The 72,089-nt window shown below is 35.2% G+C and overlaps 1 protein-coding gene across 7 annotated transcripts; it reads left to right on the top strand.

Annotated features, from left to right (window-relative positions):
• Positions 1–16,759: 16,759 nt before the first annotated feature.
• On the top strand, positions 16,760–36,451 carry PNPLA4 (patatin like domain 4, phospholipase and triacylglycerol lipase). 7 transcript variants are annotated; one of them, XM_085584127.1, is made up of 10 exons: positions 16,760–16,961; positions 17,105–17,864; positions 17,936–18,222; positions 18,937–19,063; positions 24,562–24,746; positions 28,601–28,695; positions 28,864–28,999; positions 32,298–32,363; positions 33,573–33,725; positions 35,594–36,451. In XM_085584127.1, exons 3-10 carry the CDS (start codon positions 18,064–18,066, stop codon positions 35,741–35,743), a joined length of 1,071 nt encoding a protein of 356 aa, XP_085440253.1. In that variant the 5' UTR covers positions 16,760–16,961; positions 17,105–17,864; positions 17,936–18,063; the 3' UTR covers positions 35,744–36,451. The 7 variants fall into 7 exon arrangements, with proteins under 7 accessions (XP_085440253.1, XP_085440262.1, XP_085440225.1 ...); XM_085584136.1 differs by having other exon boundaries at positions 16,760–16,974; XM_085584099.1 differs by lacking the exon at positions 17,105–17,864.
• The last annotated feature ends 35,638 nt before the right edge of the window (positions 36,452–72,089 follow it).

Here is a 72,089-nt window from a genome sequence, read left to right as displayed (position 1 = left end):
CCTTAAAGGACACCTGCTGCCTACCTTTACCACAATGAACATTCAAGATCAGAAGCTGGATGAAAGATTCCATATGCAACATTGCAGTGGTAGGAAACCAAAAAAATATCTTCATAATAAAAAGATGTACCAGATGCTTTTTCTACAATTAATATTTCACACAATAAGTTTTTTTAGATTCTGAGATTCTGAGTTCCTTTAGCTAATGGCAATTAAAACACAATAAAACTACCCATATTCTCAAATAGAAAGTGTTCTTCATTTTTGGACTTTCTCTCTGAAAAATAGTAAGTTTCTCAAAACCATACATATTTTCCTACACTGATAAGCCAGTGGCAACAGATGTTGCAATATTGCAGGATATAGCAGTGAAGAATACAATCTTTAATGCTCTTGCCTAATCAAACACGCAGAACTTTTGTCTTGTAAACATAAATCTAACATTGCTAAAGCAACAGAATGTGGGAAAATCTTATTTGCTGGTAAGAGCATTAGGTTGCATGCAACTGCACATGGCCGTAAAGGGCAGATTAAATTTATATATTCCATAATAATCAGGGTATAGAAACACCATTGTTAACATGCAAAACCTTTATTGCAAGTGGAAGGAAGAAACAGTAAAGCTCAGATCTACATATCATGGTCAATAACCCCAAACAAGTAATTTTTGCCTTACCATATTTACATTATATGGATATTTTGGTCTATAATTAATGCTGCAGGAGTGAAAATAAGCAATGAAATGGAGAGGATTACCAAAACCTATAACAATTTGCAGATAGTATAAATGCTTAATGAAAAGCAGCTCTTAAAAGGCTTCACCTAAGACAGTAGAAATGGAATTACTCTCAAAATTTGTGTAAAAAATGTTTTGTTATTTCTTTAAAACTTAAGCATCCCTAAGACCTATCTCTCCAAAAATGTTAATTGAAAGTGTAGTATGGCTTATTTCCCATGTTATAATATTCACTAAGATGGTTGAACAACTGGAGAGGGAGCAAATTATTTTCTTCTTTTCATCTTTTGATAATATGCTGATGAGTCCTCTTTCTTGCAAAGTGAAAACTAATTTTTTTTCCTTTCTTGGGAGATAAATGAAGATTTAATGTTGCTTAAAAGAACACCCGATTTCTAGGATAAGGATTGCCTCAAGTTCGTCTTATCGATTTATTAGACATGATGAAATCAATCTTATCATTGTCACATCATTCTACTTTGAAAGGTAAGTCAATCTTCAGTGCTGAACACATTGTACTGTTCAACAGTACTCAGAGAAACCTTCTAGGCCAAGTGTTGTGTGAGGATAACAGTATATCAAGTTCCCATGGATACTCATAACGCATGAAGACCCAAAGGTCGATGGGTCATGAGAAAAAAGTTACCAACCTGAAGAGTACGGCTGCTAAATCTGTGAAAGGTTCCCAAGAACAGCCGTGGTGCATGAGTGGCTGGAGGTCACGAGGGCATGAGAATTTGGGGGGTTCCTGCACACTGAAGTCCACCCTTAGAGCCCACCAACTCCACTCTAACTAGGGCTCATGTATTACATGTTCATGTATTACAACTGGATTACCTCTACAGCAACATCAGGATGTCAACAAAGTCTCAACCAACCACTGTGGCCTGGAAATGCAACCTCCTGAAAAATAAGCTATCTACTATGTGCTTATCATGGAAATGTCCTTCTTTTAAACAGACAACACAATTTCCACAATATATATGAAACATTTTTCAGAGCAAATGCATGTAGTATAAGGAGCCATAAGCTCTGAGGAAATCACTAAATAACTCAAGTGTTATCTTTGCAAGAAGAGATAAACATCCAAAACCAAAACTTTCTCATAAAGCACATACCTTTGAGTCTCACCATAATCATTTGCTTCATCACTTGCTCATATAGCAAGTATATCTGATGCACTTAAAATATTACCAGGAGTTAAAGATTAATTTGCCAAATTCAGAGCAGAATTTGATTTAGAGAGATGAAGTCAGCCCTCCTTGTCACCACAACCTTTCTCGATGGACACAGTGCTCTGTGCTGGTCATGGCAACCATACTACACCCAGCACTGCTTCCTCACTGGGTACTGTGAGATGGGGCTTTCATAATGAAGGACCTAGACTGCCTATTTCCAACCTCAGCTCCCTCGGCTGCCACAAAGCCTGTTAGGAAAAGAAACTGAGAGAGCATGCCTTTTGATAACAAAATTGACTATTTCAGGGCTGTTTCAGGTAACTAAAAACAGATGAGACTGAAGAGTCACCTCAATCTCCATGGGGTCCTCTGATGGCAGTTAGATGACTTCTTTCTTAAGGACAAAAGTTATTCCACACACTATTGCCTTGATAATCTAAGATAGCACTTTGGAAAGAGACTTAAGGTGAATGCAGATGTCCTCAACATCATTCATGTTAAATATCAGCTGCCAGATGCAGCTTTTATTTATCAACATTGTTTATGTTGCACTGAAATAGTGATAAGGATATGTATACAATTTTAAAATGACAAAAAATTCTTGTCATGTGGTAGCCAATTGAAAGGTCACTGTTGCTTGAAGTCCTTAATATATTTCAAATCTTTTACAGTTTCACTTGGTTCAAGAGCAAAGCCTGCAAAGGCCTAAATGTCCATAAGAATTTAAGATTTATGGAACTGTATGGTATTTTTTATTTTGTGACAATAATCTCAGAGAAGAAATGCTGCTACTGTTTATAGACCTTCCAAGTTTAACCAGTCATAGCCAGGAACTTTCTTTCTCTTCTTTCATGTATGTGTGATATCTGCTCAACATTAATAAAGACCATTATCCTGAGAAGTCTCTTACAAAGTTAGACAATGCAAAGAAACTAACATTTCTCTAAATTAATTGTGGTGTGTAAGATATTTTTTATAACATTTTTATAACAAATGTAAGATTCAGAAATAAGGATTTTTTTCTTCATTTCAACCAAAAGTAATGAAAGTAATTTTGCTATTTCTCTAATTTTATGCTTAAGAAATATTTTTTATTAATTGGGATTGCCAAAATGTCTGTCTCTAGTAACCAATAAATATTAACTCCTTTCTCAAGAGAAAGTCTTCCCAAAAGTTAGACTAGAAAGGTGACACCATTCATGTAAATTAGCCAATGCTGATCATCCTGTTTTTCTGAATACCCTATTCCTACTCAATAGTCAAAAATTGACTCTATTCTTCTGTGTTTGTCCTTCACAATCTGAGACAATAGTTAAAGTTTTAAAATATAAGATCAAGACAGGCAAATTTATTCATAATATACCTGTCATAAGTCAGCTCTTTCTTTATGAAAATTGTCACCAGTTGATAGTACATAAATTCTTAGAATGGAAGAAAAATACTATAAAGCTGTTACAATTTTGTAAGTTTTAAGAATGTGTTTTGGAAATATGATCATAATTTAGTTCTCCTTCTAGAGTAGGCTCTTAAGGCCAATAAGGGACTATATTCCAGGAACAAGAGAAATCTCTTTTTTATTTTATTAAATATCTAGTTATGTTTTTAAGAGGGAGGACTATATGTCTCATATCAAAGTATGAAAGCAGATGCATATGTTCAGTCCTCAAGTCTATACGATTCTATGGTTTTTGATTTTGCAATTTCTCTATGAAGAAAGAACTATTTATCTCATTCACATAACCCTTGCAAATGTTTTCAAATTGCAGTAAATGTGGAAAATGTATTTTAAGTCAAAATTTCAGGTATGAATTCTTGGGATTCGGTCTGAATGCCAGGGTCCTGACCTTTAACACTTCCTAGAGCAAAAGGGAAACTATAACAAATATGTGTCAAAAGGTGATGACTCTTCTCTTTGTCATCTTAAGTAACTTAGCAGTATCTGCGCCCTCACAAGCACAAGCATTATTGCATCAATAACAAGTGATGTCCAGATGAAGCAAGCAAATCTTAATCTAATTAAGAATTAATCTTTTTCATATTGGTCACTATTTTATGAGCTTTTATTTGGAGATCCAAATTGAGATACTTCATTATTTTTCTCATTTTGGAACTGATACCTTAAAAATAAACATAGAAACCTATTTTTGATCATCATAGCATTTACAACTATGAGAATTACAACTATGAGAATTACCCGTTGCTCTGTTAAGAATAAAGAAAATACATCTGCTTTCATTCTAGACTCCTATTAATGTAATACAGATGACTAAGTAAAGTACTTACACATAGAATATGGTCTTGCCTGAACAAATCTGTAGTGAAGAAATCTGTAAGAAAATTCCACAATTGGCTGAAAAATGTGGAAGTTAGGTCCGTTAAGAAATTTGTATAAATTAAATGCACGTCTGAAATATAATCTGAAATAATATCACATTATTAGTGTGGATAAAGTATTTTCCTTTTTGAGGTGATTATATGAAACTAAAATGGTTTGCCACACCTAAGAGCAATTCAACACCAATGCTGCTTTTTCGTTTTCCTAGAACAATATCAAAGAGATAAGAAAATGGATAAAAAAGCAGATAACTTTTCTTTTTACTGCGTGACAGAAAGTGCAACAAAAGTTCTGAAAACTTATGCAGGAAAAAATACAGTAAGTGAATGCTAATGGCCTTGAACTCAATTTTGACAAAGCTATAGATAAGGATCTGCTGCAAGAACACAATGATTAGTGCAATGTGGGAATCTATCAAAAAATGCAGAATATCAGTAACATGGTGTCAAATCTTTGCTTTAAGCCTACAAAGAAGCAGCCAACAAATCAGTAGCATTCATAAGCACTTTGCTGATAAATCCTGGAAATAAAATGATGGCTTCTCAGCTAAGCCTCAAATCTATGAATATTTTACAAAAAAAAATGGCCTTCCATTTCTCCTGGGTATAAAGGAATCCAAAGAAATTTGCAAAGATGACTGAGTCCATTTTGAAAAAATAAATCTTGTAATTCATTACAACATGACTGCTAGTGGGAGAAGGGAAGAAACATGAAAAAAGTCATTTTAGGAGTGAAAAGGAGAAATATAAGCAGAAATTGCATAGAAATACTGCCAATCATGCAGTTACAAAACCAGTCATTCTACTGTACTTGAGTTTGGCTAGTCTTTTCCTTATGAGTGGTTAGTAATCACTAACTAATCATTTTTTTCCTCCCAGTGACAGCCCTCACCTTCCTTTTTTTGCTAACAGATACAGCTCTTCTGCCTGCTTCTAAGGAGAAAGATTTTCCATAATTGAGAAGAAAAGAAAGGTTGAGGTACTTTTGACAAAGGATTGAATTCATATTCTGCTGTACACAGAAATACATGTACATGTTTTATCTTTGGAGTGATTCCATAATTCCCAGCGTTCATGTCCATGTGTCCACCTATCATGTGTGAAGAAGAAGTTATGTATCAGCCTACTTTCACTCATCATAGATTATAAAACTATAAAAATCTGCTACAGACAAGACTTCATGAAAGATAATTAATGAGTTCTATGAGGAATGACAAGATAGACAACATCACTCTAATATATGAACATAACACAATAGATAAGATTTCATATTAGAATTTCTGGCCAGCTTAGATGCCATGACTCATTTCCTTTAATAAATAATTAATAAATAATAATAAATGTACCAAAAAATTAGAGAGATTCAAAATATTTACAGACTAATTAGACTCATTAAACTAGTGAAGAAGTTTACAGGTTATTAATAGATCATTTGCAAACTCCTTTTCTACACTACAGAAAAAAAATACTGGCATTTTATGTCCCATTTTAATGCCATTATCCCAATGTTCTTTATCATTATCAGTGAGTGCAAAAACACCAAAAATATCCTTCTAAATGTAATTTAACACTTTTTTCAAAACCACTAGGAAAAAAAGTTCATTAATATCTCCAAAAAAACTTGACACTTTTTGAGAGAAAAAGACCAAAAAAGTCCAAATCTGACGGTCGAATGCTATAAAATGTTATCGGACAATTTGGTTGGAAGCTTTCATTGCTCCTTTCTTTGTATTGCAATGCCCCCTGCAGGTATAACAGATCCTCTGTTTCTCCACAGCATGTTCTTTAGCCCTTTGAGGAAGCATCTCATCTGAACAGCCCATTTTCATTCAAACCCCTGCTAATTGGAAAATATTGTTTAAATCACAGAAAAAAAAGAAAAAAAAAAGAAAAACAACAAGCAAACCAAAACAAACCCAAAACAAGAAAACCAACTCATAATGTAGAAAACAGGAGAATAAAGGAAAAAGAAAAACCCACTGCCTACGTGATTATCATTATCCTGCAAAAGATAATTTGACAAATAGGGGATGCTCATGCCTCTTTGACAGGTTTCAGACAAGCAGGAAGACTGAGGACACATAAAACTCTGATACCCAGGTGTGGGCCTGGTGCCCCTCAGCAGCAGCGATGGTGGTATGATCAGAGTGACTGCTGGTCTGTCCCAAGTGCACTGTTAAAACTAGGTAATTTGAAGGGTTTGTGGTAATTTTTCAGACTAGGGAAGCGTGTCAGAGAAAGCAGGGAGCTCTCACAGTTGTTGGCAGGTAATATTTGATTGTATTAGCTAGATGTCATATTTACTACCTGTTAAACTCTGCAAGTATGTTAAATAGAAACTACAAGAAGTAATTACAACATATAGACAACAGATAGGGCACAGTTGAAAAAATTTAATTCTGATAAGTCATATGTGTTGATTTGTTGCTTACAAACAGCTCAAAGCTGTTTCATTTCATAAGCTGAAATAGGAAAGATGCTTAACTATGTTTCTTTAAAAAAAACTAGCAAAAAATGCAGCATGTCTGAGTGAAATTAGTCTAAATACTTTCTGACTGCAATTGCCAGAAATTAATCAAACACTTCAGAAAATGTTTCACTCTAGCTTTATAAGTACAGAATATTGAGACTGAGCAGCTACAAGATAACAACTGGCATAAGAACAATTCCTGCTCTAGTATGATACGAGAGCATTGGCCTTTGGAGTTTGTTAATTTCTTAAACATTAGAAACCTAGTACTATGTTAACTTTTCCTTGGCTTTAATTTATAATTACACACATTTTTTATTCAAAGTAGAAAAGCAGAGAAAACTGAGACTTTGGTAAAGGTTATACTCAGTTATACCCTTTCAGAATACCTAGTGATGTAGCCCTGAGCTCATATGTTCAAGTAAACCAGCTTTCCTTCCTTTTAGTGCAGTCTTGCACTGTATCATACCCAGATCAACTTCTGACATCAAAAATTAAATAACTGATGTTATTTCTGCCCTAAGTTGACCTTCTTATTAAGGGAGAATTTTTTTTTGACAGATACTTATTAAATGTTACAACATAATCTCAGTTCTGTTTCACTTCAAAGTTTTGTTCTCTTTTGTCTTTAAAATTTATAGTGTCATAAATGTTCTTCCATTCTACACATTAGAAATTAGGCAGGCCAGGATTAATTTTACAAAAAAGTTAAATACAATGGAGATATTCAAAACTGCAATCAAATTTATCCCAAAAACACTAGCACACAGTTTGAGCTATTCCAGAAGCAGAATAAAATGATTGAGGGTTATCCCATTTGAGGATAACCCTCAATTAGTCAAAAATATGTGAATTTCTTCATTATGTACAACTCAAGATTAGAAAAATTATTTTCTCCTGGATTCACCATATTGGAAAGCATAAATATCCAGAAACTGTCAAAATACAGTCTGTTAATCTTAATTTAAAATGCAACAAATCAGACTCTAAATTATGATAAGCAAAATCCATTTGTAGGAAAAAAAAAAAAAGCTCAAAGAAAAAAGAACTAATTAAGTAAAAAAGGTAATACAAAAAAAGAAGGTTTCTGCCCCAGATAGATGCAAGATTTTTGCTGAACAAGCTTAACCTTTTTGTAGTGCAAAGCCTGTACAGCCACACGATGAATTCACAGTGTTTCAGTAAACCTGTGCTTCAGAAACTTCCAGAAGCATACGTATAATCTGAACATGGCACTGTCATAACCAAAACTTCTCAAACCAGTGTGTCAGACCTACAGATGAAGACAACTATGAAATTGTAAATAAATTCCAACTGGAGAATGCTCTTCCTTTTAGATAGTCTAACTCCTATGAAAACATCAGTCAGGGTATACACTGATTTAATCAGAGGTATCACTACCTCTATCCATGAAGGTCTCATCCAGGTTAAATACTACAGGCAAAAAGTTGGAAATTGTATCACTATCAAATGTGAAAAAAATATTTAAAAGGATGACTGCCAGTAAGAGCAAATTGTCCTAATAATAAGTCATATTCAGAAATCATGCGCTTAGAACACATTGATGCCAAAAGTCATCAGGAGCTATCTATAGCATTTAAAACTGTTATAAGAGAGTAAAGTGTACTGAAAGTACTATGATATTTTAAAGTGTGCTTTTTAGGAAAGAAACATTTTTAGTTTGATTTCACCTGTAAGAATTCCTGCATTCTATAGTTATTCTATAGATCCCAAACCTCTGCAGTCTCCCTGAGGCTTTACAGAAGGGACAAGCCCTGCCCTGGTATGAGAAGGGTCTGGGCTGAGGAGTGAGAAGTCCCAGCTCATGGGCAGACCTCATTGCTCCTGCTTAGGATTCCAAGCAAGCAGCATCACAGACTTGTCATTCAATGGCAGCCCCAGCTGCCTGCTGCCACAGTAACCTGGATTCAGGAAGTCTTGACCCTTTCCCCACACTACAGTGGAAAACTGTGATGTCCCTTATGCATTACCTCTGAAGCTGGTGCAAAGGCTTCTGAGGATACACAGCAAGAAATTACAGTCAGACAGCAGTGACATGCAAAGACACCAGAATTTCTCAAACAATTCCTTTTTACCTACAGGAGATAAACCATTTAAATGAAGAGTTCCTTAGAAAAAATTCTCAGGATGGCATTTCTGGTAGTATAGAGTGACTTCATATTTAGATAATGGTCTTAATTCTAAACCCAGCTCTTCCCCATCTGGAACAGATTTCAACTCAGATGAGCTTTTCATCACTTAGCAATTTCAGGATAGGTATCTTTCCACAGTTTCTGTTGGTGCTAAGCTATTTAAATATCTACTGAATTGAATTCACATTTCAAACTCACATAAGTGAGATCAAAAATAATATGACTAAACAAGAATTTTTATGTCTAAAATTCACATCCTGGAAATATTTATAAAACAATATCAAAACAAATTAATTTATGTTGCAGAATGTTTTTTTATCCTTTTCATACCCTTCTGATTTGAACTGTCATACCTTCATCATGCCTATATTCCCCAGCAGGAAGCTTACCACTTGTTTCAGGCTATACTCAGTCAGGCAGAAAACTGGATAATATTTTTTCAAAATCCCTGCCTATAAATCTTGATCCCCTGTAGATAGAATTATCAAAATAATCACTTAGTTCACCTTTACCTTTCAGGAAAATTTAGTGAAATGTGTCAGAAAATATGACTACAGCAGTCTTGATTAGAAAGAATATCTCAGAGTGGCAGATTCAGATCCAATTTGCCAATTTTGAGTCATTAGGTAGTTTAAAGTAAACATTACTAAACTGGTGATATTTCACATTTTTTTCCCTCATCAAATTTCTTTGAGTCTGGTAATGGTTATTATCTTGGAGTCATAGTTGGGAAGTTAAACTCTTTTTGTATAACTGTATTGTATTTATGCATGTGTCTATTACTAGAACTTCAAGTAATTTAACCAGATAATTACTATAAATCTGCAGTTATTCTATGAGACTGGTGGTAGATTCTTAAGAAAGGAAAGGTCATGCAAACTCATCATATTTATGGCTTCCCTCTATCATAGAGTACAAATCAAATCTGACTTTTTGTAAAAAAGTTTCAATTAACAAGTTTTTGCCTTATGCAAATGTTGTTCAATAGCTTTTAATTATGCTGCCAATTATCAATACAATAATGTCTCTTATACATTTCACAGTGATGGAGATAATACTAGCCACTAAGGTCAAAATATAAAAGCATAAAATATGAAGTGAAATATAGAGCTGAAGCAGTAGTGGAGCCACAGAAGAGACAAATCTGATATTTTAAAAAATTAACCAACACCATACATATCAAAACAGATCAAAATATGAATTTGTAATGAGAAGATTTTGTCTTCTCTTGCCTCCTGCCAATAGAAATTTTTATTCAGTTGCTCAAAGCCCTTCTCTATTGCTCTGCTCAGTAATTTTTCTCATCTTGCACTGAACTTGCCACAATTTCCTGTGAACAGGTTATTTTTAGATAAAAAAGAATATTTTGTCATAGAAAATCAACAAATACCTTTCTTCTCTCAGTCTCATGCTGTTTCAGGCAGAAAAGATGTTTCAGGTAAATGTCAATGATGGTGTAATCAATAGTATCTGCAGATAGTAAAAAGAGATTATGTGTGCTTGAGGTGAGTTATGTGGTGAAAGAGAGGACACATCCCATCATTTGCTAAATACCATTTGTGAGCCCTATGAGGCTGTGTGGATTCATCACACATAGACAAATGGAAACACAAAGATGAAGAGGAGCTTCCCTACACGGAGGGGAAATAATAGGTCATAGGAAGATTAAAAATCTCCCCACAAAAAGATGAAGCAATCATTTATGTCCTCACTCAGGAATCTGCCTTTTACCTCAATTACTATTTAAAAAAATTCTTCAAAGATCAAATTCCCATCTAAGTACAGGAATCAAAGTCTTATCTGTTCTTTTTATCTTTTTATGCAGAAATAAAAAACAAAGATGAAAATATTTTAATATGTCTTGAGACCTCTATTTTAATATCCAAACATTTTTTATGTCTACAAACTCAGCTATGATCTTTTTGATTCTGAATCAGTAGGTATAAAGAATTAATGGGGCCTAACTAATTCACTCCATACTCACACCATTAATTTATTTAGATTAATTTTCTTTACTGGTGTTATGTTCTCATAAGCTTAACAATGCCTAATAAATTGATAGAAGGCATATTACAAAAAATAAACTGAGTGACAATTTGCTTAATGAGTCACCAAAAGACAAATGTTGTTACAAAAAGCACTAAAAACATCTCATGCTAAATGTAGTGTATGCATGGGATATACTTATATACAGATATGATGTAAGCACAGTTATTATCATTGCTACTATACATACTTTCAATACTTTTAACATCTAAAATATAAAGAAGGCAAGATAAAACAATGGAAAGATGAGATAACAGCTCAAAAGAGATGACAAGATGATTAAAAAAATACTGCATTAACATTATTAACTCCTGGTAACTGAATATACAACAGATTATGCAATACAGGGAAGCTATTATTAGTATAAAGATTTTGAAATCTTTACTAAGCCATATAAAAAATATTTTTGCAAAGTTAGTACAGGACTGTGGGAAAAAAAGAAGATAATTTCATATGGAATCAGACAAAAATGTGGCAACTTATCAATCTCCTAAAGCTGAAGTATTTCAGACTCTGAAAGATGCAAAAAAATCTTAACTACTTGCATATCACACTGGAACTTGGAAACTAATGATAGCCTAGACATTAACACTGATAATTAAGTCCTCTCACTGTTTACAAACACACATCTTCTCATTCCTGTGCTGACCCCGAGTAACTTGTATTTAACAGAAGAAACAAAAAACAACTCCAAGAGGATCTGCAGAGCAACAAAATCATAGAATCATAGCCCAGTTTAGGTTGCAAAAAACCTTAAAAACAATCTAGTTCCAACCTTCCTGCCCTAGGCAGGAACAGCTTCCACTAGACCAGGTGGCTCAAGGCCCCATCCAAACTGGTGGTGAACACTTCCAGGGTGGAGTATCCACATTTTTTGGGCAACCTCTTCATGGGCATGGCAGCTGTGAATCTGAACACAGGCATCCACAAAGGCTGTGACAAGAGGAAAAAGATGAAATGCAAAAGTAGACACTTTAAATGAAGTGTTAGGAAATGAAAGGAGACAAATTGTGAGCAGATGAAGTGATTTAAAAGAACTGAGCCATTCCCCTTCTATAGTGTCCATTTTCTGACTGAGTTTTCTATTTAATGGATGGTTTCAGGTTCTGGTCTCTGGCTTCCAGACAGTAATTCATCTCACCTCAGAATTTCTAGTAATGGCAGACTCAGCATTTGGCAGCCAAAAGAGTCTACACTGTTGCCAGGACAGAGGCTCCTTTTGCAAAACTTCAATCATTTACCTCTGAGGTGGTCTTCTCAGACTTTTCTCAATGTCAATAAAGAAAAATAAGCAGTTTTAGAGAATGATGCATCTAACATATTTCAAAAGTGTACTCTGTGCTGAAATGAATTCCTTTCCAAAAGCATCTTTTTCTCTTTGCTGACCATTGATGCAGCTTAGAATGACTAGCTCAAATAGCCTTGTCTAGACTGTATCCCACGCTTGCATTCCTTTGACAAATCCCACCCAAGATGTCAAAAAGTGAGTGGGAAAATATCAAACAGTCTGGTTATATGAGAAGAAACAAGTTAAAAAACATTGCTGGCCCTTTAATGAGCTATATGAACGTTTGTGGAAAATAACTCAGTATCAAATAACACACATACCTTTGGGATGCAACCCCCCCCCCCCCCCCCCGCCTTTATTTGGAGGCTATTAAAGAACAAAGAGCAATTCTAGATTGCCTGAAACAAATATTCATTCTCAACTATATATGTGGCTTCAGCTGTGACAAAAGCAAGCAAAAATAGAAAAAAAGTTGAAAAAGACCAAAAGTACAAACACACTATCCCTGCTGTGATTATTCCAAATTTTATTAAATATTCGCATGTTATATTCAATAGTTCACAAGATTACTAAGAAAATTCTAAAGAAAATTTTCAACATATGAAAAAATCTGCCAAATATTTGCAAATTTATAATGATTCCTTGATCTTTTTAATTGATTATTTTTCCTCAATGAATCCCTTGGCATTATTGAGCCTCTGTTTTGTGGTTTCATTTGTTCGGTTGTTTTTTGAAAACTTTTCTTGACTTCTTGGCTGGACCAAGCATCACCAGTCTCCTTCCAAAACCATCTTTTTTTTTTTTTTTTTTTTTTTTTTTTTTTTTTTTTTTAATCTGGGAGCATGTATTTTCTTTTGAACTGAAGTTTTGGGAGTAAAATTGCCACAAATGCTTTAACTGTCATCTTTTGTGTCCTGTAGTCATTCTTCTTTGTGTTCCTGTTTGGACACTTTAGCCAAGCATAAAGTGATTCTGTGAACAGAACATGCTCAAAGTTAAAAATTATTTATTGGTTATCATACCCAAATTATCACTATTAGGTTAGGCATTAATGTGCTCACCACCTTTTATTAGACACATGCAGAGTCTCCGCTAGCCAGGCAGGCAAAAGTCAGGAAGGAGAAAGGGCAGCTCCTACAGCTCCCTGGAGCACAGCCACAGCCATGCCTCCCTCTGACAGTGCTTTCCCTTGTCTTACCCTGTCTGAAATTTCAGCTTTCTCATCTCACATTAATCTCCTCTTCAGACCTTCTGATAGGTATTTTTTTTCCTCCTGCAACTTAGCATTTTCCTCAGAATTCTGAGCCACGGTTGCATATGTTCTGCAACGGACCTGGTATCCTCAGGCACAGGAACCTGCATGGACTTCTGGACAGAAGGACTCACACTCTATTTTGGCACTGGGATGAAGATGATAAAGGTGATAAAGAAAAGAATTCATTTTCAGTGCTCACCAGTTAAACCCGTAGCTTTGAGTATCACTTGCTCAGCGCTATTTTTATGCATATCCTAAAAAAAAATCTCACCTTTTCTTTGTGATGCACCACTATACATTTCTGTCATAAATCTTAATATAATGCCATAAATCATCATATTTCCTCGAACATTTCAATCTATCAATCAGCATTTGGATAAAGGCCAATTTAAACTAATGTTGTAAAAAACTGCATTAAACCCTTTAATGAAACCTGTCCATGAATCTTGCATCCTCTCCATTAAAAATTATTCTGCAGAGCTTATTGAAGAGATATATTTTTACATGTCTACTTCTGAATTATACACACAGCATCATTGTCAGTGATAAAAGAAAACCTTTAAGTTAAGTTTTATTCTCAATGATTTTCTTTATATGTCTCTTCATTTTCCATCGGGGCCTCAAATTTCTGAAGTAAGAATTCAGTCTTACTGGCAGAGACACAGTACAGTAGTCTAACTACTGCAGTAGTTAGTGGTAGATTAAGCTAACCAGCTTAATTGTGCTAACCAAATATATAACTAAGTTAAAATGCTGTTCCTGAAAACTCCTTTTGCTCCTTTAGCTTAGTCTGTTTCAGAAAATGATTTTACATACACTTTTAAATGCCTTCTTCCTTAAATATATGGGTACTCCAAAATACCTGTTCTGACAAACACCATGTTGTAAAGCCATTTAAACATTTATGTAACTCATCTAAGATTTCTTTTGTGCACTTTATTCTTAAGAAAATGTTAGAGAATTCCAAAGAACAACTACTAAAGATGCATGTCATAGTATAAAAAGGTTGAATATGGATAAATTTATCTAAACACAGCAGATTAAATAATCTTTGACACTTGAAGGATAAGAGTCTGATTATGTCTAGCCATGAGATTGTTTGGGTTAGGGAGCTAAAGAATCACAGAATCAATGAAGCTGGAAAAGACCTCTGAGATCATCAAGACCAACCTCTGACCAAACATCACAGTGTGACAACCAGACCATGTCACTGAGTGCCACACCCAGAATTTCTTTAAACATCCTCTGGAACATTCACTCCACCACTTCCCTAGGCCACCTATTTCAATGCTTAACAACCCCTTCCATGAATAAATTCTTCCTGATGTCCAACCTGAATCTTCCCTGGCATGGCTTAAGGCTATTTCCTCTCATCCTGTCACTGGTTGTCATGGAGAAGAGGCTGACTCCCACCCAGCTACAGCCTCATTTCAGACAGTTGTGCAGAGTGATAAGGTCTCCCCTGATCCTTCTCTTCTCCAGGCTAAACAACCCCAGCTCTCAGCCACTCTTCATAGGACATACACTCCAGATCCTTCACCAGCTTCACTGCCCTTCTCTGGACATGCTCCGACACCTCAATGTCCTTAAGAAGTCTGAAAGCCAAAGCCATGAATAGATGAATATTTCTCTTTTATGACCACCTCAACTTGAGAAAGAACTTATTTACGTTGAGGGCGACAAAGCAGTGGAACAGATTGCCCAGGATGGTTCTGGAGTCTTGCTCTCTGAAAAACCCACCTCAATTTGTTCCTGTGTCACTTCTTTCAGGTGAATCTGCCTTGGCAAGGGGATTGGACTGAATGATCTCCACAGGTTCCTTCCAACCCCAACAAGTATGTGACTTTGAGTACCAGCTGCTATATGTGAGACACCATCTCATTTGTTGTCCTTCACAATTACTTGCTGTGTAACTTACCTCAATTTAAGGTTTGTCACCAACTCAGAAAGCTTCATCTACAGCATATATTTTCCAATTCATAAATATATCAGACACAGAACAGAAGGACTAAGAAGCTAACTAATGTACTTGAGTCTAAAAGAATAAGAAGGGTCCTCCTGACATGTTTGTGACTTGCCACAGCTGTCAACCAAGTATTAATTTAGATGCAAATGTTGTCTTAATGATAGTATTGACCTCTAAAAATTAGAACTCCAGCTATAATTAAGGCAAGAGGTTGTTTTTTTTCACCACTAGGTCTCATCTAGCATTCTCATCTAAAATCTCATCCTGTAAACACGAGGAAAGAGTGCAGGATGGTGAAATCAACAGGCAGTAACTCCACAGGAGGGTGTATCTTTGCTGTAAGACAGTCGGAGGGCTCTGCTTTGTAACTATTGCTCTTTAGCAGTTAAAAGGCTGGCTAAACTGGGAAGAGACCTGTAGAAGGTGCCAAGGTCCCACCAACACAGCTGCACCTCATTTTATCCCAAATCCATCCCAGCATCTCCCAGATACTAGAAAAAGCACGGATAATGGATGCTGCAGGTGAAGGAGACAAATCTGTGTGAAATCTAACATAGCGTTTATTCACAATTTTAGTTTGAACCCCAGTCAGCCGCACTCCAGGGAGAGTTCACACGTCTGTTCCACAGGCATCTTTGCCCTCCCTCAGCATGCATTCTTCCTCCACTGCTGGCCGCAGGATCCATCCGCATCTTCAATCTGGGTGTTTGCTTGCTGTGGCTCTGGCCTGACAGAAGGTGAGTGGGCTCACCTTCGTAAAACGGAAACACTGAGAAAAAAAAATAAATTAATCTTTATAATCTTTATTGCCCTGAGGCCACCTCGTCAGCAACAGGACGCGGTCACCCGGCGCGCTGCTCTGCACAAGGGCGGTGCAGAGGGTGCGGACACCCGCCCACACGGCAGCAGCCACAGCCTCCGGCGGGGCCAGGGCGGGGCCCGCCGCACGCCCAGCGCCGCCCGCCGGGTGCCGAAGGAGGGGCGGTGCCGAAGGCGGGGCGGTGCCGTCTCCCCGGCCGTGCCGAAGGAGGGGCGGTGCCGAAGGCGGGGCGGTGCCGAAGGAGGGGCGGTGCCGAAGGAGGGGCGGTGCCGAAGGAGGGGCGGTGCCGAAGGAGGGGCGGTGCCGAAGGCGGGGCGGTGCCGTCTCCCCGGCCGTGCCGAAGGAGGGGCGGTGCCGAAGGCGGGGCGGTGCCGTCTCCCCGGCCGTGCCGAAGGAGGGGCGGTGCCGAAGGCGGGGCGGTGCCGTCTCCCCGGCCGCGCCGTCTCCCCGGCCCCGGCCCGGCCCCGGCGCCGCCGCTCCTCCCCGCGCTGCCGGGCCCGCGCTGCGCAGGCGCGGGGGCGAGGCCGGGCAGGGCCCGCCGTGACCTCCCGGTGCGGGGCGCGATCCGCGGCGCCGCTGCCGGGAGCTGGGGCCGAGCCGGGCACCGTGCCGCCGCATTAGCCCCCGGTCCGCGGGCGGGCAGCGGGGGTCGGGACGGGGTTGGGGTGGCTGGCCTCGGGACGGCCGTGTCCCGCACAGGAATCGCCCGCTTGCTGTAAGTGCCCAAGGTTAGAAGGCGCAGTGGCTGCACTTGGGCGCTGTGCGCCCCGCGGTTCACTTCACGTTCTGTGTTTGCTAGCTCTAAAAAAAACCTTGTCTCGCTGTTTTGCTTGTTTGTTTTGTTTTTTTGCTGAACAGAAATGGAGGTAGGAAAAATCTAGATACACCAGAGGCCTGATCTCATGGCGCACGACATGAAACAACACCTTTAAGTCACTCACTTACTGTTTGGGATTAAGTTGGAAGTTGGTGCTGTTCACTGAGACCTCGCCGGCACAGGGTTACAGTGGTGGTGTTTGTTTGCAGTGGTGGTGTTTGTTTGCAGTGGTGGTCAGACAGGAACCTGCTTTTCTTCTGAACAAGCACAATTCCATACATGTTTCTTTATGGTCAAGGTGGAAACCAGGCTTGCACTGTGTGTGTGAGTAACCCCTGTGCTATCCTAGTGACAGAGAAGATGATGAGGCTTGCCCTGTACCAGCCAGCATGCTGGAGTGTGTCTTACTGGGGTCTTGACGTCGGCGCTTTGTTTAGTGAACAAGTTCTGAAGTTGCTGGATCACTGCATCCACAGTTTTCAGCTGAGGTAGAACAGCAGTGTGTTCATGTTGATAAAGGAGAGTTTGTTCGCTTGGGGTGCTCTGCTATTAACAATTTCAGTTCTTCCTGTCTGTGAAATGAACATTTGACTTTATAGTCGGTGGTGAGCAACAAGGTACCAGATGGGGGCTGGTGAGAGGGAGAGGAGCTACTGAACAAAACTTTCTGTGAAGGGAATCAGCTGTTAATGCCTCTGTGCTTTGGGGTTGGATGGGTGTGAGGAGGCCCTGTTACAATATCGAGGCCTTGATGTGAACCTTTCACCTACTTCTTTCTTTTCCATAATGTCTTTTAAACAGGTTATGCTTATCGAGGCCTTGATGTGAACCTTTCACCTACTTCTTTCTTTTCCATAATGTCTTTTAAACAGGTTATGCTTAAAAGAGAGTTCCTGCCGAGTGCTTTTATGACTTTGTTTGTAACTTCACGGTAAATGAGCTTCTTCGAGTATCTATTTGATTACCACATCATCTGGATCCAAAGATCACTTTTACTAAAATGTGGACTTCCAGAAAGCTTTGTAGCACTCAAATACTGTTGCTCCAGATGAAAGAAGGCCAATTGTGTAGTTGCAGGCTTCCCAAAACTTGGCAATTCTGGATTGGAATTCCAAGCTATTGCACTTTAAGAGTGCCACATAACAGAATTAAATTTCAGGTAAGTATTTTTGTGATTCTCTAAAGATATAAGTGGTGTACATAAATACAGTGATAAAATAATTTATTTTAGACTCTACAGAGCTAAGCTTTTGATTTTGCAGCATTAATTATGAATTGAACATGCCTTCAGTTTATCAAGGTAAAGGGGCAGGCAGAAATAAGTGCTAGAGTACCAGTGTTTCAGAGTGAATTTTTGAGTCTGATAGTTGTAAGTTGGGCAGAAACATTAATTTTCTCCCAACTGTACTCTGAACAGTAGTGCAGGGTAACTGACAGGCTGATTAGTTAGAGTGACAGTCATTGAGTGAGGAATAGGACCAGAATTCTCTGAAAAATGACCTAGAGATGCAATGTTGTGCAACAGAGAGTAGGGAGGAAATGTATGGTTAAGGGAAGATTTTGATTACAAAGAAGAGTTTGATTATAAAAAATCTGTAGATAAAAGTAAAAATAGCGGTAAAGGACACAAAATAAAGCTCATTTTCGATACTGGTATATCCAAATGACAGTGTTTTTCAATATCTAGTTAAATTCATCTTTAAAATATAAACTGCTGCAGGCATAAGTTGTGGAACATTGAGGTTTGAACTCGTTTCGTGTTGGCTAAGCAATTGCAAAATTCATCTAGATGACTCAACCCTTACTGTCAAATAATGTCATATTGCCATTGTTTTTCTTTTTAATCTTAATATGTCTGACTCTCTGATTGTAGGTTTCCAAGATAAATGATAAACAATCAGTAGTTGATAGAAAAATGGCTACTAGTGCAGAGGGAACCAAAATAGCTGTTGGAAAAAGTCCCAGTGAAGTTTGTGATGGAAGACAACATTCATTACAAGGTATTGAACCTTCTGAAGAAGTCAGCCTTCCCTGCCCCTCTGTTGACCTCTTAAGGATCAAGGTCTAGAATCTTAATTTGAAAGTTTTCTATCATGTGATGCAGTTCTCTTTTTAATTTTAAGGGGATTATATGAAAATGTTATATTTTTCAAAGACTCGTGACTTTCTTAAGGTTCTTAATGGCTGGTTAGATTAAGTACTTACTATTTTTTTCCTTCAACTTCATCAAACACTTATATTCACTGAAGGCCGTGAATTGTTATGCTAGTGCACTTTTTTCCCATTAGAAATGTGAAAAACCAACCATTTCTGTGTCAGTGGTGATTTTTGTTTCAGGTAAATCAGTAGTTACCTTTATGACCTTTATTTTAGCAGTGCTGCCTAGCAAAACAGTTTTTTTCTGTGATTTTGCTTGTTTTGTCACTCTTTGCTAGTAAGTTATCCTCAGATGTGCTGTTATGCATCACCCATTTTCCCCTCCTGTGCTTCAGGGTGCTTGGTCATTTGCATTCTGTATATATTTAGATTTTTTTTGTAAAGGTGTTTGTACTCAGTTGCTTTGGGCATTTTCAGCTTTTGTTTATAAGGGGGATGACAGGGAGGTAGTTATGACAGGTTAAGACACTGGGATGGTACAATGTTTATATAATTACATTGTTCAGGAGACAGCCCTGTGAGAAACTGTTGTGCTATTTCATGTGCATAACAATCAGGAATACAGTATCTGTCCTCAGAAAGCTGTGTGGTACTGTATAATAAATTTTCTGCACAGCCTTGTCTTCTTAAATACATTCTCTTGAAGGTTTGCATTACAAAATGGATGAGATACTGCTCAGTAAACAGAAATGCCCCCACCCCTCATATTTTTAATCACCAGTGGGTTGCTTTCTTTCTGAAAATGTGGTAATTTTTTAAAGGGAGCTCTTAGGTTTATTTCTATTCCTGAATGCTCCTGCATTATCTGCAAAACAATGAAACTGAACAGCCCCAGTGTTCTTTTTGTACATGTATTTTCTTACACTTCTGTTTTTTCACTTGTAGACAACAGAAGCATTTCTATCCCCTTGGCCAGTTGAAATGTTTGTGCTTTGAATTTTGCCAATCATGTAAGATGACAACATTTTTTTAAAAGCAGTGGCAGAAGTGTTTGTTCTGTCCTGTTTATGTCATACATACATCATACAGTGTCCAGCTGAAATGTACTTGTGCATCTTCAAGGTTCATTGAAATGTTTTCTTAAGACATGCCAACATGACAACTTGGTGTTAATAGATGTTAATATTCTTAAAAGTCACAATTTATGTTAAACTCTCTAAGAATAGTTGTTTTGAAGTCTTGTGAAACAGGTGTTTCATACTGTTTCTAAGATAGCAAAATTTCTGCTCTCTGCTCCTGCAGCTGAAGGAAGTGGTTTGTGTCCAGATGTGACTATACCCTATTTCTGTTACTTTATAAGAAATTGTCAAGGAATAGTCACAATGTATACTTAATGAAATTTCTTTCCATTTCCTCTTTGAAGTTTTTATAATCATACTATACTTTTTTGATCAAAAAGGCAGTGATCTATCATCAAAGCAAAAGACATTTTTGAATCATGCTTTGACTGAAATACACTATTATAACTTGCAAATTGAGTGATGCCATGACATATTTGCACAAATTCTTTTTTAAAAGTGTCTGGTTTCCTATTACTTTCCTTTCTGATTTTACAAAACATTTCATCTAAAAAATGCTTTCCTACCTTTTCCTCTTATTATGAGATACATTTGCGGGGTTAAACAACATAGCTTAACTGTATCTTAACTGAAGCAGTAGTTTCCTATAGAACCATGATTCTTACTTATCTGTTTCATTTTCCTCATCTGCATCCTTTTAGGTTAAGTGCTCTTTTACAGATTTGTTGAAGAGCCCTCAGTTCCACCCACTTTCCTGCAGGTGGATGGAGGATTGAAGATGTTAATGTTCTGTTTCTTCTCTGTAATACTGGGAATTTGCAATACTCTACTGATTTTAATATTCTGAAAAATGAAAGAAGACCTGATTATTTCACCCAGCAACAGACAAATGCTTGGTATCACTTAGGAGCTGAACATTGCAAGATTTTCAAGTTAACAACTGGGTAAAGCCCTGAGCAACCAAATTTGATATGATAACTGACCATGTTTTAAGCATAAGAATGTTGCGCAAGAAGTCACTTGAATGATTCAGTGATTTTGCCTACTCATTGTTTACCCAGTTAAAAGGTTTGATGGAAATATATGCATAGCCCATTTCTCAGTCATGAAACTAGATGTAACCAGTGGATCATTTGAGCATGAATGTCATCTGCCAATTAACATTTGTAATGAGTAATTTTAATTTTTTTTTTGTGTATATGACAAATACTTAATGTATACCTGGGAATCAGTACTAATTAATAAAAATGTTGTGTCTGGGTAACACATCTATGCTATTGCTACTCTTAATTTGAGGTTCTCTTGGGGAATCTGTAAAACAGTGTATTGTATTGTAAGCCATACAAATCCAGTGGGTCAAGTACTTCTGTTCACTAAAAGTAAAAAAATTACCTTATTTTTACCTTTGTATTAATTTAATCTTTTTGGACTTGAAATTAGTCTACTCTTCACAGAGTATGAGACTAGCAGCATTCTTGAACAGTATTCCTTGATTTGAAATCTTAGTGCTGTTTTTTCTTCTTGTCTGTTCTTCTCTCACTGAATCCTTTTGTCAGTCAAGTAAATTATGTGAATACTCATTCAATAATCTCTCTTTCTGTCTCTTGGGTAGGGGAATGAAGGAGTCAGAAAAGTGTGGGATCTAAGTGTTAAGACGTTAACTCACATGAAAGAGTGAATGTCGTATATCCAGGCACTGAAAAGAGAATAGTGGTTACTCCCAGTAGCTGGTAATTAGATAGGACTAAAGCTTGTCTAAGAGACTACAATTTCCTCACAAACGTGTGTAAGAGGAGGTATGGATATCTGACTTTAGTGAGACATGTTCACTAGTTTTTAATCTGAGATTCAAATAGTTTCCTCAGTTCACATAACCTCCTTTTCTATTCTTGCTTTAAAGAAAATGCACCAGGAACTTCTTTATAAAATTGTGTGATATTTTCTCCCACATTTGTAGGGAATTTTTCTTTCTTTAAAAAATAAACCTTTTCATCTATTTTTTTACTGTAACCACACTTTAGATACTCTTTGTAGTTCTCTTGTTTTTTTTTTTTATTTGTGAACATTTAATTACTTTCCTACAGAGAGATACTTTTTGGAGTAAGAGCCTTGTAGAAGTTTTAAAGGTGTGTTTACATGTACATAAGCATCCATATACTTATTTTGATTTATATAGCCTTATTATCTTACACTTGCATTTCTTAGTTACATTTCATATGTTCCTTAGATGTAATTCTTTGGATTTGTGAACTTGTACTTTGCATACTTTTTGACCAGTCAGCTATGTAAACATAATCTTTATTTCATAGAATGCTTCATATTAGTAGTGTCTTGATTTTGAGATCTATTTCACACAGAACTGGGAGTTGATTCTTCCATACTTATGTAAGAATGCAGTTGCTTTAACCAGCTTCACCTTTTTGTCAAAGCGGCCTGTGATATAAATGCATCTTTGCTCCTAATTTGCAGAAGGTATGGAGACAGCTGCAGCATCTGGATAAACTCCCAAGAGTTTAACTATCCTGCAAGGAAGTGTATCATGGCATCATACTTCAAAGACTGTTTTAGTTTTCTTCCACTCTATTAAAAAAACCAACCAAAGTAGAGTTGTTTGTTGTTTTCCAGTAGCATTTTGAGTAACCTTTTTTACCTTCTATTAAGTACATGGGACTTTTCATTAAATTAAAAGATCTTTTCTGCAAAAATAGTAAATCAATTTATGACTTTCTTCTTTCTAAATGTCTTTCCTATTGGCACAGCAAGAGCCAACCTCTAGTGCTTGCTATCAGGACAAGTGTGTTAGATTTGTTGCAAATATTCCTACTTACAAGTAGGTATGGAAGCATTTCCAGTTGATAAACTATGTGTTTTAGCAGACTGACTGGTGCACCAAATATTTCCTGGCACTATGAGATGCTCTCTCAGTAAAATAGCAAACCTGGTCAGATCATAAGATCTGATTTTAATCATGCTGTGGGTAAAGCAGTTGGGTTTAGCATGTCTTCTTATCTAATGGTTTTGAAAGCTGTTTCTTATCCTCATCTTTCCTGACCTTCCCATTTCAGAGATGAAGAGGTAACTTTAACAAAAATATGGTGCTGTATGTGTTTGCCTTTCTTCATCAGGACTGATACAACAGTTTGTGTCTTATATTCCCATTCATACTGACATGAACCCAAGTACAGTAGGGGGTTATTTTTAATTCAATACTAAGATTATGTGTACAATATCTGTCACATCTGTAAAATATAATCTGCAGAATACCTTGCTTTCACAATGAAGTTACTTGCAGAAACAGAAGAGCTAATAAATTACACAGCATTCTGTTTTGGGTATTTAATTAACTACCTCTAATAATCTGAATTTATGCTTCCCATTTGTGGAGTTTTTTGTTAATTTTAAATTTCTACCCTAGACACCTTTGGAGTGTGTGTGTGTTTTCCTACATTTATTGCTTTTTATTTTACTTTGTTTTTTTTATTATTCCTTCTTATTTTAATAGTAGCAAAAATATGTATTTCGTTTTTCTTAGTAATTAACTAGCAATTACTTTAAAAGTTTGTCTATTAATTCTAGTAAGCAAAAAAGTTTCAAAGATGACAGAAAAAAAGTCCTCTCTTAGAGAATTATAATGGATTCAAGGCTCTGCTCGTGTAAGGGGGAGTATGATCAGAGGACCACAGAATGCCCTGGGCTGTGAGGAACCTTAAAGATCATCTCGTTCCAGCTCCCCTGCCATGGGCAGGCACACCTCCTACGATTCCAGGCTGCTCAGAGCTCCATCCAGCCTGGCCCTGAACACTGCCAGAGACCCACAGCATCTCTGGGCAGCCTGTTCCAGTGCCTCACCACCCTCACAGTAAAGAATTCCTTCCTAATATCCAATCCTAACTTTCTCTCAGTTTGAATCCATTTTCCCAGTCCTGTCACTACATGATGAGACACTAACCAGCAGTTTTATAATTAATTTTATTTTTTGATAAAGGTGGCTAACAATGTTTTTCCAAAGTATTCTTTCATCACTTTTGTGTAGCTACTCTTTGACAAATCAGATAAAAATATTTAGTTATGTTATATATAAAATATATATTTTTTGATTTATTTAAAAAGGAATTTGTACTAAGGATTATTTTAGAGTTGTTTTCAGTTTTGGAGATACTAAACTAGCTGCTGATTGTTTGATGTATTTAGTAATCAAAAGCTTTTACTGTTCTCAAGTAACTTGCATTTCTTATATAGTTAGAGTGTGTTATGCAAAAAAAGATAAATGTGTACTGTAAGACACATTGCAAAAGACTGACTGAGACATGCTATTTCCACAGCCCAAATGAGACACATCAACCTGTCCTTTGCAGCTTGTGGCTTTCTGGGCATTTACCACTTGGGGGCAGCAGCTGCTTTTCACAAGCATGGTAAGAAGTTACTGAGAGATGTGAAAGCTTTTGCGGGAGCTTCTGCGGGATCTCTGGCTGCCGCTGTCTTGTTAGCAGTGCCAGAAAATATAGAGGTAATTTCAAAAACTCGTAGGTATAGGCTATGATAATTTTCAAGGGACATTTTTTAATATAATCATCTTCCATTGAGTTTATTAAACTGTTTTGTGTCTTGTTTTGTTTTTTTTTTTTTCTTGTTACTTGCTAGCAACAGGACTCTTGTATCATGTTTTCATTAACCATATCTGTAACTCATGAGCAAATATGTTAATGATAAAAATATTTCATATGAACCTTATATTTTAAGATTTGTAAATAAAAATCTCATGTGTGTGAATCGTAATTTGTAGACAATAGGTGTACTTTAATATACCAAAATGCGTACTAAATGATGGTACATTGCTAAGTGAATCATTGTTCTGTTGGTTAGAGATAGGCTTTGTTAAGCAAGTGCATAGCACTACCCTTCTAACCTTTTCTGAAAGGAGGTGAAAATGGTAGATGGAGTGTGTCTTCATAAACAGCTCCCACCTGCTCAGATCTTTTCTTTCTGCCTCTGCTCCACTCAGCAGCATTAAAAGCTTTTGCATCTCCTTTAGACTCAGTGCAGCCCATGCCTTAAGAGCAGCCAGTAGGATTAACCCTTACAGCATTCTGTTCTGAGATATGTCTGGGTTGTTTCATCTCCAAAGATGTCACTCCCTTCTCGCAATGCATATAGTGTCTTGCAAAGACACCAAGGTTCTGTTCAGTGATTAAAATGTTACAGATTCCATGGAGAGCATTAGGGGGTTTTTTGGTGTCTATTTGCTTGGAGAGCATTAGGGATTTTTTTTTTTTTGTGTCTGTTTGCTTGGTTTTCCCCATAGGTTAAGGCTGCTTTGCCCTTCTGAAATGTCTGTAGTGACTTCACCTTAATAAATGTAGAGTACCAGGCTCTGCCAAAAATGTTAGTATTTCTTTACTATTTTTAATTATTGTGGGAAAATTATTGTGGATAATATTGTGGCTGTTAGATTTTTCATCTAAGTTACACTTAGGTTTTGTTCCAAGTGGGCATTTGATAATTCCTCTAGGCCTTGCTCATTTAATTTCATTTAATGAAATTTAAATAGTCCCAGCCAAATCCCACTTTGCCACTGATTTTTCTGTTTGTTTGTTTCTTCTGAGATATGAGCTCAGCTTGCAGCATTAACTATACTTCTGTTGCTTTCAGCAGTTGGTTTCTCCCTGGCTTCTTTCTCCCATCCCACTCCCGTGCAAGCATTCTTTATATGACTTGGTATTAAGCAAGTTCCACTCTGTTGTGGAGAGAACCTCATTGTATTCTGTGCAGGCATTACTCTCCTTCTGTCACCTCTGACAGGTAGTTCAGTTTCACGTTTGCCTGGTATAATGTGTACCACTGACTTTAATTTCCTCTGTGGTGAGCATGGCAGCCCTTTGTTAGCCCAGGGAAATTTTTCTGCTTATTGCAGACCCTGGGTATGAGCCCTTGTTCTCAGCTTGGTCCACCTTACAAACATCTTTCTAAGTAAAACTATTAGAACAGTTTTTAGTTTTTGTTTGTGGAAGCTAGGTCTATATTACATTGAGTCTGTTGTATTTGTCATATTATTACAAGCTAAAGAAAGCTTCACAAACTTTCTAGTCCTTTCATTTTTTGTGTACTTTTTAGTTATTCTGTTACAGTGTTTAAATCGAAAATTGGGAGTTCTTTTGTCAGTGGGAATAATTCTATTTCTCATGGAATTTAGGTAAAGGCAGTGTTCTGTACTGAATAGAATTAACTTTTCATATCAGGATAATTATATTATTATATTTACTATGTTTCTAGTTTGAAATATTTTATATCCACAAATATATCTCCTAATCAGTCAATTTTTTTTTTCTTCTTCTGCCCCCTACCCCACGCCTCTTCCCCCAGAGATGGCAATATTAGGTAGGCCATAATTAGGATTTTCTGCATCTCCCACTCTCAAAGCTGTAATGCAACCTGTCTTTATCTTGGAGAGAAAGTAACATTGAAGATTTATTGTTTTGACTGTTGCTGTTCTAAGACAGTTTCCAAATGTTTTTCTGTCATATATTGGATTTTTGTCACTGTTTGTAAAGGTGTGGGACTTGAGAATTCTAAGTAGGCTTATTTAGTTATAGGTAAATAACTATTTATTTTAAAATTACCTTGGTCATGTTTGATATCAAGTTTGCTTAACTCAACAGAAGCAGTTACAATTTCTAAACATGGCCTCAGTCATTATTTAAAATGTAGATGTATTGTTTAAAGCCTCTAGCACTCAGATCCTAAAACAATTCATAGCTGTAAGAAGTCCCTTTTGAGAACAGAAATTGAGAGTCTAGGTACAGTCCATTCTTAGTATTTGTAATATGGAAAGTAGTTTTCTGTTATTTCCCTAGCTTGGTACTCTTAGTTCCACATAACTTTAATCATCTACATACAGAGAAAGTCGTCCTTAGGTGCTTCTATGTAGGGTTTTGTGGATTTCTTCTGCATTTATAGAAGTGTCTGAATGTGCCTTATGTATTTTAATTTGCTTCGAGCTGGCAGTGTCAGGTATCTCGTGGGGTAAAGGTGCAAATCTAACCAATGTGAAACTAAGTAGCACAAATAATTATTTCTTTAAGAGGTATGAATCTTTTAGTGAACTTTTTGATACATTTATTCAAAGGTCATATAAAGTTGGGTGCAAGAACTACATTTCTGTCTTTTGCTTAGATGAGTGTTTTGTCATATGTGTGATGTGAGGAAGTTTTACTCCTTCAGTTAGCTGGCTCTGATATCATGTTAATCTTCACCCTACCTCCTTCCTTAATTTCCTTTCAATGGATTCTGTTCTCCACATCAGTGGGATACATTCATGTCTCTCATTTTTTTTTTCCTTTCCTTTACTCAGTCACTCAGTCACTGATTCTGTTACTAGCAACCTATTTGTTCTTTATGCACAGACCTAATAATCCAGGAAACCCAAACTATCTTTTATTCAGGTTATGTGGGTGAATGTGGGTGAATTTATAAAGTACCAACTTCAGAAGGTTGCATAAGATTGAATTTAGCTTTTTTCTGAAGTCCCTAAAATTATTAGAAAAGCCTGTATGAAAGGAAGAAAAGGGATTACAAATATTGAATAGCGAGTCTTAAGGACTTAGGATCATAATTCATTGTTTCAGAATGTTATGGCTGAAAAATAAATTATACCAATTCCTTTACTGTCCCTTTGGAGTTCTTGTGACTCACACTTCAAGCTATTTTTTTGCAGTCATTAATGCTGGGCATTTCAGCTTGTGTAAAAGATTCTCTGTGCAGGAATCTGTTACCTGCTTTTCTGATGTGTATTTTCTTCCTATGTCACCCATCAGAGTTTTCCATTAATTAAATATTTCCATATAATTTTATTAATTATGTGTGTTTGCTAGTAGCTTGTTTTTTTGCTTTAGTGAGAAGAAATTGTTGTAATTTTTATTTTTCTTACTGCTTATAAGCATCTTAAGATACTTGTGTCTGGTTTAAGTTCTGAAGTAGACCTTAAAATAAGAGGTGGCTTTAGATTTTGAACTTAATGATTGTTCTTGTAATTTCATGATCTGGGGAACTGATTATTTAGCAGTGATAGTATATAGAAAAATAAATAACCTTTAACTTTGCTTGGTTGTTGGAGTGGTATCCTAAGAGTTTGGTTTTTTTTTCTCATTAGGAATTTTTTTTTTTCTTACAAATTAATCCTTAGGAAAGTATCAACATTTTGTTATGCATGTCTTGTTACAAACCAAGCACATATGGGAAAATCCTTCAGTTTGATCTAATAAATCTTTTATTAAAGTTTTAGCCTTTAATATATTTTAGGTACTGCAGTTGAGCATGCTTCTCATCACTTAAACATCCTTAATGGTTAATGCTTTTCATTTCCAGAAATGTAAGCACTTTGCGTATGGATTTGCAGAGGAAGTCAGAAGATTGAACTTTGGTGCTGTAACACCTGGTTATGATTTTATGAAAACACTTAGGTACCTATCTTAATGCTTCTGTAAGATCATTTTTGCATTAGAAAGCTCTCCAAATGCAAATGGAGAGGGTGCATATTTTTGCTGTGCTATGGGGTGCTCACCCCTAATGCATTTGCAAGGTTTTTAAATAATAGTGGTGAGTAATGCTGAGCATTTTCTTTCCTCTAGGGAGGGCATAGAGTCTATTCTTCCTTCTGATGTTCATGAGATAGCTGAGAACCGGCTCTATGTGTCAGTCACTAACTCCAAGAGTGGGGAAAATCACTTGGTTTCAAATTTTGCCTCCAGGGAGGACCTCATTAAGGTAATCATGTTGAATATGTCAGTTGTAAGTAAAAACTCTGGGGTTCCTTCAAGGCTTAAGAGTATATTATTAATTGTACAGTAAAATCACTGGTTTATTCAGGTAACCATGTCTACTCCCAGTGGTGCTATAGCTGTAATATAAACAAAGTTTAAAGCAAAATTTGATCCTATAGCTTCACAAATTTTGCTAAAATTTATGAGGCGTTTGTGTGTGTTTCCTTCACTGGTTATTCAAGTTCTACCTTGTAGGCAAAGTGTTTCTAAAAGTAACGGGTAACTAATTGTTGCAGTATAAGAGAACACAGTAGAGAATCTCAAAATGTTGTAAAAATGTTTGCATCTCTTACTTCACTGATATCATTTTTGCATCACAAAATAAAGTAAATGAAGTTTAAAAAAAAAAATTGAACAATTCCTATGAGTGCTTGTGGATACTAGTTACAGTGTAATGCTAAGTACTGTATATAAGCTGCATTTTAACTGTAGCTGGAAAAGTATATCTTTCACTGTCCTTCTCTTCATCTGAATGCCACATTTTAAATTTGGATCAGGATTGTATGCATAAGCTGATAAGAGATGGTAGGAGCAATTCAGATGCATGTGAAGCAGGTGTTCTTTCTAGTAATAGATTGTATCTTAGTGGAAGACATTTTAAGATATATCAGAATAAAGGAGGAAGCAGTGTAAGAAGGAACTCCTTCTTTCTCTATCCTTGTGGATACTTAGAGCAAATTCTTTATAGTTACCACTTTAAAAAATTACACTTGTTAAGAAAACATCAAAGTGTGTATTGGGAGTTTGTCTTTAAAGTACATTTTCAAAAATTTTGACCCTATTATATTCTACATGGACAGTCCTCAAATTTTACAGGACTTTGTCATGCAAATATAACCATGTGAAGAATTTATCTCAAGTTATGCACTGTTATTTCTATCTGCAGTATGCAGTGGTAGCAAGCGTGGAGATTTTTATTTATGTGTTTTTGCAGTGAACTCTTCTAACCTGGAGACAGTGAGAAGCATCAGGATGACCTTGGAAATATGTACATTTTACTAGTATTTCAATAGTTTTTGAATTGATTAGCCATTGCTGTTCTGTTCTTTTGTTCTCTATGGTAGCAGTCAATTGGTTTGGAATAATAGTAATAAAATTACACATAACTTCTCACTGGGATATATTCATATTGTCTGATCTTTCAGTTGTGCTCCTAATAGCTGTTTTTGTGCATGCCTTCAGCTCTACCTGTATGATGAGTACAGCTCTGTGAGTGCTGGTGGCTGCCACAGGAGCAGGGAGGGTAGAGCTTGTTATGTTATTGTATCATGCCTAGGCATGACCTACATCCAAGGTATGGATAAAGGTTCTGCTGGGCAGATTATTTTATGAACAGCATAATGTCTGTACCCCATGCCAGAAATCTTTCAACTTCAGTGCTTAACAACCAAGCCTTACAGTTCCAAAGTTCATCATAATGGCTGAACTGGATGTGTGTTGCTACAGTGTTAAGCTTTTATCTTTTTTGCTATTCCCTGTGGACTTGGAAAGGCAGGTAATAATCTCCCCTTTTTCAACTAGTCTTGCCATGTGTGAAGACAATCATCTTGTATCAGCATTTGTAGACCTGAAGTTCTCAGACTGGAGGTGAGGGAAGAGAGAGGCACGATTTGTATGTTTGTGAGGGAGCAAGACACAGAACACTGCTATATTTAATTTGGGAAAGTAAGCTAGTGCCTAGAAGTTCAAACTGGTCTGTTAGTGGTAGGAAATATTGAAAGTGTTTGTTCATCAAACTTGTCCTGCCTCTCCTCACTCAGGAGATCTCAGTGATTTTATAAGAGCAACTGCTTTCTTCAGTCCTCTTGAAAAGAACTCAAACTTTGCAGGAGTCATCTGGGTTTGATTCCATTCACTAAATCTTTTTTCTTCATTTCTCTTAGTTTATAAGGACCAAAGTCAATGAGATGGAGTTGAGGAAGAGAGCAGAAAAGGTGCAGGGCTGGAGAAGAAGTTGATGTTGGGAACTTGGGAATCTTATTTTAGACTTTTGTGAGTGAAAGGTCTGTTTGGTAGAGAAATAGCTGCAGTTTCACTTTAGAAAACAGAGAGCCTTTTTATCTGAGCTCAGACAAACCTCTACATCACTAGGAAGAGAAATAAGCAGGAAAACAGTTCTCAAAGTGGAAGTTGAAGACTTCATATACAGTCTTCATTAAAACTTGTTGGGGAAACAGAAGGGCTTAATACTAAAATAGCTTAAGTTTTTTTTTAAAGTAAATGTAATTCCAGCAAAAAACACTCAGTCATTTTTCTCTGTTTTCATAGTCTCTATGAATTATGATTTTTTTCTGCACCTGTTCATCTTTCACACAGTGTATGCAGCAGTTTGTGACCTGCTTCTGTTCCCCAGATTGGTTGTCCATGCACCACACAAGCGTGTGCATATCCACCCTATTCAGCTGTATGAAAAATTCTGACATACTGCACTTTGTGTATGCATTTAGCTTTTCTCCTGGAAATGCTGTATGCTGGTTGCTTATATATGTATAAGCATGGATACACGGGTATAGAGATACCCACACTGTCTCTCTCACAGGTGTTGCTATGAATGGATAGAAAGGTATATGTGTGTGAACAGTTGTACATGACAGATGTGTCCTGGTCTAAAAAAAATTAAAATAAAAATAAAGAATGGCTATAGACAAGCAATGAAGCCTTATAGTAGGGGAAATAGTAGTTTGTTAATACCTGAATGTACAAATACAAACATTGGTAAAGGTATGTATATGTGAATTTTCAGGATGTTCATGGTATTTTTGAAACTTTGAAAATCTGATTATTAGAAAAGTAAACACTATATTAATATGCTAACAGAGTGACTTGGTCAGCTTCTTCTTGGACAATAAATTGCTTTTTTTCATTGGTCAGCTTCTTCTTGGACAATAAATTGCTTTTTTTCATCATAGGCATATTTAATTTCTTGGAAACCATAGATTTACTTCACAATGTGCAAAACTAAGTTCATACTCTTGAATCATGTTAATCATTGAGTTAATTTTTGATATTTTGTTTTGAGTGTTGTCACTGTCAAGTCATAAATAACCAAACCCTTTTGAATAATTTTAACCACATTTTGACATAGCAAACCAAGAAGACATTTTGAGATGACAGTGGATTTATGTAAAACTAGTACTGGTAATATGACTGGTAGATATGTATGGAAATATGTATTGGTTCTAAATTACTTTGTTGCCTTTTTTGATTGTTTTTCTCTATTCTTTCTGCTTTCCTCTCTCTAGGTCCTGCTAGCAAGTAGTTTTATACCAGTGTATGCAGGAATTAAGCCAGTGGAATTTAAAGGACAGGTAATTTTTCATTAACAACGAACTTTCTTTTTGTATGTTTTTCATTTATGGTGTAACTATTTCATCTTAAGGAAAAGCAACTTCAGTTCTATATTTTGTATTTCTTATAAGAAAACCTTTTTACAATTACCTTTACTCAATCTACCTCCTACAACTTTTTTGTCTTACATAAATATATTAACACTTTAAGAATAATTTTAAAAGCATAAAAATGGCCATTTCTTCCTTATGAGAAATACATGATACTTCCGTTCCGCAGTCATGCAGATGATGCCTCTAGAACCTTTATAACTTTCACAGACCCCCTGCCAAAAAGCCACACAAAATCTTATGTATTTGGTGCTGGCTAGGTAGTTATTATATCAGAAAGCTTGTCAGCTTTAGAATTATAGATACAGCAATACATATCAGCTGATCAGTGTGATGCATCTGGTCAACAGACCTCATGTATGTTGTTAGTGAATCCATTTAGCCAGCAGACCTGTGTTGAATTTTAGGCTATGCCTGTAACACAGAAAGAAATGGGAAAGTATAAATACATTAGCAAGAAATATCACAGTTGTCCTGTTTGTATTGGAATGGAATTTGGCACCTAGATCTCATTCTTCACTATGCTCAAGTCCTGCAGCAGGTTTAGGTCTGCTCCCTCTTATGTCATAGGTGTTCAGCTCCTTCCCACCTTTACCTTCTACTTTTCAGCTACTGCTGTCTTGTGTAGTGTAAGAAGAAATGAGGCTCTGGAAGAAAAATAACAGGAGAGGAATCATTTGTGATTTAGCTTCTGCAGTCAGAATACCTGCACATACAGACTGTAGAGCTCCTATTGTCAATCAGAATAATGTTCTAGAGGAGCATACATTATCTAGTGAATATCTGATACATTAGCATTAACAGTCTTGTCTTTACATGTATGCATTGAGAAAAATTACATACGCAGCATTTGATTTTTTAATTAATTAAAACGTCTTATAAGCACTATTTTTAAATGCAAATTTGTACATTATGTTAAATGCTCATTGATTCAAATCTCTGTGTTTACATTGGCAGTTCTTTGATATTTGACACATACTGAAGTTTTTCATTGTATTCTTAGCGGGAAACTTGTAAGTTTTCTTGAGAGTGAAGGAGGCAGGGTCAATAAGGGTAAAGTATTGCATTGTGATCATACTGTACTGGTGTTACTTTGAAAATATTTCTGTTTTCCTGTAGAAGTGGGTTGATGGTGGGCTTACCAATGGCCTTCCTATCTTGCCTGTTGGAAGAACGGTGACAATTTCCCCTTTCAGTGGTCGATTAGATATCTGTCCACAAGATAAAGGGCGTGTGGACCTGTATATTAAATTAGCAAAGCAAGATATGATGGTAAGTTGCTTGTTTATTAACTTAAAAACACTAAAAAGTACTTCTGCAGTTATGTTCATATTTAAGTGTCTATTTTGTGCTCATATATCAGCTTTTGGCATTTTCTGTTTTTCAAATGGAGGTTAAACCATTTCTTAAACACAGGGAAAGGAGAATGTAGAAGAAAGAAGAAAGCTTGAAAAGCACTGATCGAGTACAAAATTGGGAAAATTATATCAGGCTGGTCAGTGTAAATAATACTAGGTTCACTTTAAGCATCAGGTATCTTTGACTATGCAAGAAGTTTATAGAAAAAAATAAAGTGGATAACCTCAGAGAGGACAGCTGCAGAGCATTTCCTCATACTTACTGAAATCAATTGTTCTAACTGAATTTAAAATACAAGTTTAACTTGTATATTTAAAATGGTATATACTTGTCACTGGATTACACAAGAGAACTTGTGAACATTTGTGACTACAGCGCTTTTCCAGAGGCTTTGTTATAAGTTGCAGAAACATTTTGGTATCTTGAAATATGAGACTGATTTTTATTGCCTCCTTTTCATCATTTCCATTTCTGTCTTTTCAACCATTGTCTCATAAACTTTAACAACAGTTTAGCTTTCTTCAACATGCTGAAAGAAAATATTGAATAATGATAGACCTAGTGGTCCACAATATTCCATTAGAAAGAAAGATTAACAATAATAATTAGTTTAGAACTTTCTTTCTAGGCAGTTTTTAATGTTTCCGTAAATTTACTAAAATTACTGTTATGTAATGCCTTTCTCAATTGGGCCAGTTTTTGAATCTTTATAATATTTCACAGAGCGATATTAAGCATGGTAGTACTTGGTAAAGTTCATAAAGTATGAAATTATTGATTTCATGTATCTTGGAAATATATGTAATCATTGTGTATTTCTTGGTTGTGTTTTGTATCTAGAGGATGAAAAATGAGCTGGTGATTACTTTAGTTTAGAGACAGAAAATTAATTGAACAATTACATTACTTTTGGGGTCATGTGAAGACTTGTGCAGAATCCCAGGCAACATTTAAAACTATTAAGATTGAAGCACCTCTGCTTTTAGGGCTGGCTGTAAAAATGATGACTAAGAATAATTTTATTTCGGCAATATTTTAATCTGCATAAATTGAACATAAATTGAAGAGTTGTACATCTTCATTTATCTATATGCGAATCTGAATAGTTTTCTGTCTCTCCATCTCCTAGTGTCAGAATTAGAATAATTGCTTACTTCAAATAATGAAGATGATTCTGATCGTGTTTTGTAAAATTGTTTATTATAATGTGGCTCAGTATTAATTAAAAGAAATTGTTCAGGACATTATTAAATATAATTATGTTTTTAGTTTGTTGTAAGCAATTTAATAAAATTTCTATTCAAGAATAAAGCTAAAAAATCCTTTTACATGATCAGAGTGACCACTTAAGATGCTGAGTAGTTTTTAATTTGTTGGTAGTAGAAGCTATGTTTATACTGATATGTTAAACATTTCCTGGGAATGTTCCCAAGAATGTGGTTGTTTGCACTAGTAAGTTGTCAAAATATTTCCTTGCACAAGTTTAACATGTGCCAGCTACCACTCTGCGAGACAGTTTTGGGAGTATTTCCAAAGCTAAAGTGTTTCAGAAACTTTGGACAGTTTTACAGGCAGACAGCCTGCCTTGGATGCTGTGAGTTTAACTCCGTGCGTGTGGACTGTTGGTGCCAGTTTGTCCTGGCACTCAGCAGTGACCCTGGACGTGGTTAATTCCTGATGGAGACACAGCCATGCCAGTCTTTTTGCTTTACATATGCTCCATGAAACAGATGACAGAACAATCACATCTAGATGAGTTGCATTAATAAACTAATTTACAGCTTCTTGCTCTGTTGCAGCTGTCTCTGGCCAACCTAGTAAGGCTTAATCAAGCTTTGTTTCCACCAGACCAGGAGAAAATGGAATCGTTGTACCAAAATGGCTTTGACGATGCTGTTCGATTTTTATTGAAAGAAAACTGGTTTGAGTAGACAGCTCATAGAAAATTAGCAAAACATAACAGATGTCAAAACACACCTACAGGCATCCTAGAGAATCTCAGGGATTGCTGCTCCAGTTCCTGTTCCTGAAAATAAACATCCCAATGGACTTGTGTGTGCTTCTGCTGAGAAAGTATCAGTTGCACTCCACGGAGCTGTATAAACATGTTAGAACAGGAACTGGACGTGCTTGGTGGATGTCTTGTTTTGAAGAGGTTCCACTTAGATTCATTTTGCTGCAGCTGGGGACTTGAGTGTGTGATTTGTAAAAAGCTTGTAAAAAGTGTCATAATTACAGGAATTTGGAAAGGTCTTTTTCAGTGTTGAGAGGAGAATTGATGTTATATAATGAAAAAATACCATCTGTATTATTCACGTAACAGAATTCTGTGTATTAGTTCTACATATTAATTGGATACTCACAGTGTTACTGAACTAAAACGTAACTTGCACTGTTCTAAAGGACTTGAAAATTAAGTACTAGACACAATAAGATAAAACATTTGCACTCTAATGTATTTTTTTCATGTTAAAAGTTCTTTCTTCAGTGAGTGTCTTATTTTAAAATTTTAAATACTACCTGAATTTTTTAGTAGAAATGTGATATAAAAATAACTTATAAAGAAGGGTGTAAAATTTGTCATATTTATTATGTTTTCTCTTCCTCTGCCAAAACTGAATAAATATATTTTCTTGAAACTTCTGTCAAGAGTTTATTTACAAGTGTCTTGGAATGCTGTAATGGTCTGATTATCTACTATTAGTCTGCTGGAGAATAGTTGATGAAAGTCAGTGGGTAATGAACTCAGAATCACATACCTTATTATTTTAACATTCATGTGGTATTGACTACCTTAAGTTCAGGATTTCCAATCCGCAACTGTTTATGTAAAAGCAAAGAGTGTTTGCTTTTTTAATTGTGGGGCTTAAGTTGATTTATTAATAAGTTAAAAAAAAAAAGTTAAAATTGGAGGTTAAATCAAGCATGTATGAAATTTTAGAATTTCTAAAAACATTTCTAAAAGCATGTACGAAATTTTAGAATTTTGAAAAATTGAAAAACCTGTGGCTAAGAAAAGTCTTTTGTAGCTTTTTGGAAGCCTATTCAGCAAGTATCTACCAGATTTATATTAATATGTAGTTAGGAATCATGTACAGGGATTGACCTATTTTATTACTGTTATTGATAATGAAAGAAATACAAAAGGCTGATGTGAAGCACTTTACATTCATTTTGCAACAGCATTTGTTTCTAAATGCGTGAGGTTCTGTATACAGTAGTGATATACAGGATAGCTTGCATGACTTCCAGACCTAAGGATAGCATTTTTGCATGTAAAACTGAAAGAAGTTACCTTTGTAACCTGTGCCTCGCCCCCTTGTATTCCCACTTGTACAGAGGATAGCTTCCAACATGAATTGCAGTAGTAGATAATGCTATGAAAATCCACATTTTCTACTTTTTAATTAAGATATAATATAATTTTTTTTCAGATGCACTTTTAATTTCTAGTTAATCTTTAATATTTCAATACTTTTTCCCCCCTATGTTTTTGCTTTCCTCCATAAAATAGCATTTTGAAGAATTTAGAGAGTAAAACTGAGCAAATGACATTTTCATCCTTGATTATTAAATTAGTATTCCCTTCCTCAATCAGTTAGGGTTTGGTGAATGCTGGGCTAATATAAAGATAAAAAATCCCTACTTATCAGCAAAGTGAGTGAATTAAATTGTCATAATTAATATAGCAAATTGCATCATTTTCTTGGGATTGCTAATGCAGAGATTTTAAAACCTTACCCAAAACTACTGATAACACAGCTTTCAGAAAGTACCTGAAAAGTAAATTCAACCTCTGCTAAAAACATGTCTTTAATCTTGTTTTTAAGGAGAGGTTCTTGTGGTTTCGTTCACTGTAACTATTTCCCTATGTCAGACATCTTAGACATTGCAACATATAAACTTCTAAAATAGTTTCAGATTTAATTCCACTGGGATAATTTTTTCCATTCTGAGAACTTTCTTCAGATGACTAGGAATAGGATTGTTTTCATATAGCAGATTTTCTAAAAAAAAATGCCCATCTCAAAAAAAAAAAAAAAAAAAAAAAAGCTAGAATCCTCTAAGGTTGGGAGCAGTGCCTATGATGTAACACAACAAAGTTTGCAATAGACACCTAGTTTCTGATGCTTTTCCTCAGTGTTACATTTACACCTTAAACACCACATGATGACTTTAATTTATCTAGTGTTGATCCAATTAGAGAAGTCAAATGTGCTACAGGAATGATTCAGAGAAAACATTATTTCTCTTAGCTTAAATGATGCTGAATGTCTAATTATCATCCTGCAGCCCAGGACATGGGAACATTAGCTGCCAAAAACTATACAATGGGAAAGAGGGCAATGTATTTTACCTCCTAATATACACCTGCTGGATTTACAGGAGCCCACCTGGTTAGTTAATCCTCTTGTAGCATCTTCTATATATAGGCTACTAAATTTCATCCAAAAAATGTTCCTCCTCAGCTTAATTAAAACTTGTTAGCCAGCCTCACTGCCGACAGATTTAAATGTCTGGGTTTAGCTAAGAGATAACTTCCATGGGAATATCCAGTTTTCATCTGAAGGCTTTGAGAGATATAGAGTCAACGCACTGAATGGTCAGCTGCTGCAGTGACGAGTCACTGTCACCACAAATGGATGTGCCTTAATTTGTATTCTGAACTTTGTCCTCAGCTTCTCAGCACTAAAATGGCTTTGCATCTCCTCTATAGCCCTTTAGTACCCAATCCCCCTTTTTGTTAAGGTGATACTCATACATCATATAGGATAACTTTCTGATACTATTTGTAAAAAAGAAAAAAACCACCAAAATTTCTTGCAACTGTTGTGATTTAAAGCTGGATTCATTAAAAAACCCTTTATTCAGGGTTAAAAATCTAATTTATATTTTTTTCCCTCCATCTTGTTTATATATTCAAGAATATTCCTCCACAGAGTCCTATTGAGAATTCCCTGTCAACCGGTTTTCTATTTGGAATGTATCTTTTCAGAGTGACAGCTTTCTTATGTGGTACGGGAATATTGCACATTCCTTAAATAAAATTAAGGCTACAATAAAACCCTCTAGCTTTCCAGTAGATGCTGTCTCTTCAGTGGTAACTTTCAGACATGTTTTCTTAAACTGATCTTCTATCACTGATCGTATACTCTTAACAATAATTTGCACTTATGTCTTAAAGAATTACATTCTTTCAATTTACATTCATTCAAAGGTACATCCCAGGGGAAAAAAAAATCTAATTTTGTTACCTCATTTTGCTATCAGCAGATAAACAAATATTTTTACCAACATTTGAATATAAAAATATCTAATTGGATATGCCTTTTATTCATCATATCTTAAACTAATCAGGTTAAACAGAGAAACAAAAGGAAGTGCAAACCAGCAAATTTCCTGTTATTAGACAGTAAATCCTCAGATAACACTCTACTTTTATCTATAATGTTTTGAAAAACAGTGATGAAAGTCCTTTAAGATACTGACTTGAATAGGAAAGAAGAGAAAACTGATCAAAGACAAGCATTAATAAATTAATGATGCTAGTCTGGGATTCACATGTGCATTTAAACAGCTAGACAGTATCAGAACAAGCAGGGTGGGGTTTTTTTTGTTTTGTTTTTCCTGAGAATTAATTTAATAATGATATAGCAAAGAAGCTATTTTATATTCTCAGTGTTTATCTTAGTAGCTTGATTCAATTAATTTGGTTGATAAAGTTTAACATGGTCTTAATAATATGTAATTGCAATAGTATTGAACTATACTACTGAGTAAAATTGCAGACTGTAAATAAATATTGTTTTATTGGCTGAATATTCAGAAAACAGAAAGGCTTGCCTACAGTTGTGACTATGTAAACAATTAAAATTTTCTATTTTAATTGCTTGAAATTTCTTTGTTATTGGTATACAAGGCAGAAAGTAGGTATTACCTTTCTAAAATACCAGAGAAAATTAATAATGAGCTGAAATTCTGCCACAGCCTTGAGGTTTGGCTCACCAGGATCTGTGTTCATACTTACAGACAAACTTGTGCTTAACTTTTTTTCTATTCATTAAAGATATTTGAGAAGAAGTGTGCCCCATAGGAGTGATAAGCATGTGACATAAGCACTTTCAGGAAGAGAAATCAGATTACTTTTGTACATTGCTATGCAAGTGAAACTTGTGGCTGAGAAAACATGGTGACAGATTTGTAATAAAGGAGAGTTTAAATAAGATGAAATATCAAAAAGCTCTTTTATGGCATAGAAGAGAAACTATTAAAATGCCCTTGAATAAAAACTACTTTTACTCTCAAGCACAGAAGTGATATTAATCTTTAAATATTTTTTATTTTCCCTGTGCATTAAACATCTGACAGACAAGATTTTAAGATTTGAAACTTCCAACATGTTAGGAAATGAGCAATGACATTAAAAATCTTTAAAATAAATGCATAACTTTGAGATACCTAAGGATCAGGGGATCAGTGCATAGATCTATCTCAGGACCATCTCACAATGCTGAAAATAAGAATTGGATGTATGATGATATTAAAGACATTCTAACATACCATGTCAGTCCTTGTGTGGTTTCTTATTCCGGCTTCAACTGTAATTCCAGGAAATTTAGAAATTTGAGTGTGATTACCTGAAAAATATAGTTTTAATTTTCTGCTGAAAGCAGATTTAGATATAGACTCATAAAAAATGTCAATACAAACTAAAAAGGCCTTAATTCCACCTGATTATTGTCCTTTCACAGGACTGGATAAAAACATGGATGTATGTAATGAATAGACCCCTCCATTATCAGCATTATTCTCCTATGCTAAGACTTATGTGATCGTTGAGAATGTAACTGAGTGTCTGCCTCTGCTTTGTGGTTGCAGTCTGGAGGAATGGCATGGTTATGTAGTGGCTAAATGAAAAACACATACATAATTTATTTTGATAACAGTATCACCAAGAGATGAGAAAATAAATGCTGTACTAATTTCCAACTGATGCAGTGAAAAAGGATAATAAGATGTGAGGAATGAGTCAGTCTCAGACAGTAATATCCTTTACCAATCCTCATTTGGAGGTATTTGTCTGTGAGAAGTAATCAAACATTTTCTGAAGTCTTTAAAAGTGGAGGTGAATAATGTGGCTTTATGAAATAAAACTGTCTTATAGTTTGACAACTACTCCAAAACAGCTACTTTACAATATAGAACAACTTAAAATAGGCATCTCCTTAGCATATGCTAAACAAATAGCATAACTTGCATTCAGTTTATTGTTTATTCATTGTAGAGTCCAACAAAGCAGGCAAAAACACAGTAAAATCTTCCTAACGGTGAAAAACAGCAGACCTCTGCTCTGGTGAGGCTGGAGACATTTGAGAAAGATGAGGCAAAAATGACACAGACGTGGATCCAGCACTGTCTGACAACTGAGGATGTGGTTTGTTACTCCTGAGTGTGTGTGGCCTCAGGATTTCTCTGTGTTTTCTCTGCTCAGATGTACAAGGTGAGAGAGAGCTGCAGCAATAACACAGACTGAGAGAACCTACCTAACTCCAAAGCTGCTTTATGACCAGGGACTGTTCTTGAAAACTTCAGAGCAAACCTGCAGGTTCCCCAGTTAAAGACAAAGATGTAAGCTCTTGCTGGGTGTCTCCATAACAACACACTTGCTGTCCTAGTAAGAAATTGAAGTCACTACACAATCCTTTTCAATGGAAAAACAGGAAAATACAGGAGTATAAATGAAATTCATAAGGGAAAAGCAAATACTCTAATGGTTACCTACATTCCAACTGTGAGAGGAAATGGATGAAAACACAGATGAAGAGCATGTAGTCTTACTTGACCAAATTTACAAGCTTATTTTAATTATTTAGCAGTTTCTAATTTTTATAGCCAAGAGAGGGTATGCCATCAACACCAGACTATTTATCATGTGTATACATCTCTTTACTAACCACTGTAAACTAAAAATGCCCTTATTAATTTGAAATCTGCAAACCAAATTTATGCAATGTTCCCTTCATAAGGTGCTCCATCCCTAGAAGTGTTTATGGCTGAATTGGATAGAGCCCTGAGCAGGCTGGTCTAGTGAAAGGTGTCCCTGTCTATGGTAGGGGGGGTTGGAATAAAATACCTTGATTTTCTTTTGGAAGAAAATACCTTGATTGAATTTTAAAAATAAATGTTATGCAAGTAAGAAAACTGACCGTTACATTACTGGGTGGAATCTTAGCTGCTGGTTTAATCAGAATAGTTGGAGATAAGGAATATGATACCTTGTAGAACCTGTCACCAATTCATTTCTCTCTGTGGACACGTCTACATGCTTTTCCCTCTAGATGAAGCACACTTCCATATCCTTCCATATTGTCTGAGTAGGCACGGACCAAGCTTAGACTAAAACTCCTTCATTTTGCTCTGTGTGTGTGTACAGGGTATTTGAGCAGCCACCACAGTCAATGGAGATGCTGCCACTGTGTGTAAGGGAATCTATGAGACACTTCAGCTGACCAGCTCATAGGAATCTACAATATATCAAGATGACACTCTTCTTGGGATTGTTTTCTTGAATCCAGCACAGACAGATCCAAAAGAGTTGTTAAATCTAAAAAACCACTCAACCTGGCTAGTGGTGCTAAATTCTACTAGGATGCATGAATCAAAATATTTTTATCGAAACTGGCATAGTAGTTCAACATTCTGATCCTAGAGACATCTGAAGCTCATAATTCCATAGTTTCACTAATCATATATGAATCTCTAAGATTGCATTTAGAGACTCAGTTCTTGATATGGGTTAAGAGTATTCTCAGTGTGTGTGGTCAGCTCTGAACTGTCTCAAAAAATCTGTGATGGACATTTTTTTCCTGATGTTTTACAGCATTTGTTTAAGAAATAAAAGCTACAGTCTCACCTCAGCATACCAAGGTGAAATTTTGCATTTCACAAAGCATCAGAACACAGTACAAATCAAGCTATTATAGAGTCAAAACACTCTTCCTTTGTTGTTTTTTCTCCATCTTTTTTCCCTTGGGTCTTGTCTGCATTTAAAATGGAGGTCCTCAGATATGGAAGTTCAATTTACCCTTTCAAATTGCAGAAACTTTACTGTGACAGTCCTTATAACAGTCCCTCAGTCTCATGAATGCTGCCACCACAGTGAAAACTGGAGCAGATACTCATACACTTCATGGTCCCTCTGGTCAGAGAAAAGACCAAGTGAGGTATAAGTCAGTCCTTATATGAGATATAAAAGAAATTTTTATCAGAACTGTCTTTTGAAACTTTGAAACAGAAAAGACAAAGCCTTTTCAGAAGTAGCTCTGCTCACTGCCAAGTCAACAGGTGCTTTCTCATATCAAAAATAAACACTTATCAAGCCTAATGTACATATTCTTCATCTGTTGGCAGGAAGAATAAGAATACTATGAGATCTTTTCTGTTTATCGATTTCACCTTGAGACATATTCACTCTCTTTGGAGCAATCCTTTGACAGAATATGATCATTTGCCCCTTTCAATAGAAAGCAATTTCATTGCCTAGCATTCCCAAAAAGTTTTAATATTTTTTTTTAATTGCCATTAACTTCAAAAAATACTTGAGGTGCAGGATATAAGTCTGAAATATGACTCTGTTCCTTGAAGTACTGATAGTTTTTCTAGGGCTTATGTCAGTGTAGATGGATGAATATATAACAAGACAACCACTCTTGGAAAGTCCTGTGTTTGTGCCCTTCAAAGTCCCCTCACATTATTCTAGTATTTGGATATTCTACCCCTTGTATATCAAGCCATGGGCTTCTATCTCTACAAAAAGTATATTTCATGCATGGAAATAAAGAACCCAAAGAGGGAGATAGAGGAAGGAAATGTTAAATTTTAAAAAAGAGGAAGAGATCATCCTAAAGATAAATGCAAAAACCCAAATGCACTTATGTGCAGCTCCCAGATAGAATGATTCATGTAAAAGTCATTAATGTTCTTTACAGATGCACAAATTAAATCACCTGATGAGGATTGCTTTACTATATGAGAATAAAGACTCTGATTCCTAACAATATTTTTCATATTGGCAGGGTGATATACAGAGGCTTATATTATAGAATCATAGAATGGTTAGGGTTGGAAGGGACCTTAGAGATCAACTAGATCCAATCCCCAGCCTGGCTTTGTCTCTTACTTTAATAACTTTATCTAGGTTACAATTCTGCCACCTTTTACCTTCATCCAGAAATTAATGATCATCTAAGAGTAAGGACCTTAAAGTTAATATGGCTTTTTCAGCATCCCAGCATATTGGTTCTCAGCCAGCAACAATCACAGGTGTTAACAGTGAGACAACTAAATGACTGCTTTCTATCCCTGTGGAGAAGCCAGCAGCTTTCAGAGAAACAGATGGGATTGCAAGAGTGGTAATTCAAATTCTTATACACACATGAGATTGAACTGCAGTTCTTTTATGTGTTACACTGTCCAACTGAAACAGTGAAAATGCTGTGTGTTAAACCACTGATAGTGACTGGAGAGCTAAAACTTGTCATTTTCATTTGCACTCTTACTGTAGGGCATTTTTGTTAGTTGGGGTTTCTTTCCTTTGATTGTTTTGTTTATTTGTTTTTTTAAGACTAGCAAAAATCCAGAGGAAAATGAATGCTTTCTACTGCTAGTCTGGTGAGGTTTCCATCCACCAGAAATCTGAATATCCAAAAGTGTGTTATGTGATATTGCCTAGTTTTAGAGCAGGCTAATAGTTTCAGAATCACAGTTGATACAATTTTTGTATCTTTGAGGGCAGTCACAGCAGGTGAATCTGGAATTAAGAAGTAATGATGAAGTTTTTATAGGTCTGTTATGATACCTCTCTGTTCTATGAGGAGCACACATACATTTTCCACAAGTAGAAAATCACTGTCAGCATCTGGTTTTATTCTGTATGCTTCAGAAGATAAGGCAAAGAGTCTTCTGTTTTCAAATCCTGCTTTTGAAAAGGAAGTTTGAGCATTATTGACATTCTCTTCAATAGCATTTAATAATAGAGTTATCTATTCAATAGAAAGGAAGGCAATCATGTGAAGGATGATTGAGGAGATTGGAAAAGATGAATGTAGACAACCTATAATTTATGTTTCCCTCATCTTTCCCCTCTGTTTCAATTGCATTTTGTACTTTTTATATGATCATTATGTCCCGTCTGAGCAATCAAACGTGAGAAAAATAATGGAATCACACATAGTTCTTTTATTGTGGTCTCTTACATCATTAGCTTTTAAATTATACTTATTTTTGAAAACATAAACAAACCTAGCATTAATGACATGCAATTTCACATTTTGAGACAGTTCTGTCACCTATACCATATTTAGATTGTGATAAGCACATTGCATTGTTTAATTTGTTTTATTTACCATGTATATTGAATTAGATCTAGAGGCTTATACTTACTGAAACGTCTAACTTTTTTCTTGTTCATTTAATAAGTTTAGTATTGTAGAAATGTTGATAATTAGCTGTGGAGGGTATATACAAATATTTCCTCATAAGCAAATGTCTAAGTACAAGTACAAGCACTAAGTACATAATATTTACTGAACCATTTAAACTTTTGAGTCTCTATTTGCCTTTTGTAAAGTGGGAGGGGTGATTTTTATTTTTCTATTTTCATTCTGTTGATTCCTAAGGAGTGTCAGACCAGCAACTGCATCCTCTCATTTAATTATACAATGTCAGAGAGAAACATTTTCATGTTCTTGGTATGTTGTCATTTTAGTGTTACAAAGACATCTGAAGATTATAGGTAACCTCTACTTGAACAAAGTTGTAAAGGTATTCAGGTAGAAGCAGGCTAAGTCTGGCTTTGCACAAAAGCCAGTTCTCCAGCAGCCCCAACACTGTCACTGAGTCTTTTAGCTACTGTAAAATTTCTGAGGGTTTTTTGTTTGTTGGTTTTGGTTTTATGTAGGCTTCTTCTTTTTTTTTTTTTTTAGTTATTGTACTGTTTTGTTTGGGTTTTGGTGGTTTTATTTTTGTGGGCTGGGAGGAGACTCTTAAATTAGCAATTATAGCATATTATATGTGGGAAGTTAAAATCTGTTAACATTACAGTTAAATTGTAATGTTTAAGCTCCTGAAACAACATTGCTGAGTGCTGCAGGAACTCTATTTAGTAAATGTCCATTTACTTATAGCAATAAAGAGGAAATAGTAAAAAAGTAGATGTCCATGTTTTAAGACAGAGCACTGAATGTAAGAGAAAAGGTTGTACTTTTACAGGAAATCCTTAAAAGTTGTTATTTTACAGTCATGGTACTTTAATTTGTTACTGTAGTGGTAAATGAAACAGTTAAATTTTTGTATTTGAAACTTGAATTAAATATACTTCTCACATGACAAATGTGAGGAATTTTAGGAACTTTTACTTTATAGAGACAGCCACGTTAATAGCCAAGTTTTCTGCAGCAGGTGCAGTAGCTGAAGGATTTGTTCATTCATGTTCTGCCTCCATTTGCTGAACTTTTAAGTGTTGTTTAAACAGCAGCAATTGGCCCTCGTGACACATCAGTAAGGTCACTCTCAGGGGACATCCCTAAATGATGGCAGATGTTATCTGACCCAGCCGCCACATCCTAATAACCAGAGCTCAGATCAGCACCTGTCAGCATTAGTACAGGCTTGTTGACATAAAATAAAGCTTATTTAGCTCTGTTGTTTGTTCAGTGTGGAAGGGTCTTTTAATGAAAATATATGATAAATAACAAGTGATTCACCAAACTATCTTTCTGTTTGGTTTATGCATTTAGAAGTCTATTTGCAGATACTATTCATAGTAGTTTTCTTTAAGTATACATCTAAAAATCTCTTTCAGCAGAATGATAACCACTACAGGTAGTCTCAGGATGAGACTATTGATTTCTAGTCAAGTAGTATAAGCCCCAGCATAATTTGATGGGAGGTATGTCAAAGTGTCAAGGAGGCACTGTGATTTTTATATTAAAAAAAATGGTTCAGAGGCATTGTGAATACAGATGGATTTAGTGACTTCTGAATGACAAAATCTTGAACATTTTTCCTGCCACGTGATTGTATTCTGTAATGTTAAAAGATGTTTTTTGCCTGAGATTCTTTAATTTTAGACTTCATTGCAGATGCATGTATGCTGCAAAAGTAGTTTAATTAAAGTGCAAAAGATTATCTATGTGATAAATTCCAACTTTACTTTTCTGATCTTGTCTTTGTGTATTTGTCTATGGAGGTAAAGGCAAAGGAAGTAGGAGAAGATGAGGGTGAGAGGGAGAGGAGGCAGAGGTAGAGAAAAGAAGAAAGAAAAATGTTAGGAAAGAAGAATTAGAAGGAAAGTGAGGGGAATGTAAAGTATGTTTTACATGATGGAGGGCGATGAGAAATGTTGAAATTTCCAGAACCCACTGCTGAAGAAAGAGGTAGCAAATAGAGTTTTAAATGTTTGTGTCATGTGTCTGCAGTGTAATACGGGTAGGTTTAATGTTTTGAAGTGTATTTTTATGTTTTCCATCTTTCTCTGCAATAATAAAACTGGAAAAGCATTAACAAATTTTTCAAATACAGTCAGGTATGGAGTCTTATTTTTCATTAAAGATTTATCCGGCTTTTAGAATTTGGCTTTCAAAGAACAGCAGGGTCAATTGGTCAGAATTTGGCATGTCTTAAGAATTCTTCTTCTTAAGCTTCTCCTTTTCCGTGCAAGGAATGTTATGAGGGTGACTTGCCAGAGCTACTCAGAAGGTGGCAAAAAATTCCAGAAAGTTGCCTTTTGAAGAAATGTGCACTTCCCATAATTTCAGTTCACCTCTTTATCCTCTGTCCGTCACCTTTTTTGGTGTAATGTTATTGTCGTTAGTTATAAATAACATCAAGGATTATTTGTTAATTTTATATTAATAGTTCTTGTATTCTTGATCATCACCACAACTGCCCCAGAATTTTCTGAGTCCTGTCTTATTTAGTTGACAGCCTGCCCCCAGGTTTGTTGTTTTATTACTGATAGCAGTTGCGATATGAGAGGTACATGGTTCCCAGTGGCAACAAATGTAAACAGAAAGCAAATAGACCTGTCTGGGAAACCTCAAAAATAACACACAGCTAACCAAAGAAACCACAATATTCATGGGCCTTAAATGAGGCAGCCTTCCTTTGATCTTTCCACTAAGTTAATTGTTTTTATGGTTGGCAGGACAGGCTCTTTTAAAAAGCCAGGAAGAAGAATGGCTCTTTTCCTAAGTGGCAGCATTGGTTTTGTGGATACTTCATCATAATGAGTAATATCACAAAGGTTTTCATTGTGCCATGTGGCAAAATACTATTATAAGGGAATTGTTATTTTTCTTAACACCTATATAATATCTTCTCTACTTTATCTATTAGCTCTTTTATCTTTTTTATTGAAGATGTTCAGTTATCAGTTATAAGCTGTAATATTTTGTGGCAAACACCATAGCAAATTAATCTTCTGTTTCTCCTTTTTAGCAAGAACAGATGCCCTCAAAGATTTGTACCTCTGCTGCATAATTTGCATAATGGGGGTTTCCTGTGAGGCTGCTGTTTGCTCAGTAAGGCACTTCAGGGTAAATTCTGATTGTGGAGGAACTAAAGAAACCAGAGAGAGATATTACTGCTTTATTTTAATGTCAAAGTGAATCAGTGTGTGTGACTTTTTGTGTCTCCACAGAGATCAAAGCCACGAATCAACAACTTTCCCGCTCACTGCTGGACCTTACCCTGTGCTCAGGTTTAGTGTGGTAATCCTGACTTGTTTCAAAACCATCAACAAAACTGAATGGGCACTCCCAGGGACAATAAAACCCCGGCTGGGTTATTGTTACCCGCCTCTAGGTCTGGAGGATGTATTACCTCCATATTTAGTTTTGTGGGATGATTTCACTGTTTTGTCACCTCTCGCTTTCTGTGTAGCTGAAGGCCAGCCTCGGTCCTGCAGATGACCTCAGTTCAGGAGTGAGAATAAAACAGGATAATGCAGGAAAGGAGCTGCTCCCCAGGAAGCTCTGGGCATGTACCCCAGGGCCTGCATGCTGCTTACAATGCCAGAGCATGTAAGCACAGGGCCTCACTGAAAAAAATAGTGATAGTGCCTGGCCTGAAAAAAGATGGAGACATTTGAAAAAGTTTCAGAAATTAGATATTACAAAACATTTTCATTTTGACACGTATATTATCTATGTTTATTTATATCTATAGATTTGTATTTAGATGCATATATTTATATTTTGGGTTGAATAATTATATTTCATACTATTGAAGGAAAATATTTAGGGAGAGTCAATGCTACTTTGGTTCTGACTTTATTTTGCTTGAATTTGGTGCGCAGTTTCTCCTTCTTTATCCACACTTAGCATAACTACCCAAATGAATGCAAAATACAGAATGTTGTGTGGAGAATTTAAAAGGTAAACCAAAATTCCTAACTGAATACCTAAAATACCTTGATGTAGACTGAACATTTCTATATATTTTAGAATTAGAATTAATTGCAATTTATCTGCTTGACATTTTCTCAGTCAGTTTTATTAATGTATTTTCACTTTGAGTAAGTTGCATTAGCCTTCTTATAAATGTTCTGGTTCTGAAATGCAGTGTTAGTAGAAGCTACCATCCAGGGCTCCCCCTTAATTGCTTACTAACTAGTTAACTTCTTAATCTATTTACTTAATTACTTATTTTAGTTTAAAACTTCACAGACTTTGAATAACAGGCTTTGTATTATACTATCACCAAAAGTACCAAATCTCCCAGCTGACAAATGGCTAAAAATATAGGTGCAAGAATCAAACTTCTTTTTCTGGTAGTTTGCAGTCTAGGTAATGCAGTGAATATATCTCTTTATTTTGCTATGTCATTCAAAAAAATGGCTTGGCTATTAAGTCTATGATTTTCAGCCCATATTTTTCAGTTATTTTCTTCTTTCCATTTATCATAATATATAGAGACATAATTAGTTTTATAAAATCCTGAATATATAATATAAATATGAGACTTTGGACATGTGGTTTCTATAAAAAAGCTTGTTAATTTTGCTGGCTGTACCAGTATGTCTTTAACATATATCATACCTGCACACAAGGTAACTTATTTTTGTCTTTGCTGCTTCAGTTAGCAAGTGCAAAAGTATTACATGTGCATCAGTTTTGTTCCCCAATTAAATGTCTTTAACAATATTTTCCCCACAGCTCCATTCTGTCTACCAAGTGTGATGTACTTTTTATGCACATATAGGGCTGAGCATCTGTTTCTGTGGGCAAGTTCCATTAGACCATAATAATCTCTAGTTAATTGCACAGCAAATATTTATTTCTCACACATCAAATTAATGAAAAAAGTTCAGTGAAAGACAGCATCAGCTTGGCTAACAACACCAATCAAGCTGTATAAGCCTCTAAAGGCATTCTTGGCAGAAATCCTGTATCTTGAAGAATTGTGCACCCTTGGGAATACTGTCATCATTTAATTACTAGATGATAATATCATTGCAGGGTTATTTATTTTTGTTTTGTTTTTCACCTAGAAGAACTATAAGAAAAAATTTGTTTTCTGTGTTTACTAATGTGCTGTGCCATGGCTACAACAGTATAACTGAAGAATGATAATTTTCAAGCTTCTAAACCCCCCATTTAATCTTAATATTCAATAAGATTAATATTATATTTGTATTCAATATTCCTAGATTCAGTATTCCTAGATTCAATATTCCTACTCCTCTTCATATATAAACATGAAAGGATCTGCAAAAATCAGCTTTCAAATTCCCCACTTTACAATAATGACAGCCTGTGTCTTATCTAAGAGAAACGTGGATGTTTTTCGTATATCTGTAACAATGATATTTTCACATCCCACACATATCTCTGTATTCCCTTCCCACTAGTGCTAATATTCCCTGTGCTGTGTTGCGTGAGAAGGCAATGGCATTATTTGCAACTTTTTGTAGCAACAAAGGACAATGGTGCATGAAGTCATAAAATCTTTTTAAGCAGAGGAAACAGAAAGCCTAAATTGTTCTGACTGTTGAAGTTCATTTTGATGCTCTAAAATTTATACCATTTTTTTAAACATTATTTTCTGATAACCTCATAAATATTTATTTTTGCTTGCACAAGCTTTGCTTTTTATGCAATCTACTTCTTCTGAAGCTGACCCAAAAGTAGGTGCATTGAGTTTGTATGACTTATAACAACCCATAATCTTTCCACAGAGATTCAACTTAAATAACTAGGAATTAATTTACATTTTAATTAGTAGAATTTAATATCAATTACCTGGACTGACTGGTGCTGTTTATTGAAACCTGGAGGAAAACAATGACATATTTGCTTTCTTTTCTTCTTATATGCCTTTATCCAAAGGTGATTTGCTTGTTATTTATTATGTGAAGCACACATAGATCTCTGTCCATGAACGTGAAAAATTTACTCTAAGTTCTTCCTGGCTGTAAATAAAAAGGCAACCACTTTCACTAAGAGATATGGTCATTATAAATTAGAAGAGAAACCCTTGGAAATGCAAAATTCTTTAAAAAAATCCTAATTTTGTCTGAAATGTGAATAAGAAATGTCTTCTGAAAATAGATGAGTTATAATTTTCAAGTCTTGTAGTGTGGAAGGATTTGGATAAGTTAGGACTTCATATCTCTTGTCCATGGGTAAGATAGTTTATTTAGAAGTGAGAACTAACTACAAGGAATTTCTAAATAAAATTTTTAAAATCTTATTTCTTATTGTTACATGAAATTTTCAGAAAGAATTATTTCTCATTTAATCCCAAAACATTTTTGTACTGAAAAATTCAATTAATAGAATAGATTTTAAAAAGCATATAAAAATAACACTTAAAACTTTCCTGTGTTTTCAAGTATATATATATATATATATATATATATATATATATATATATGTATGTATATACATACTGTATCTAATTTTTTTGCAATTTAAATACTGTCACACTGCAGAGATGTAATGTGGAGCAGTCCATTTTAAAGGTGCTGATTCCAGTAGGAATTATCCTTGAATATGTTATTAGTTATCAAATTGCCAAATGCTTTGGTAACGATTCATTTTGGGGGCACACACCAAGCAAAATAAAACCAAATAGAATTTTTTATATTTCCAAAAAAACCACAAAAGCCCAACAACAAAACCCACTCAGAAATATTACAGGTATCATGGTATCTTTCCCAATTTTACCTTGAAATAAGTTATAGAAATGCATAGTCCAAAATATAGTACCTGTAACATATGGAACAATCTGTACCTAAAATGGCCTTTCTGTGATATAGGTATTATTGCAGAATGTGATAAGGAAGTGTGCTGTGAAATTTTCACCTGGTTTCCTTCTGGAATGTCTTGATTTGCTTTTGCTAAGGATTAGAGTGACTGTCCCAAACTCTTATAGATTTAAATCTTACTAATACACAATTCAATATTCTATAGGTGAGGAAGAAAGATGTAGCATTTGAAGTTTGATAGCAATCAGTAAGTACAAAACCAAAATATATATCATGCCTCAGTAAAGAAAAAGATATTCTTGAAAATGTCCCCACTTCTCTGTTTCCCTCCTTTCCACTCACATGTATTACCTATGCTATCTGATGTTTAGGGGAAATATTTGTGAGAGATGATGTCCTGGTCTAAGTCAGATCTGTGAAAACAAAAAATGAACAAGCAAACAAACAAAAAACCCCAGCACATGAAATAAAAGCAATCTGTCAAGTCAACTTAAAGTGAATCAGATTATCTACATTGTGAGAAGCTTGCCAGTGGCATTAAACAACCCTGTAGACTGCTCATTAGTACCAACAGAGAACCACTGTTTGCCTCCTTTGTGTGTTTTAGAAACTATTATACTGTAATCATGAAAGCAGAAAATTCTCAATTGGCTAAAACTCTTTCATATCAAACATTGCAATAGAACTGTGTATGTGTTAGGGTGTATGAATAAAGAAGATCAGAGGCTGCGGAGGAGGAAAGAGGGAAAAGATGAGGAGACAGAGAAAAAAAAAAAAGAGCAATTTTTCAATGGGAAGGGTATGGAGAGGTTTTGTACAGAAAATTATTTCACAGTCGCCAGTTCTGATTAAAACCTGCTCAGTTTGCACTCACTGCTTCTGCTCTGGTTGCAGAATATATTAATACTGAGATTTTTGGGTGGCACTGAAACCCCTGTTCAGGACTCCAGGCTGTGAGGAAAATCAATGAATGGAAAGAGAGTTGAAAGCAAGCAGTGGGCTTTGGAGTAGCTTCAGTGAGAACTCCCTCCAGACATTTTCTCTTGGGCTTGTTATCCTCCTAAACAAGACTACTCAGTGGTCTTTTTGAATTACTGGAATAGATCTTTGCATACTTCTACTGAATGGAAGAACAGAAAATTTACCTGGTAACATCAGTCCTTGCTGTCTTAGTGTACCAATAGAGATCTCATAAATAATTTTGTAAAGTCCATCCTCTTTTCATAGTTTTTAAATTGAAGTGGTCCTTATCTAGTGCCAGTTAACAGAGCTAAATCCTTCACTAACCAAATTCTAACACCATTGAAGAACAAGAACAATGAAATAATTGCCAAGTTTTTTATTGAAAAACTATATCCAAATTGTCACAATTCTTAAATCCCTAGGCAATCCTATTTTAGTCCCTGAAATACATTTTTCCCTTGTTTTTCAGTTTGCCATCTCAATTTTAAGACTTCAATTCAGTAGGTAAGTGAATATAGAAAATTTATCACTTCATTGTTTTCTCTCAGTCATTCTCAATCACACAATGTCTGAAACTCAAATGCAGATCTCCTGCAATTACAGTTTCCTCCTTATCTGTTTCATAAAAGAAATTCAACCATGCAGCATGCTTGTTGAACAGATTTCTATTTTTCAAGTGACACAAAGAAAAATACAGTTATTAGGCTTATTTCTTAGACATGTTCAAAACCTGAACTGAAACACCTTCCTACTCAGAGGCACAGGATATTTTATTTTCTGCTATTAGGTATGTACTGAATACAAATTTTTTCAGTTCACTTACAAAGAATTTTGCATGGTATGGAAGAACACTTTTGTCAGAAAACTTTAAGAAAAGTGACAGGTTTCTCACTGACTTAGTCAGTAGAAGTATTTCCTCTGCTTTCAACAAGACTAGGACTTAAGCCTTAATTTCCAGTCAGCTTTTATATGTATAAGCTTGTAGTATTTAGGAAATGGTAAAGACCACTTGAAAACAATCTAACAAAGTTCTTATCTTAGTGAAACTTAAATATTCTGAAGCTTTGTATTCTCTCTCTTTTTGTGTATTGTTTTGTTGGGTGTTTTTTTTTGCTTTTGGTTTTTTTTTTTAGTTTTAAAACATTAGCACTTCAGTTTCACTACATGCTGAGTGACTAACTGCTGAGAATGAGAAGTTATATCTTATAGATCTCTTTATTTCACAAACTGAAGTTCAGCAAATGTGAGGTCTTTCCGCACTTTTCTATCATCATGCATTTAAGCTTTCTTTTCTTATTTTTAAATAAAGTTAAAATCTGTGTTCTGAACTTGACATCTGCAATGCAAAATATAAGATGTGAAAAAGAAAAGTAGCACAGGATTAAAAGCAACAACAACAAAAAGTACAAATAAAAACAAAAGAAAACTATTTGAAGATACAGAAATATTTTAGGAAACATAAATTTTACTCCTAAATTGGATACAATTTATAGATATAGCAGGAAATAGTTCTTTGTCTTTTTTCAAAGTTAATAAAGGTCTACATTAATTTTTACCTGTTAAGGGAAACTTGCATATGTAATTTTGCAAAAAGCATTTAAGTAGTACCATGCAAAATACACTGCAGTTGCTATTAGAGTAGTAGTCTGTTTGGGCTTTGTTGTTCTAATTTTGCAGTGAGCTGAGATCAAAGCTTTTAATATGATGCAGAAAGATGTGAGTTAGATTAGAACCCAGTCAGATATGGTCTCCTATAGGGACACATGCCATAGACTTACCTGGATTGGTAGATATCAGAATATGAAAAAGAATATTATTATTTCTGATTATTAAGGTTGGTGAAATATGATTAGTTGTAATAATTAAGTCTCCCTATGTTAATTTTAAAACTGAGACTACTTTTGTGCAGAAAATGAATGAATGCTGGAAGAATTATGCCAGTTTGGGCCTAACACTGGAAAAGACAAAGGAAATTAACAGGCAAAGATAAAATATTCCTTTACACATTCCTTCTTTATCAAGAGGTGATACAATTAAATAGGTGATGAAATTAAATAGGTTTTCAAATCTTTCCCTGTTCCTGTGGAGGTCACAAAATCCATCCTGGTGGATCTGTAATGTGAAAAGATCGAACCTTTGCTTTGGTACAAATATCCAAAGTACAATAGGCTGCTATTTTTGAAATGCCCAATTTTATACTTTCAGGAACTCTCTGGTCTCAGCCTTATCTTCCAGGAACCCACTTAATGGAGGCCTCCTAGAAAAAAGTAGAACAGACTATAGTTATTAAATATATTTCCAGTATCACCATTAAAGAGATTTTCTGCTAATTATGCAACATCTGTCAAAAGACTTTTTATACTCGGACACTTCTCTTCCCTGTATATCATGATTGATTTTCTCTCGCGTTTTTACATGCAGGAATAAATATATCAAATATACACAAATTATATTAATCATCTTACATTTTGAACTACATTCTGGAATTTATATACAGAAACAAGATGAAAAGAAAAAATCTCAGAGAATGGAGCCAATATACCTTTATATTTTACAGGGGGAGCAGGTAATTCAGTATAAGTCTGTGCAAATATAAAATATTAATCCCATCAAGTACAAGAAAGTGGTATTCTGTATGCTCTAAAGAGTCTTTTCTTTTAAATGTTATGTAATAAATGATTTACAAAGCAAAACAAAAAATCTATAAATTGGCAGAGCTACATTTAATTAATCCTTCTTTCTTTTTCATTTCACTGCAGTAGCCCTTTGACTTTAAAATGGTTTGATGATATATTTCCTTGCTTTCCAAAGAAAATAATTTCTCCCAGGAATAAGCAATTCAGCTCACAAACACACAGCATGTAAGTACTCTGAATTCCTGAGAGTCTACAGGAAACTTTTTTTTTTGACAGAGGAAATGTGACTAGTAGGAAATTAGTTTGGAAAACAGCTGTGGCTCTTAATATTTAAAGAACTTTCACACTTATTTAGGTCAAACTCTTTCCCAGCCACAAAGATCTGAAGTATCTTCAGTATTACATTACAGGATATATTTTGATAAAGGGCCTTTCTTATGTCATATTTATGGAAAGGAGTCCAGGAAACAGGTGATGGACAAAGAGCATAATGCATCTCAGCGATTCCCAGCTGTTCAGTGTGATGGGCAATAAAAAAAAACATTAAAGAATGTGATAACTTTAGCCCCAGTTGAAGACAAAGATCTGGTTTTGGAATCTCACTATTGTCTTGAAGATTTGCTTGCTCTTGGTGCAGGAGTCATCTGAGGCTGCACTATCCATGTACACTCCCTGAGACATCCATATTGCCATTAGTGGGATGAAGACATCCTTGACTGCACCCTTGACTACATGAGTTGAGTGCCTAACAGGTGGCTTTTTTGTCACCTTTTTTCTGGAACCTTCATGCCAATAGCTGATAAATACTATGTGATATATACTAGTTTTGAATTCAGAAGTGCCTTTTTTTTTCTCAGAAAATTCATAAATAGTGCTAAACATTAGTGAAAACAAAATATTCCAAGAAAATTCTATTTGAAAAGTATACTGAACAAGTTATTTGTTAAATAATATGCTTGTGACTTATTTAACAGTCCTCTAAAGGCCGTATTACAGAGGTGTTCCAGAATATCTGTACTTTCTTTATATAACTGTAAACTTTGCTAGGAAATTTTATTTCTTTTATTTAATTTCATTTTATTTAATTTTATTTTTAAATAAACAACTTTGTGTTTGTCTGGTTTTGCTAGCTCATAAATATTGCATCTAGTGGTGGGATCACAGACTTTGCACATTACCATCCATTAACTACATGCCAGAACTGTTCCTTACTCTATTTAATTTTTTCAGTATTTTCTCAATTTGTACATTTTATTGGGATGTTTTTTGGTCACAGTTACTAGCATGTGGTCATCAGAGATATCATATTAAGATTTCAATTCCTTTCTTGTTCAAATAAAGAGTATTTATTCCTAAAATTTAAATTCACATCACACACACAGCCAACTCTATTGTTTCAAATAGAGAATGCAATTTCTATTTAAATAGAAGTTCCTTAAGAGGAATTAGAACTCAAAAAAGAAAGTAAGAGAGGATATTTATGCTATGCTGTTGCTTAGATGATACCATATTTAAATATTTATTTGACATTTGACCAGTGGAGTACATTGCATGAAATAATTAATTTCTCTCTACACAGTAAGGGGGAACTAATTGTCCTAGAAAGCAGCACACTGAAAATTATGTGTTTAGAACCATCTGGCCAATATACAAACTTATAATTCTGCACAGGAAATCATGGCTCTTTGTGATTACCCTTCTCAGAATTGCTCCTCCATCCACAGACAGAATTGTTTCCTGAGGAAAATTACCCAGAGTATTTCTTGAAAATGCAGTAGAACTGGACATCATATTTCACAAAACTCAGGGTGTCTCAGAGAACTTCCTAGTCTCAGACCATGTTTTCTTTCTGGTCTTTTAGGATGCAGACTGCACTGAAAATTCAGAACTGCCATTAACCTGTCTTTCCTACTTTTGAAATCATTAGATAGCTAGTGGGGCATGCAAAGAAAGCTATGCCAATATGTTCTCCTATTGGGAAAAGCATTTGTTGAACAAACAGGTTGGAGACCTATTGGGATACGTTCAGCAAGTGCCATTTTGCTTAGCCAGCTGTCCAACCACAGCCACAATTTCCTGCTCGTCTCTGTCTTCTGAAAGCTGCCTTCAACATGGAATCTCTTTTTGGAGTGTAGGAGTACAGAAACACTAAGTGTTACATACTCGTACGTGAGGTGTAGGGACTGCTCACCATTTCTTTCCTTCATGTATTATTTTAATGACAAATAAGCATGGATGGGAGAAATACCTATAAGTCAGAGATAAAAAAATAAATAAACATATTTTGAAGTTCAGAATTTATTGATGGTACTGCTGATGAAACAGAAACAGAGCAGCATCTAATTTACTTCTACCTGACCTTTTTATTCATCATCAAATATCCTGAATTGGAAGGGAACCACAGGGATCATTGAATTCCAGCTCCTGGCCCTGCACAAGACAAGCCCAAGAACCATGCCAGGTGCATGAAAGTATAGCCTAAAAGCTATTATTATTATTATTATTATTATTATTATTATTATTATTATTATTATTTTTATACTACATGTGTTTTACAGACCAACGTATGCAAAATGACTTCCCCAAAACGACATCATACTCAAGAAATAAGGTGGATGAAGTTGCTTTTATTTCATTTTTATTCTGATACTTCTTATAGTACAGGTAACAGAAATTTTACAATACCTGTGTCCCTGAGGGCACCAGCAGCCCTCCAAGGCTTTCCCTGCCCTGTCCTGGTCCAGGACCCCCCAATCAGCCCCAGCCTGGAGGTGCTGCACCAAATCCAGTCCTTTTGTGTAATTTCAAAGGGAATTAAAACATTTATTTCTATTTTACTGAATCCTTCATACCTGTAGCTCACAGCAGTAAGATTCTACCAGATGATGATTCACTAATTATTCTGCTTTGGAGACTCATTTTAGCATTGGATAATGATTTTCCAGGCAGAAAATCCATTAGACAATCTATTGTGTTTGGTTAATATATTAAATATATCACAACTGTTGAGTGTAATTTTGAAAAATTATTTCCAATAGGAGCTGTGGTAGTTAAAAATTATGCTGGAAGGGTGGCAAGAAGGTCCTGCTGCACTGAAGGACCACTGCCAGAGAACAGTGCTGCTTTTCCATTTGTCCAGCCCTAACAGGGATGGATTTACAAATATTTATGCTCAAGGCACAGAAAAAAACCAGAAAGTAAAAAACAAAGAAGGTGTTGAGGTATTGACAGGGGAAAGTGAGGTTGGTTTTTGTTTTTCCACTGAATCTGAAGACTGCAAAATGAGTAAATCTGAGGTAATGTGAGGCAGAAATCTGATAAGCAAGTGTAGTCTTCTTCCAGCAGATCAATCTCTTTCAATTTCACTTCCCATTCCATCAGAGATTTGAAAGCCAGAAAGCATTTCTGTGAAACACAAATCCAAGATTAGATAGAGTCAGTTAGGAAAGCATTCTTCCTCTCCAGAGAAAGGCGAACAATGGGAGTGAACAGGCACTGGGATAGATATCTGCCTTTGGATGGGTAATTTGACTTTAAAAAATAGAAAAGCTCATTGTATGCCTCCTGTGGCAACAAGTGAGGAGATATTTCTTTCCAAAGAAAAGTTGAATAGCATTCTGATAATAATGAATGTATAATTAGTTAATTAGTAGAAAACACCAAAGACAAGAACTTCATGGTTCACCTTATCTAGTAGTCCTGAGGCAATTTAGTTGTTAATACAGTGATAGTTTTTGTTTCTATTATGATCTTAATGAACCTGAATACTTATAACAATACTGCAATTGTTTTCAAATTTAAGGTTTCATTTTGTTCAAATGATAAAACATGCTTACAAAATTATGAGAAATGCAGATATTATTAATAGTGCTATAATCTTACGTTAGACATTCATCCAAGTTCTTGAAGCTGTATTTAATAATTAGCAACAGTACACTCAGTTCCTACTGAAAATTATTGAAACATTACTTTTTTTGTAGTTTATTAAAAAGTAAGACTTAGTATTTAATGAAAATTAACTTTTAAAAAGGAATAAATTTGTCTTTATACATTTTCCAGTAGAAGATAAAAGCAAGGAAATGTGTTGTCATTCAGAAATGACAAGCAAGTCTTTGTCCTCTTTATCCTCTGCAGAGATAAATATAGAAAAAATATGTCATTCTTGTGCTGAATAAGGAGAGTAAAGTATGTCTCACTAAAATTTCTCTGACCATGTTCTTGCCTATCTTGGCTTCACCCAAAACTGCTAGATTACTTGGATTTACTATTTTAGTTAGGGTCTAATGAAAGACTTTCTTTCCTGCCAATAACAAATTTCAGTTTTTAGTACATATATGCTTCCACATGTGCAGTTCAACTCTTGTATAAAACTTTTTCATCCCCTCATTGAAATAAGAATACAAAGTAATTCCTTGGACATTAAAAATGTCCCAAACCTGAAGTAAGTCTCCTAAATGATGAGATAGAAATTAGAATAAAAGCGGTACAGGTAATGGTTTTCTGCTGTGAATCATTTGCCATTAGAGTGCTCTGATGGTCTGATATGCATAGATACTTATGTGTTCACACAGTCATCAGCATTGACACTGCCTAACTGCTTGAATAAGAACTTAAATATCACTCTGAAAAGTTAATGGCCATGCTCAGTTTTTGCCATTTTAGCACATATATTTACCATTTGCACAGTGTCTAACTATAATATTTATGTTTTGAATGGTACTCACCGAAGGTTTTCAAACACATAACTCTATCTCTTTTATCATTGTCATAATTTGCTGCCTACAACCCATCAGTCCATATATTATTTCTACAGAATCCATCTTCATATTAAGATTTTTACACAAAAGCATGTTCAATAGTCCTCTTATTTAATATATACAGCTGCATGCAAAATTATGGGTATCAATTTAGTAAAAAGAATACAGTTTCTGTGTGCAATTTGAAAATTACCATAATTCATAATTTCTCACATTATCATCTTTACAACATTTTGTGTTGCTGGGGCTCTTTTACAATCATTGTTCTGCTTCTTGTCTGCATAAATTATGTTTGTGTTTGTAAACATATAGTCCTAAATTATTATGACTACTCTGTGCTGGCCTATTGAAATGTAGCTAAATCATGGGCACATGCCCAAACATAGGACTCTATTACATTTCATGCATACACAAAAATATACTGCTGATCTATAATTAAAAACAACCTTTACTCTTTGACTTAAATTATTTGCAGAAATATTTTATCAGACAACCTAAGAAGTCTTGAGCATCCACTAGAATCTACCAGACCAGTCTGCTCATTTTTGGATATGTCCAGGAATGGGGAGTGCACACCCTCTGTGGACAAGCTGTTCCAGTGTCTCACCATCCTCACAGTAAAGAATTTATTCCTAATATCTAATCAAAACCTGCCCTCCCTCAGCTTAAGGCTATTCCCCTTGTCTTTTTTTGGTATGTGGGGCTCCAGTACATCCTGTTCATGCAAAGGTTTTTTGATTTCTAGCAGTGAAGAAAAAAATGCAGGTAAAATAAAAATTCATTTAGCGAGCTTTGTAGTGTATGTATTTACTTTTGGCGCTCATTTCAATGTGGCCTGTTTTGTTTTTTTTTTTTTTTCCTTAACTTTTCTGTCATGGGATTTGTAAATATCCTACCACAAAATGTACCTTCAAGACCAGTACTATAAAACATGAGGATCTTAAAACAGGTGTTCCACAATCACAATTCAAGGAAATTGCAAATTGCTTTTAAGGATGACATCTATCTGATCATTAAATGTGTACCTTGAACAAGCTTCTGAACTTCATGTTGCTGAATATTGGGTATTGACTAAGGCCAAATGTTAATGAAATTAACCACTTTGGGATGACCATGGTTTTGAGGTGAGAGATTCCAAGCCTTTCTTTATTAACATGTCACAGAATTAAGATACATACTCTTGATTCCTGGAAGAATTGTATCAGTACTGCAGAGAGGATGTAAGTAAGAACAAATGGTGTGACAATGGAGGAAAGAGAAAGAGGATGAGCAGAGCTTTTGCAGGTCTCAGTATAACCATGGACAAATGATTTTTGTAGACCTCATGTATTTTTCTTGGTTTTCTTTTGCCCTCACCTGTCACATTTGTCTCTGTTTCTGAACTGATTTGTCATGGTTTGTTCTTGAGTTTACATATTTTTAACTCAGTACTAATTTACTTTTTGAAGGAGTGGTGGGAAATCCAGTATGGCTACATTTATTTTATATGTTTGGTTTTCATAGTCATATGACTTTATTTACAATTATATGGGTTGGTTTATTCACTTTCTTTGCCTGTGTATTATTTTGTGGTGTATATCTCTTGTCTTGCTCTGTTGACTCTTACTGGTTTTTCCCTTGGTGTGAACAAAGAAGATTATTCAAAGTCTTATTCCCACACAAGCTATAGTTGTGGAGGCAGATAGGCTGTCTCTTGGAAGAAGGGTGGCATAGAAAAATAAGAATCATTCATGCCAGGGTGCAAAACGTATGAAGAAAACTATTGGCCTATTCTTACAGAAGTTTGTTAGGTTTAATAGAAGCTTCTTTTGACCTGTATCTACCCCTTGTTCTCTGCAGATAGCTGTCTGAGCGTGGGAGCAATTGTACTGAGTTAAAATGGAAGGGAACAGATGATAAAAAAAGTGTATGACAACCATGTATTTTTTCTTAAAGATTTTGGGGTTTGGAGAAAAGAAAAATATCTTTCCTTCCCATCCCACCCTCAGTTCCTGGTTAGGAACAGGGTTGATCAAAAAAATTGAAAAAAAAATTTTTTTTTCTTAATTTCCAGCCTACTCACCTGTAGACATTACAAGAAAATTACATTTCCAAGGCGAATGACAGAGGACATTGCAATAAACAGAAATAATGTATTTTTGTGCTGTGTGAGTAGCAAGCTTATGTACTGCTGTCTGCAAAATCTGTCTGGGATAGCTAATAGCTGGAATAACCAATTTTCTAGGCATGCAGAAATAAACTTTTTTTATGAGGCAAAGTTGATACTGCAGCTGATGGAGTGGCTGCAAGCTGGAGCTCTGTGTGCATCTTGAAGCAGGCTGTGTTGCTTTCATTGCCCAATGGATCAAAACAATACAGGAAGGTATGGTTCTGACTCCAGACCAGGTGAAATTAATAATTTTAATTTGTACACAGATTATGCAAAATGCTAGTGTTAGGCTACCCCTTGGAGGCTCCAAGTACTCAGTCAACTAGATGGGCAGTTTATTTTGATGCTGTGAAAGCTCAGGGCCCAGCCAAAGGTGTTTGTGGCTCTTGGTTGTGCAGAATCTGTGGCATTTATGACAGTTGTGATGCTTACATTGTGCTATTCTCACTAAAGATTTCATACACAATTCACAGATGATGTCTCTTGGGATAAGGAGGTCTCAGCCCACCCATGTTTGAAGACCTTTGAACTTTGGAAAATATAGTCATTTTGAGTTGTCTGCAGTGAGGGTTTATAGCATCTATAAATCTGCAGAAAAAGTCACCCCTAAGAGGGTATAGCTTTTATTACCACTTGATACATTTTTCACCTTACTTGGCAACACTGGTTTTATGAGAAGCAGATGAATTGTAAACATGGCAAGTGCTAGAAAGAGCTTTAGGCACAGAGGCTTATCAGAAGCCTTATAAGTGTGCTTAACATGTATTGGTCCCAGAACTGGCAATTATCATGCTATAAACATACTCATTAATTGTTGTTTCTCTCCCTTGTATCATCAAGTTTCTCAAGGCAGAATCTCCCCTCTTTGTTCTAATATTATGTAATTAGTCCATTTTTACTGAGGATATGCTTTATTCATATTCTTCTTGTAGAAGATATATTTTTCATATTCTTTAGAAATTACTGTCAAATCTGCTATTAACAGGGCTTATTTAAATTAAACATGGTGATTTGCAACATGAGACAGTGGATGCAATTAAAAAAAAAAAAAACACAACATAATTGAAAATCTGACTGTTTATGTCCATATTGTTCAAGGTTGCAGTATTCTTGCTGTTGACATTTTTACTTTTAAAGATATTTGGAAGTATAATGCTGAACATTGTAAGCTGACCCTTCCTGACAAGCTGTTGTGGTTTAAGGGCACAAACACTCAACAGCATGACCAGCATCACAGAACAATCTTTCCCATGCCACTCTTGCAACATTCATCACTCTGCTGGACTTGGCTGCTGCTGAACTCGTACAATTGCTTTGTCTTGTTCCATTACCAAAAACACAAGTGCCAAAGCCAATGCAACATGCAATGTTTTTTAGTCACTTAGTCAAAACTGTCCATATCGTTGTGACGGTGCTAAGAGGCAGAGTTCCTAAATTGCCATGTAGGGAGAGCACTATAACAACTTACAAGGTCATGTGCAGCATGATAAAATTATTTTATCTGCTTGCAATCCACTTTTATACATGCATTCCTCATTTTCCAAAGTAATGTGCACATTCAATCCTAAACTAACTAAGCACACTAGAACATTAAGCAGAATATAATCTAAAATGTATTGCAATCCAAAGTATCATGTACAGATAAGTTGACTTGTGACACATTTTTAAAAATTATTGATTTGCTAAAATTTATATCAAAAAGCACACTTTTGCTGCATTGGTTGTGGAGAGTGTGTTTTCAGTTCATAAAGAATCCAATTTACTCATAAAAATTATCCTTTATTTTTGTCAAGAAATCCCCCAAACATGTCTTTTAATATTATTCATCTTAAAATTTATTCCAGAATACACTGAGAAATCTACAGACATGCACGTAAAGCAAGAAAATGTACCTGACTAAGGCTTATTCTTAGCATAGAATATCTATAAATACTTTTTATTTGAGTTAAGCAGTCATCTTTCCTGCCTCTTTTGTAAGTATATAAAAAGGTTTGCCCTAATTAAGACACAGGAATATTTGATTTCTCAAAAATTTCTTTTAAATTGTACTGTATTGGCTTGTTGTCTTTTGTTGTATTGCCTGGTATTGCTAACATCATGTTATCCTTAATTTTAGTCTATTTTCTGTCAGATAGAAATGAACATATGGTTCTGTTTCTTTGTGTGTGTTGTCAGTCCTCTCATGTGGTTGTATCTCTAACAAATTTGTCAGTTTTAATCACACTGGAAATTTTCTTATACACACTTTGCACTGCAACAATAACAAATAAAAAAATTGAAGAGAATCAGCATTTCATGCAAAACCATGTGCAAAACAACCCTTTCTGAATCCATTTTCATCTGTGCACAATTTGCAGTTCTTTCCATATTTATGCTTTATGCATATGGTTGTTTTTATCACAAGATCATAAAAATTTCCCTGGGAGTAATGACAGTATCTTTGTGTTGGCAAGGAATAAAGATAAGCAGAAGTCTCAGGGTCAGGGAGGGACTGCTGGAACAAAAAATAATTACACAGAAAAAAAATTGCAGTAATTATTTTTCTATTTTATACAAGTTCACAATCCAATGTTTCTTGACAGGGAAGTGTATGGAATTCTATAACAGGGAGACTCTTGGGAAAAATTAATTGGCACTCATTATCTATACTTAGGGAACTGAACCCTGGCCTCTGTCTCCTATTTATCTGTCAGTTGTATCTTTCCCTTACTCACCCTTAAAGAAGGAATTTGCAGGTCATTCTTGTTTCTCCAGAACCTCTTCTACTAACACTCATCCATTCATATGTATGCCAGCAGGTAATTCAAACCCATGTCAACCAATGTTCACAATGCCTTTCCAGCTTCCTGCTTCCAGCTCCTGTTTGGTTTGCTTTTTTTCCTGGTGCACTGATTTTGAGTACTAGGAACAGCAAGTAGGCTATTTTCACAACTGTGTTTAACGACTCCAAATCCTTAACAGTGCATTTTTTCATGCAGTCTGCAGCCTACTCAGAATTGGTTTTCCTAAGGAATGGTTATCAATTATCATAAAATTAACCAGTTTTGAGATAGCTTCCAAACTGTAGAAGTGGAAAGAGAGTGGAAAATATTCATATTTCACACTCTTTGGCTTTGTCGAGCATTTATTTGACTGAAAGGTATAGACTCAGTTTTTGAGATGGACCAAAGAACAAAGAAAATCTGGTAAATTTACCCCTTCTATTGAGAACTTTTCTCTAGGATAAAATGTCATACTTTCTTGATATGCAGAAATGCTTTGGGTTGGAAACCCACTGAAGTACATATTTACATACTGTCATTGCAAAATGCACGGAGATTGCTAGTGACACATAAGGATGCTATGTCATCATCAGATGATAGTCTAATTATCTCATTAAGATAGAGTATCTGAAGTGTTAGAATTGAATATTTTCTCTTTTTAAACCATATGTTATGCAGCTTGTAGTTAAATATGCTGCAAAGCACAGAAGACAAGCTAATGTAGACAGTAATAGCTTTCTTGAGTGTATAATATTTGAATTGAAAAGCATTTTTTCTCACAGAAACTGGGGAACAGCATGATTCCCTGAACCACTGGGCACAAATGAGCATGCTTGTAAAATAACTGTATTTCAAAGCAATGCAGTACATACCTGAACATATTTATTCAGATGGAGAGGAACTTAATCTCTTACAGTGGAAAGGGAATAATTTAATTTACGTGTCTACAAATATATTCTTTCATCTGTGCATCAGAAGGTAAGTTCTGTCTTAGTGAAGGATTTGTACTTCTGTATCTACACATAATAAAAATTGGAAAGATAAATAAAGTCTATTGTAGAATTTTTTTTTTTTTTTTTTTTTTTTTTTTTTTTTTTTTTGTGAAGGTCAGTAATACCCAATGTCTTACAGTGTGCCAGGAAAATTACTTTTTTTACAGTATACTATGCTTAAACCCACCTGGGCTGCTTTCCAGAAATGCCAGCAGTATTGGAATTTCACTAGAACGAACAGCTTGAAACTGAACTTAGGTTTGAACTCCAGCCTACAGAAATTGCTTTGAAAAAAAGATAACTATAGGTTACTATAGGGAAGAGCAAAACAAAACTTTGTATTAGTTTCTTTTTCTTGTGTTACTGATTTGCAGCTTCAACAAAGGTCACATTTAATTTTCTTTCGTTTGAGAAGTGTGACTTTGGACTTTATCAAAGTTATAACTTCTTCACAGCAATACAAGTAAGAGAACAAACCCCAGACCTGAGTTTTAGTCAGTGGAAGAAAATTGAGAGCAAAATGACATGTGTTGCATATAACCCATCTGCAGTGTTTGGGTTAAAACCAACTGACAGCAGCTAATAAACCATCAACATTCAAATGCAGTATCATGAGTGCAGTATCTGATTCTGTACATCTTCAGATTACCTTGATGTTTGCTTTGTTGATCAGGTACTTAAAGAACAATTTAGCTCCAAGATCATTAATTATTCTTCAGATATTATTAATGGTTTGTGTTACATGCATAGACTTATTCCTGTAAGTCCTTGGCCAAGATTTACAATTTATTACAATGATTAAAATTTCAGATCTCAGAATAGTTTTCAACTGAATGTGTTCAGAATGAAGATAACCACATATAATCTTGAGTGATACATATATTAATTGTAGAAAGGACCCTATGTAAAATAATTATATTTTAATTCAATTTTCATTAATTTATTTTGATTTATGCAACTATAAATGAGAGCAGAATTAAACTCTGAAGATGACCATGTCCTCTGCTTCAGTAAAATCAGGTCTGAAATCAGGTCAATCCATCAAAGTTACACTCCTTGATGTGTTGCATAATTCCACTTCCTCAGCAATTCTGTGCATCAAAACAATCCCTGCAGACTTCCCTTTTCATGGGACAGGTATCTCATGAGGTTTGTGGAAGAAAAGGATGAAATGAAAATTTTAATAATTCTAGGCAGCATAGATAGTATCATGAAGTTGGTACCTCTGTACACATAACAATGGCTAAAAAAAATCCACATCAGAAGTAGATTCATCTTCACGTGCCAACTAATTCAGTATCTATGAAAGCAGACACATACAACCTGCCACAATATGATGATCTAAGAAATCTGTCAAAGTATTGTAGAGAAAATGATCAGGACAATATTTTACTCTTTTTCTCTAGTGGAGGCAAAGGGAAAATTTTGCTACCCCAGAGTATTGCTTACAAAGTAGCCAAGGAAAAACTAGAAGAACCACATTTATGTATTCTAGCACTCAGATTCCTCTTGGTTCAAATGAAACCTTCATTGAAGGCTTCTGCTCAAGGCTGCCTGGAGGGCATACGCATTTAAGCTGAAGCACACTTGTTTCAAAATTACTGCAGGGAGATCATTTCTGAGCTCTGAATGATACAAGGTACTTGCACACAGGCTTGTATCTCAAGATCATTCGTCTCCATTTAAACACTCAAAATGAATGATCATGAACAAAAAATTTGTTTTTTCTCTTTTCTGCTTGGTGAATGCCAGTGGCATTCTTCTGGCTGAGGAAAAAAATCAGAGTGATTTTACAACTGGAAGAGTATTTGAGTCAAAACTGAAACATTGGCATGTCATTTCAAAACAAAGGAGAGTTTTTAACACATTAGTTAAATGGCTTTTTAAACTTTCTAGTTGTTATTGTTGTCTGTCAAAAGTGATGGACAAATAACCTTGATTTCAATTTTATTTGCTTTTGTTCTTATATCACTTGTGGTCATTAAATAGTTTTTTTGTCCATGCTTCATTCAAGACAATGAAATTACACATTTTACACATTGAATGGGTTAGAACTTGGCAGGAAACTGGAGCCTAGTATCCATTTTTTTGTAGTATAAATAGTTTGATAAATGATCAGTGCTGTATTATTTTCCCAAGTCATTCTTAGCCCTTGTTTATCTTACATTCATGCTTTTTTGTTTCTTCTCTAGTATGCCACATCTGCAAAGATATTGTACATTTTTAAGCTGTGTTTAGCTTTCCTAACAGACACATGCAGATGCCAAGAACATTAGACATAATGACTGCATCTGTTAATGTTTTTGTGTACAGAAAAAAGTACATATATATCAATTACCATATTTTTTCTGGGTAATACCAAATTGCAATATGTTCAATGCTTAATTTGCCTTGCTACTAATAAAGACACTTTTAAATTTGGAAAAACATGAAAAGGGAGACACCAGAAGTGAAGAAAAGTTTCTCAACCACTACTGTCTGATATAAATTAATAAAATAATGTATACAATAGAATGGAGCAGCTTAATTTTCAAAGTTAAAGATGATTGCTTTTTGTCATTAACAATAAAGGAATAAAGGTGTTACCTGAATTGGAAGAATTACTTTTGGTTAAAGGTAAATTTTAGATTACATGCTCACTCTTAAAAAAAAATCTTTTACCATTATTAATATGAGAATTTAGCTCTGTGCTAACATATGTACTTGATATTTTTAATTTGGCCTTATAAATATGTGGAAAAAATGGATTGTGAAGTATTTACATTTTCATAAATTTTATGTAAGATGAATATTATAGAATGACAGAATAGTTACAGCAATTGATATAGAACTTGGGTTGGAAGGGCCCTTAAAGATCTAGCTCTAACCCACTTCCCATGGGCAGGGACACCTTCCAGTAAACCTGGCCTTGAATATTTAATGTATAAATATCCAAGTTTAGAAATGTACAAGTAGCAAAGTTTAGATATTAATTTTATTGTAATAAAATATTTAAAGGGAAATATTTCACACACAAAGGACAGCAGGTGGAATAGTCACCAGATATCACCAGAACTTTCCTTGTAACTTCCCAAAAAAAACATATTGTCATTAAGTGTAAGTCTACTTCAATTATGCAACATGTATCTTTACATAAATCTTTCATAGTAGTACTGTTTGTTCTCCTGGCATAGTCTAATATTAGTTATGTTCCACATCAGAGGATGAAAATTATTTTTAAAATCTTATTGTGCTTAAAATGCATATACAATTTCATGCTTATGATAATTTTTAGGGTAAAGTATTGATAAAATCATCTGGTTTTATCTGAACAGCTATTTTTGATCTGCATTCCCTGTAAAAATTTTTGTATCTCTGTAAGGATTACAATAATACTTTTGGTAATCATTAATATAACTTTTTCTAAGATACTTTTTAGACTGTTGCTTTGAAGGTTTGTTACACTTGTGCAGTTGTTTTTTCCAGCATGGAACACCTTTCCTTCCATAGTTACAAAGCTTGGATGGAGTGGGGGAGGGAGGGCATACTCAGATGAATCCCAAACCTCCAGATGAGAAAGAGTCTTGGCAGGCTTACTGAATTGTATTGAAGATAAAATAATTGTTTTGGAAATGCATTTGTATTTAGTTAAGTATTAAATAGAATCATTGCTCACTTTCAAGGAACATACATTTATTAAAACAAAACCAAAAAAGGAAATTACATATTTTTTTCTTGTAACTAATGAACAATAGCAGATGGGGAAAAAAAGGAGCAGTCTTCAGTATATTCAAAAGGCATTTCTTAATTAATTACATATTCAGATATAATTTTTATTGATAGCAGTAGGTAATGAATAACAATAGTTATGTTCTTTAAAAATGTTGATTCAGGGCAGAGTTAGGGATGTATGGATGCCTTTTCAAATCATAGAACATTAAGACTCACTTGAGTCTTAAGTACATATGTTCAGAATTGATTACTGTAATTTTGAGCTATCACAGAATTCCTATATAATTTAGCCTATACAGATAATTTGAATGCATTTAACTGTTTTAAGTCACTATTCTAAATGTATAGGAAAAAATAAAGAACCTGATTCCCAGCTGGGGAATATAATACTGTGCAGTCAATCAAAAAGACATAATGCTTTATCTAGATACAGAATTCTATATTCTCCACATTTCCACCAGACTTTTCAAGTGTAGAACAGAAAATTCAAAACTACTTGTCTTTGAAGATGGTCTTTGAAAAATTTGGCTCAGATCATACCTGATTCCAAAGGGTTCCAATACCTAAGAATATCCACGTTCATTGGCATCAACCAGGTAAGTATACAAAATGAGAATGTGTTTAAAAAATTTATTTCATTTCATGACTCCTGCTGCTGCAAAGTGCAATATGCAGGGCCCAGTATAGCAACATAAGATAAATAGGTACAGTCTACAAACCTTGAATTTGGGAAATGTAAATTTAAAACAAGAATAGGTATCAAAAAAATCTTAACAAACAATTACACTCTGGAAAATGAAGTAGTTAGAAAAAGTTAATGTGGTTCATATAAAGATTCATAAAGCTTTAGAGTCTTCTAGAGATCAGGAGATACAACTATGCAAGATGAACTCAATGAGGTATGATTTATTTCTTGAAAGTCTTCTATTCTGTTTCAATTATTTTTGCACCCCTCAAAGCTAAGTCAATTTTCACTTGGTTTTGCACAAGAAGCTTACGTGAACATACTCCCTGATGGAAAATCTCACTGCAGCCTTCATAAAAATAGGGAGAACTAACTCTAATATAGAAAAGGGAGTCTAAGAATTTTCCTGGCTTCATTGTTAATTGTGCTTTCTTAGAAACAGGAAATAGCCCAGGTAATGCAGAAGGAGGTAAAGGAAACCTTATAAAGAACATGCCAAAGAACTGGGTAAGAAATTGCCTGAATTATCAGAATATGTTGAAAAATATATACAGTTTTTATAATTCCCTGCCAGACTGCCAAAGATCGGACAGTCTCATGTCTAATTATTCTAAAACAAATTAAAAAATGTTCATTCTATGTCCTTGATCCAAGATTATTGAAAACAATCTTTTTGAATACTTATTTCTGTTTGACCAAATGAACTTTTCCCACAGCAAATGGTAAGTGTAGCACTCAGCTGCAGAATTTTTTACTACTATTTTCACTTTCCCTATGAAAGCTTCAATTTTTTTCTAAAGCTTGAAGCTTTGTTTTGCATTCTCTATAGTGTGACTATTGCTAATGTCTCTTACTCACCCCAGGGAGTGGTTACAAATTAAATAAGAACCACCTAAGGCTTCCACCATCTTCTAAACGGTACTACCATTAGTGATTGCACATTTATTGATGAGCTAAATGAGATAGGTTGTGTTAAATCTCCTGGTTTGATAGTTACACTGCTATGGATCACTGACCACTAGAAATGTATACTTCAGGGGGTAAATTACAGTATCAGCTTTTCTGGTAGATAGAGCACACGACCCCAAAGGAGATTAAATGGCTGCAATGTCTGTGAAATTGTTACAAATATATCTACAATATTTTTCCATAGAAGTTAATATAAAAGTAAGAAACAAATATAGTCCCAAAATATTAGCTGCTGCAAATGGGATGAATACCATGGTCCAAATCTAGTTAGAAAGATGAAGTTTTAATCTCTTAGAGAAGGTGAAAAAAATACTCAGTAGTGTGAATGTAAAAACAATTTATTGTACATTACTTGAGCAAGAAGAAATCAGTTGTTTTTCCA

The sequence above is a fragment of the Lonchura striata genome, chromosome 1 (assembly GCF_050655825.1).
Source record: "Lonchura striata isolate lonStrDom1 chromosome 1, ASM5065582v1, whole genome shotgun sequence".
Lineage (NCBI taxonomy): Eukaryota > Metazoa > Chordata > Aves > Passeriformes > Estrildidae > Lonchura > Lonchura striata.
This window is presented reverse-complemented; position numbering and strand designations above follow the sequence as displayed.

What these genes read in the sequence shown, in the direction of transcription:
- PNPLA4 (XM_085584099.1), top strand. Translation starts at nt 18,064, where the DNA reads ATGTGGACTTCCAGAAAGCTTTGTAGCACTCAAATACTGTTGCTCCAG. An exon ending in AAGACAACATTCATTACAAG is followed by an intron (nt 19,064 to 24,561) that starts GTATTGAACCTT and finishes CTATTTCCACAG; the next exon opens with CCCAAATGAGACACATCAAC. An exon ending in CAGTGCCAGAAAATATAGAG is followed by an intron (nt 24,747 to 28,600) that starts GTAATTTCAAAA and finishes TTTCATTTCCAG; the next exon opens with AAATGTAAGCACTTTGCGTA.